Source organism: Brassica napus, chromosome C4 (genome assembly GCF_020379485.1).
Source record: "Brassica napus cultivar Da-Ae chromosome C4, Da-Ae, whole genome shotgun sequence".
Lineage (NCBI taxonomy): Eukaryota > Viridiplantae > Streptophyta > Magnoliopsida > Brassicales > Brassicaceae > Brassica > Brassica napus.
In genome coordinates this window covers 12106586-12177410 of record NC_063447.1, presented here as the reverse complement: position 1 = coordinate 12177410, position 70825 = coordinate 12106586, and the positions used below count along the sequence as shown (strand labels likewise).

At 37.9% G+C, this 70825-nt stretch overlaps 7 protein-coding genes and 2 pseudogenes across 8 annotated transcripts; 7 read left to right on the top strand and 2 right to left on the bottom strand.

Annotated features, from left to right (window-relative positions):
• Positions 1 to 7684: 7684 nt before the first annotated feature.
• LOC106409384 (receptor like protein 27-like) lies at positions 7685 to 10376 on the top strand. Its single transcript, XM_048754948.1, has one exon. The coding sequence runs from the start codon at positions 7861 to 7863 to the stop codon at positions 10210 to 10212; it is 2352 nt and encodes a 783-aa protein (XP_048610905.1). The 5' UTR covers positions 7685 to 7860; the 3' UTR covers positions 10213 to 10376.
• Positions 10377 to 10525: 149 nt separating this feature from the next.
• On the top strand, positions 10526 to 13201 carry LOC106407158 (annotated as a pseudogene).
• Positions 13202 to 14303: 1102 nt separating this feature from the next.
• On the top strand, positions 14304 to 45851 carry LOC111213423 (receptor like protein 27-like). Of its 2 annotated transcripts, XM_048754946.1 has the most exons (3): positions 14304 to 14966; positions 43777 to 44889; positions 44953 to 45851. In XM_048754946.1, exons 1-3 carry the CDS (start codon positions 14507 to 14509, stop codon positions 45729 to 45731), a joined length of 2352 nt encoding a protein of 783 aa, XP_048610903.1. In that variant the 5' UTR covers positions 14304 to 14506; the 3' UTR covers positions 45732 to 45851. The 2 variants fall into 2 exon arrangements, with proteins under 2 accessions (XP_048610903.1, XP_048610902.1); XM_048754945.1 differs by having other exon boundaries at positions 14305 to 14966; positions 43777 to 45851.
• On the bottom strand, positions 24497 to 25354 carry LOC106407243 (kinesin-like protein KIN-12F). Its single transcript, XM_013848076.3, has 2 exons — positions 24883 to 25354; positions 24497 to 24783 (listed from the first exon to the last, which is right to left on the bottom strand). The coding sequence occupies exons 1-2, from the start codon at positions 25321 to 25323 to the stop codon at positions 24541 to 24543; spliced, it is 684 nt and encodes a 227-aa protein (XP_013703530.2). The 5' UTR covers positions 25324 to 25354; the 3' UTR covers positions 24497 to 24540.
• Positions 26063 to 32010, top strand: LOC111211519 (fructose-1,6-bisphosphatase, cytosolic-like). Its single transcript, XM_022712673.2, has 11 exons — positions 26063 to 26647; positions 27482 to 27904; positions 28450 to 28609; positions 28717 to 28764; positions 29367 to 29441; positions 29512 to 29573; positions 29664 to 29730; positions 29827 to 29940; positions 30011 to 30097; positions 30169 to 30305; positions 30377 to 32010. Exons 2-11 carry the CDS (start codon positions 27753 to 27755, stop codon positions 30426 to 30428), a joined length of 954 nt encoding a protein of 317 aa, XP_022568394.1. The 5' UTR covers positions 26063 to 26647; positions 27482 to 27752; the 3' UTR covers positions 30429 to 32010.
• Positions 34419 to 39184, top strand: LOC106413795 (annotated as a pseudogene).
• LOC106401008 (receptor like protein 27-like) lies at positions 39364 to 42008 on the top strand. Its single transcript, XM_013841431.3, has one exon. It carries the CDS (start codon positions 39503 to 39505, stop codon positions 41903 to 41905), a length of 2403 nt encoding a protein of 800 aa, XP_013696885.3. The 5' UTR covers positions 39364 to 39502; the 3' UTR covers positions 41906 to 42008.
• Positions 45852 to 52708: 6857 nt separating the features above from the next.
• LOC111213424 lies at positions 52709 to 53698 on the bottom strand. Its single transcript, XM_022715176.1, has one exon. It carries the CDS (start codon positions 53696 to 53698, stop codon positions 52709 to 52711), a length of 990 nt encoding a protein of 329 aa, XP_022570897.1.
• Positions 53699 to 57735: 4037 nt separating this feature from the next.
• On the top strand, positions 57736 to 59853 carry LOC111213425 (fructose-1,6-bisphosphatase, cytosolic-like). Its single transcript, XM_022715177.2, has 11 exons — positions 57736 to 57947; positions 58053 to 58100; positions 58225 to 58299; positions 58363 to 58424; positions 58507 to 58573; positions 58668 to 58781; positions 58874 to 58960; positions 59029 to 59165; positions 59240 to 59326; positions 59429 to 59504; positions 59603 to 59853. The coding sequence occupies exons 1-11, from the start codon at positions 57789 to 57791 to the stop codon at positions 59711 to 59713; spliced, it is 1023 nt and encodes a 340-aa protein (XP_022570898.1). The 5' UTR covers positions 57736 to 57788; the 3' UTR covers positions 59714 to 59853.
• The last annotated feature ends 10972 nt before the right edge of the window (positions 59854 to 70825 follow it).

The following is a 70825-nucleotide window of genomic DNA, read 5'->3' as shown; positions in this document are numbered from 1 at the left end:
ACAACTACCAACAGAGATCTTACCCCAACAACCAACAGAGTGGTTATCAGCCTAGATACAACTAGCAAGCCAACTACCAACCTCAGCAAACCACTCCTCCTGGTTTCCACAACAAAGGACAACAACCTGCCCACCAACAACCTACTACTTCTACCTCTACTCCTCAAGTCAGCAGCACTGATGCCCTACTAAAACAAATCTTGGAGTCTCAGACAAGAAGTGAGAAGCATGTTGGCTATGAGTTGAAGAACCTTCACTCGAAGATTGATGGAAGCTACAATGAGCTCAACAACAAGTTCAGAACCTTGGAGAACCAGTTTGTTGCCATGAACACTCAACAAAATCGCCAACAAGGTTCTCTACCTGGAAAATCTGAGCAAAACCCCAAGGAGACCATGAAAGCTATCACCCTCAGGAGTGGTAAGGAGTTACCTCAGAGAGCTCTCACCAAGGATGCTGAGAAACAAGGTGAGGGGGTTGCCATCAACATAGATGATGAAGTGGTCATTGTTGATGAGAAAATCAATGATGAAATCTTGGAAAAGATTGTGGAAGCCAAAGGTAAAGGAAAGGTTGGGGAAGAGAAGAAAACAGTGAAAGATGGTGAAGTTGTTGCTCCAGCAAGTGAGAATTCTTTTGTTCCTCCTCCCTATGAACCCAAACTTCTATTCCCTGGTAGATTCAAGAGGCAGCTGCTAGAGAAGTACAAAGCTGTATTTGAGAAGCAAATGAGTTAAGCTCAAGTCACAATGCCCATCATTGATGCTTTCATTCTGATTCCTCAATATAGCAAGTTCCTGAAAGATGTTGTAGCTGCAAAGAAGAAAGAGATGGAGGGCATGATGATTCTCACTCATGAGTGCAGTGCCATCATCCAGAGGCTTGTTGTTCCAAAGAAGCTAGAAGATCCAGGATGTTTCACATTACCTTGTGCTCTTGGACCTATGGTATTTGATAGATGTCTCTGCGATTTGGAAGCTAGTGTCAGCTTGATGCCTTTATCCATTGCTAAGAAGCTTGGTTTCACTCAGTACAAGAAGTGTAGATTGTCTTTGGTATTGGCTGATCGTTTAGAGAAGTACCCTGTGGGTATCTTGGAGGACCTCCCCGTTATGGTTGGAAACTATGAGATCCCTACAGACTTTGTGGTGCTTGAGATGGGTGAGGAAGCTGCAGATCCTTTAATCCTTGGAAGACCTTTCTTAGCTACAGCAGGAGCAATTGTTAATGTGAAAGAGGGCAAGATTGATCTTCACTTGGGTAAATGGCATGTTCTTCACTTTGACATCAAGGAGGTAATGAAGAAACCAACAGTTCAAGGGCAAGTTTTCTACATTGAAGAGATGGACGCCCTTGCTGATGAGCTCCTTGAAGAGTTGTCACTAGAAGACCCTCTACAGCATGCTTTGACGATAGAGAGAGAAGCTGAAGTGATTGAGAACCTGGAGAGTGCTGCCTATGGGATGATGCTGGATTCACACAGAGGATTTGATAGTAAGGATCAGTATGAGGAGCTGCCACAAGTGGTTCATCAAGAAACCTCAGTCATTCAACAAGAGGACACCCATCAAAATGACTGGAGCGAGCTTAAGTCGCCTAAAGTGGAGCTTAAACCCCTCCCCCATGGTGTAAGGGTCGTACAGAGATGTGAAGACACCAACCTTGTGCTGAATGGGGAGAAGTGTCACTTCATGGTTAAGGAAGGGATTGTGCTGGGACACAAGATTTCAGAGAAGGGGAATGAGGTGGATAAGGCTAAGATCGATGTTATGGTTGGTTTACCCCCATTGAAAACAGTGAGAGACATCAGAGGTTTTCTTGGTCATGCTGGGTTCTACAGAAGATTCATCACTAGACCATTGACCAGGCTGCTGTGCAAGGAAGCCTTCAAGAGGCTGAAAGGTGAACTCATCAGTGCTCCAATTGTCCAGCCACCTGATTGGGATCTCCCCTTTGAGATCATGTGTGATGCTAGTGACTATGCTGTGGGAGCTGTTTTGGGACAGAAGAAAGACGGCAAGACCCATGTGATCTACTACGCGAGCCAAACCCTGAATGATGCTCAGATGAGGTATGCCACAACAGAGAACCTGGATCAGGCGTGGGAGCGAGGACCTGGAGCGAGGGTGAAAGGTCGCTGCAGCTGGGAGCGACGTCACCACAGCGAGTGTAATAAGTCGCTCGGCTTTACGGTGTTTTGGGGCTCGAAAATACTCTCGGAGCGACCTCCTAGAGCGACGACACGAAGTCGCTCCAGCTCCAGAGCGACTTGGCCACAGCGACCCCCTGAGGTCGCTGGGGTTTGTGTCGATTTGAGACACGAAAAACAAGACGGGAGCGATGTCCCACAGCGACTACCTCAGGTCGCTCCACGACCGGTTCAGGGTTCATGGTTTGGAGGCTACAACTCAGCACCAGGTGGTTACTACACCACGTTCCCACCAGACGACGACGATGCTGAGGCCTCTGCCCCTACTCACTATCCTTGAAGGTACTTCACTATTTTCCCTTGTATATACCATCTCATTTTTGCATATTAGTTTTTTTTCTTGTGGGTATCTCCCTCTACTTGACAACACAGAGACTGTGTAACTTAAGTTTGGGGGAGGTACCAAGTATTTGATCATGTTTGCTTTGATGAATTTGCATTGAGTCTTGCACACATACCTCTAAAAAAAACATATTGATTGCATCACTTGCATTTTTAGGAGAGTCTAGAGCATATAGGTTGCATTCACTTGCATTGGGAGCAATGATTTAAGATGCCTTGTAAAGAACACTATCTCACACTCGAGTAGCTATTGCATCTCTCAAAAAGCCTTGTATATTTCGAGCCTTGAAAACTCTTCCTGAATCTCATTAGTTGCTGAAACTCAATCTTTGAAGCCAACTACATCCTTATTTGAACTGAACGAACTTAATGCTTCTTGCTTATGGTCCCTTGTGTACTGAGTCATGGATATACACACTTGAGTTGTCACATCCTTTATGCCAATCTTTTTGACAAACTCGAGTGGTACACCACTCCCAAAACCCCGTCCTCCTTTTAAGCTTTCATTGTTTGATGAGTGAGAGCTTTTTCGGAAAGTCTTACATGTGCTTAATGTTGAGAGTATCGGGACCGACAATGCTTGATCTTCATTCCTGCTAGATTAGGCACTCTATTGTCTAGCTATAGGTGGGGGTGAGTATTGTGATTATGATTTGGAAGCATGAAAAGTTCGAAGGAAAAGAATAGACTCTTTGTGTTTAAATGGATAATCTTATTGGAATTAGTAGATGAACATCTAGCTCGAATTTATGAAAAGTCTTGGCCCCCGAAAAAAAAAAAATGAGAAGAAAAATATAAGAAAAGATAAAAAAAAAAGGGGGGCTAGCAAAGTTGTTAGGAGCTAAAATTGTTTTGAAGTTGAGGAAAATCCTTTATAGATTTCAAAGAAAAAGAGTTTTATGTGTAAAGTGTTCTTGGGTTCTTTTGGTGAGAGATGTGAGTTGGGTTTGACATTGGAAAGTGATTGTGTAACTTGTATGTTTGGGAAAAGGGTAGAACAATGGAGATTGAGCATTGTATGCATGAGTTGGTCCCTTTCTTAGATATATTATGTGCAATGTCAAGGCTACTTGTTTCGAGAGTAAACCACCTTAAAGATCATATATCTTGAACCTCTTGACTCACTTGAATAAAAGCCTTCCCTTACCCAACCAAATGATTTGGACCAATTGACCATTTGCAAGAATTCACCTGATGTTTTATGCTTAATGAATGTGAGAGTTGGTTGATTTGAATGTTTGGATGCTTGATGATGAGTGTAAGGGCAAAAAGAGTTAAGATAGGCCTAGAGAAGCTAGAATGTAATAAGAGAGTGTGCTCACGTTGGATTAGATGTTGAATTGAGTGCTAGTTGTGTTTCTTTTGGCTATGAGCTCCCACCTTCAACCCTCTCTCCCTATGAGTTCTAGAAAGTTCACTTGTGGACAAGTAAAAGAACTAGTTTGGGGGAGTTGATATCTTGCATATTTCCACTGTTTTATCCATTCACCCATGTGCATTTTGATCATATAGACTAGGATTTAGTCATGTTTAGGTTGCATTTTGCATACATAAGTCTTTATCAGGTATTGGAGTACCACATGGAGTTCTTGGAGACATTTGAGTGCATTTGGAGCTCAAAAGAGGTGATAAAGGTGATCATTGGACGAGCAGTGCTGATGTTAGGAGTTTTCAAGGCTCCTAAGACAAATGTTGTAGTATAAATGATTGTCGAACCAGTTCTGAGGGATATCAAAGCACCGAGAATGCAAGTACTCACTTAATCTAAGTGCAACCAATGATTTAGATGGGTTTTAAACTACTACTAATACTAGAAAGCAATTACAGAATGGTACTTTCTTGACTAAGGGAAAAGAGAACTCATGGGCATAGGGATTAGACCTTGGGTGATCAATTTTCGAACTAAGGATGTCAAATGATCAATCAAACTATCAACCTTAAGCCTAGACACAATTCTAAGCAAGCTCTATGTCTAGATGAATGCTCATTTGCTAACATATCTCAAACATCAAATGTCTTTGGTTGAATAATGTGAAAGCAATCATTACCAACAAGTCTATTAGCTATCTTAGAACCTTTAACAACAAATGTATTTGGCAAAGTATACTAAAAGCTTAGGAGAGTTGTCTCAGGCATTTCATCAAACACTTTTTGGGTGGAAAATGCCTATTGATCAACTCTTGAGTGGCCAACTCAGAAGATGCATTATGAATACTCTACTAGCAAGAAACAAGAATGATCTACACTAAAACATCCTAGAACTAACCTAATCACCCTTGATCTCCCTAACCCATGAATTCAAAAGAAGATTACTCACTAATCTCCATGATTCCTCTTAAACCCATATTGGATTTCAGATTAATCATGTAGAGGAATAGATAAGAAATCAACAGGAACACAAGATGAAAGCAATGAAATCTGAATCAAAAGAAGTTTTACTAGTTGTTCTCTAGAAAAAGAGATCATGCCTCTGGTGGCTACCAAAGGTACTTAAAACATAGGTTTTTGAAAAGTAAAAACGTGCATAATGAAATGACCAAAAGGCCCTTGAGAAAACGTGAATTCGACCAAACAAATAGACGCGGAGCAACCTCGGCACGTCGCTGCGAGAGGTCGCTCCCGCGTCGTTTCTTCGTGAGCGACCTGGCTGTGTCGCTCCGAAGACGTCGCTCCCGGGTCGTCTCCTCGCGAGAGACCTAGCTGTGTCGCTCTGAAGACGTCGCTCCCAGCTTGCTCAGAAACCACAAACGCGAGCGACCTTAGGGTGTCGCTCTAGGAGGTCGCTCCCGGCTTGTTCGTCGCTCTCAAATCGACACAACCCGAGCGACCTCTGGGTGTCGTTGTGGTGAGGTCGCTCTTGGAGCTGGAGCGACTTCGCCTTGTCGCTCTAGGAGGTCGCTCCGAAGCGTAAATGGCGAGCGAGTTCATGGCGTCGCTCCGGTAGGTCGCTCCCATGCATTGCTTGTCCAATGATCACCTCAATCACCTCTTTTGAGCTCCAAACGCACCCAAATGTCTCCAAGAACTCCATGTGGTACTCCAATACCTAATAGAGACATATGTATGCAAAATGCAACCTACACATGGCTAAATCCTAATCTATATGATGAAAATGCACATGAATAAATGGATAAAACAATGTAAATATGCAAGATATCAAGTGCATGGGAGAGACCTCACCGGAGCAACACCGTGAAGTCGCTGTGACACCCTTTCAGAGCGGTTTGGCCAGAGCGACACCCCGATGTCGCTCGCATCTCCATCGCTCGGAGGCACGAGAGCAACCTTACAGCGACGTTCCGAAGCGACACCATAAGGTCGCTCCAGCTGAGAGCGACGTGACCGGAGCGACACAGCGAGGTCGCTCGCGAAGAGCGACCCGGAGCGACGTCTCGCAGCGACCCCTACAGGTCGCTCCCGAAGCCTGGAGCGACCTCTCGGAGCGACTACTGGAGGTCGCTGCGCACCTTCTGTTTGCTCGAATACATTTCTACTCAAGGGCCTTTTGGTCATTTCATTATGCACGTTTTACACTTTCTAAACCTATGTTTAAGTACCTTTTGTAAGCCATGGGAGACTGATTATCTTTTATCAAAAAGAAACCACCAAAAACCTCTTGGAAAGTTCATCTTTTTGAATTCAATTGATTTTCTGTTATTTGCAATCCTGTTGTTTCAATATGGGTTTAAGAGGAATCATGAAGAGTAGTGAGTAATCCATTCTTGAATTCATGGGTTGTGGAGATTAAGGGTGATTAGGCTAGATCTAGGATGTTATAGTGTAGATCTTTCTTATTCCTTGCTAGTAGAGTATTCGTAATGCATCTTCTCAGTTGGCCTCTCAAAAGTTGATCTTTAAGCATTTCCCACCCACAAGGTGTTTGATGAAATGCTTGAGACAACTCTCTTAAGCTTTTAACATACTTTACCAAAGACATTTGTTGTTAAAGGTGTTAAGATAGCCAATAGACTTGTTAGTAATGATTGCTTTCATATTATTCAACCAAAGACATTTGATGTTTGAAATATGTTAGTAAATGAACATTCATCTAGACATAGAGTTTGTTTAAGATTGTGTCTAAGCTTAAGGTTGATAGTTTGATTGATCATTTGCCATCCTTAGTTCGAAACTTGATCACCCAAGGTCTAATTCCTATACCCATGAGTTCTCTTTTATCTTAGTTAAGAAAGTCGTTTCATTTATCGCTTTTATTATTCTGCAAATGCATTAGTATTAATCGTTAGTTTAGAAAACCTTTTAAATCATCAGATGCACTTAGATTAAGCAAGTACTTGCACTCTCAGTGCTTGAAATCCCTTAGAATTGGTTCGACAATCTTTTATACTACATCATTTGTTTTACGAACCTTGAAAACTTCTAACATCAACAGTGTGAAAGAGATGACGACCTGGAGTTTACTTCATGAACTTCATGACTCGTACACATGCCACCTGACATGTGTCGTGTGACACACTTCTCATATGAAAAAATGTAGGAAATTTGTTATATAATTTTGACCAAAATTTGAAAATGTAATTTTTTTTTCGTTTTGAGTGAAAATGGTTCAACTAATTTTGCGAGAAAATACTTCGGTTTTGCCAGAAAAATGTATTTTCGAAGGAATTGAGAAAATTCGTTTGGTGGAAATTTAATTTTCCGTTTTGAAAATAAATCTTATTTTGTAATTTTAGCCAGAATCTGTATTTTTCAAATTTTTTACAAAAAAAATATGCAGGTTTGTGGTTAATAACAGTAAACTTTAATACGTAGAGGACTAGAAGAGATATCTATAGCTTCCTGCAAGATAGTTGGGATAGTTGGGATTTGCTGGGCAGAAATATTGAGTCAATGCATTTTGTTCATTAAATTATGCTGGCCCGTTGAGTGCAACCAAAAGAGATTCTGTCTTTGTAGTCCAATGCCCAGAAAAATCAGAAGGTTACAATAAAATTTAATGCCGTTCCATAGTAAAGCCAGAACCCTTAAAATCTGATAGCGCAAGAAAATTCAGAGAATATAAAAGTTTCAACAAACACAATTTAATTACTTTTTAATTTTGCTCATTATCCTTGTCTTTGTTAATTTAGTAGCGCAAGAAAATTCAAGAACATCTACGACCAGCAAGACGTCACTCATTAGCCCTACAATGCGAGTTTACTGTTTGACAAAGAGAGTTTCCCGCGTATAGTCGTATAGACATATTCATCACCACACATCTTTATTTATACCATTTTCTCGCTCAGTTCTTAGCCAAACAAAGATAGAAAATATCCTTCTTACCATAAAACGAAAAAGAAAAAAGATTTTAAATGACGACCATGCCGGAAACTCTTTTACGTTTGCATTTTCTCTCGCTACTTTTACTAAGTTCTTGTGCCTTTCTTTCAAGCTCATCTACTATTGATGTAGATGATGTTGTCGTTGGTCTTGTTGCTTGTCTTCCTCGCCAGATTGAAGCTTTTACGCAGTTCACAAACGAGTTTGATACTCGTTCGTGCAACCATAGCGACTACTCTAATAATGGAGCTTGGTGCGACAACTCCACGGGTGCAGTCACCAAGATACATCTCACGGGCTGTCTAAGTGGAACTCTGAAGCCCAACAGTAGCCTATTTGGGTTCCAACAACTCCGTCACCTTGTTCTCAGCAACAACAACTTCATCTCCTCTACACTCCCTTCCAAGTTCGGCAATCTCAACAGATTAGAGGTCTTGATTCTTTCCTCGAACGGCTTACTTGGCGAAGTTCCTTCTTCAATTAGTAATCTAAGCCAACTTTCCATTTTAAAACTTTCAAAAAATAAGCTCATTGGTAGTTTCCCACTCATAAGTAATCTAACCAAGCTCTCGGTCTTGAGTTTATCTCAAAATCTATTCACCGGAACCATACCTTCATCTATCTTCACAATGCCTTCCCTGTTTTATCTCAATGTGAATGATAACCATCTAACCGGTCCTCATGAAGTTCCAGACTCCTCTACTTCATCTAGTCTCGAGTTCTTGAACCTTGGGAAAAACCAATTTGAAGGAAAAATCTTAGAGCCTATCTCAAAACTCATCAACCTCAAGCGTCTCGACCTTTCTTTCCTAAACATCAGCTACCCAATTGACTTAAGGCTCCTCTCATCTCTCAAATCTTTGTTGGACCTTTATCTTTCTGGTAATAGTTTACTGGCTACTAGTTTAAGTGCTGATTCCGATATCCCACCAAACTTGGAAACCTTGGTCATGTCGTACTGCGACCTCAACGAGTTTCCAAATGTCTTAAAGACACTAAACAACTTGCGGGGTTTAAGTATATCCTCAAACAGAATCAAAGGAAAAGTCCCTGAGTGGTTGTGGACCCTTCCTAGTCTAAGCACGGTACTTCTTGGCAATAATTATTTCAACGGTTTCCAAGGGACAAGAAAAGTTTTAGTGGATTCATCAGTGCAGATGTTAGATATTCAGTCTAACCATTTTGAAGGAGAAATTCCTCTCCCACCACTCTCCCTCAACGCCTTCTATGCACGGAACAATACTTTCACAGGAAACATACCTCTTTCATTCTGCAACCGAACCTCTCTTACTGTTCTTGATTTATCCTACAACAACTTCACCGGTCCAATTCTTCAATGTCTGAATGACTTCAAGATAGTGAAACTCCGGAAGAATAACTTGGAAGGCAATCTTCCAGACAGGTTCAACGTAGGAACCTCCCTGCGGACAATTGATGTTGGCGAGAATCGATTAACCGGAAAGCTTCCAAGGTCCTTTCTAAATTGCTCTTCTTTTAAGTTTCTAAGTGTGGACCACAACAGAATCGAAGATACGTTTCCTTTCTGGCTCAAGGATTTGCCTAACTTGCAAGTCTTTAAGCTTCGTTCAAATAAATTCTATGGTCCAATATCTTTGCCTGACCAAGGTCCTTTAGCGTTTCCTGAGCTTCACATTTTTGAAATATCTGATAACAACTTTACTGGAAGCTTGCCGCCAAGCTACTTTGTGAACTGGAAATCACCATCACTCAAGATTAATGGAGCTGGGACCATGTATATGGCAGAAGATATTGGTGCCTCTACATATGATGATCTTATAGACTTGCAATACAAAGGTCTATCAATGGAGCAAATGGGCATCCTTACTTTCTACAGCGCCATCGATCTTTCTGGCAACAAGATTGAAGGACAAATCCCAGTATCTATTGGCCTCTTGAAGACATTGATTGCACTCAACTTATCCAACAATGCATTCACAGGCCATATCCCTCTCGCATTGGCCAATGTTACGGAGCTCGAGTCACTAGACCTGTCAAGAAACCAACTCTCCGGGACTATTCCAAGTGGACTCAAGAGCCTCTCGTTTTTGGCGCACATAAACGTGTCTCATAACCAGCTCAAAGGTGAAATACCACAAGGAACACAAATCACTGGGCAATCTAAATCCTCCTTTGAAGGGAATGCAGGACTTTGTGGTTTGCCTCTCGAAGAAAGTTGGTTCGCGCCACCAACACAACAACCTAAGGAAGAAGAAGAAGAAGAAGAAAAAGAGGAGGAAGAAGTGTTGAACTGGAGGGGTGTGGCAATAGGGTTTGGGCCTGGAGTGTTGCTTGGATTGGCAATAACACAAGTCATTGCTTCATACAAGCCAGAGTGGCTCATCAAGATAATGTGCCAGCAGTGAAAGCGGATAAACCATTAGTATTCTTTCAGTTTTCACTTAATCTTCGAATGTCTGTCAAGAGTTTGATGGTCTGGTAGCGTATCAGTTCCTTATGTTTTTGTATAATTTTATGATATTTTGTGCTATTTCCTTTTCAATCAAATAAGAAATCTGAGTTTACTATAGTTGTATTGATATACATTGAGTTTACTATAGCCGAAACACACTTCTTGAACGAACAAGCAAACACAAAAAGATAGTGCAAGAAAGGTTACCGACTATTTAAAACTTGACCAAGTCTTATCCAACCACAATCACAACGCCATAAAGTCTTAAATTTAATAGCGCAGGAAATTTTAAAGAGGAAACAAAGTCTCACCAATTTATTTGATTAGCCATGCCTCAATTATTCATTGGCAAGATATTTTAACAACGCATGACGATGTACCAATCTTCTTCATCTCTTTGCTATAAAGAATACCATTCTTCTTAAAAAAAAATTCATGACGATCATCATGTCGGGATTAAATCTGCTTTTTCCTTTTCTCTCACTCTTTGTTATCTTTACTCCAAACTTCACTCTTGTTGCTGGACTTTCTGGTTGTGGTCCCCACCATATTCAAGCACTTGTGCAATTCAAGAACGAGTTTGATTACAGCGGTTGCAACCAAACTGACTACTTCAATGGAGTCATGTGCGATAACATTACGGGTGAGGTCACGAAGCTACAACTCCCAAGTGGCTGCTTCACTGGAGTTCTCAAAACCAACAGTAGTCTCTTTGGATTTAACCATCTTCGTTACCTCAATCTCTCTTACAACAAGTTTACCTCCTCTTCACTCTCGTCTGGATTCGGCAGTCTCAACAAGTTAGAGGTCTTGTCTCTTTCCTCTAATGGCTTCATAGGTCAAGTTCCTTCCTCATTAAGTAACTTGAGTCGGCTAACCGAGTTGTATCTTGACCATAACGAGCTCACAGGTGGTTTCCCACTCGTACAAAATATAACCAGCCTCTCCATTTTGAACCTATCTCTTAATCACTTCTCTGGAGCCATCCCTTCCTCTCTCCTCACTATGCCTTTCTTGTCATATCTTAATCTCGATGAAAATCATCTCACCGATCCTGTTGAAGTTCGTAGCTCATCTACTTCTTCCCGGCTCGAAACTCTGCACCTTAGAAAAAACCCTTTCGAAGGAAAAATCCTAGACCTTATCTCAAACTTCACCACCCTTAAATATCTTGGCCTTTCTTTCCAAAACATAAGCTACCCAATTAACTTAAACTTTTTTTCCTCTCTCAAATCTTTGTTGAGACTTGATCTTTCCGGTAATAGTGTATTGGAAACTAGTATAAGTTCAGATTCAGACGTCCCACGTAACATAGAGAAATTGCTCTTGTCAAGCTGTGACATCAGCAAGTTCCCAGAATTTGTACGGAGCCTTGATAGATTGGAACATATAGACATTTCCAATAATAAAATTAAAGGGAAAGTCCCTGAGTGGCTTTGGAACCTTCCTCATCTGATCAGGGCCAATCTTGTCAACAATGCTTTCACTCATTTAGAAGGTTCAAATGACGTTTTAACGAATTCATCGTTGAGGATATTAGATTTGGCTTTAAACCATTTTGAAGGACCAGTTCCTACTCCACCACTCTCTATCAACCTCTTTTCTGCATGGAACAATAGTTTCACAGGAAACATACCTCTTTCAGTTTGCAACCGGAGCTCGCTGGTTATTCTTGATCTCTCCTACAACAACTTAAGCGGTCCGATTCCTCGATGTTTGAGTAACCTCAAAGACTCTCTCGTTGTCGTGAATCTCAGGAAGAACAACTTGGAAGGAAGTATTCCAGATATGCTCTACAATGGTTCGTTGCTGCGGACACTTGACGTAGGCTACAATCAATTAACTGGGAAGCTTCCAAGGTCTCTTCTGAATTGCTCTTCGCTAAGGTTTGTAAGTGTGGACAACAACAAAATCAAAGACACATTTCCTTTTTGGCTCAAGGCTTTGCCTGGTTTACAAGTCCTTACCCTTCGTTCAAACAAATTTTATGGCCCTGTATCTCTTCCTGGTGAAGTTCCTCTTGCGTTTCCCAAGCTGCACATACTTGAAATATCGGATAACAACTTTACAGGAAGCTTGCCATCAAATTACTTTGTGAATTGGAAAGCATCATCACTCGAGACGAATGATGATGGAAGAATATATATGGGAGACTACAACAACGCTTATTATATCTACGAAGATACCATGGACTTGCAATACAAAGGTCTATTCATGGAGCAAGGAAAGGTCCTCACTTCCTATGCCACCATCGATTTTTCTGGAAACAGATTTGAAGGACAGATTCCTGAATCCATTGGTCTTTTGAAGGCACTGATTGCTCTCAACTTATCAAACAATGGATTTACTGGTCATATTCCTCTGTCTATGGAAAATGTTACAGAGCTCGAGTCACTTGACCTGTCAGGAAACAAACTCTCGGGGACTATTCCTAAAGGACTTGCGAGACTTTCATTTTTGGCGTACATAAGTGTGGCTCATAACCAGCTCATAGGCGAAATACCACAAGGACCACAGTTTAGTGGGCAAGCTGAAACATCATTTGAAGGAAATGCAGGTCTATGTGGTCTTCCTCTCCAAGGAAGTTGCTTTGCACCACCACCGACACAACAGTTTGAGGAAGAAGATGAAGAGGAAGGTGTGTTTAAACTGGAAAGCGGTGGTTATAGGGTATGGACCTGGCTTGTTATTTGGATTGGTAATAGCACATGTTATTGCTTCATACATGCCAAAGTGGTTTGTCAAGATAGTTGGTCCGGATAAGCACAAGGAAGCAGATCCAGCTAGCTTGTTTGACTCTCTAGATTCAAGATGGGACAGTTCTAGTAATCATATGTAAATATAGTATGTTGATAATTAATTTGTTACTGAGGTAAGAAATAAGTCTTACAAGTTTCTATAACCTTTGCTCTCTTAAATGAAACCTCTCACTTGGCCGATGATGTCTTGGAAAGGCTTGTTATATACTGCTTTGGTTCTTCTCCAATTTTTCAGCTTCCTGTTTAGACAAATTGGATTAAGTGAATGTAAAGAGAGTCGGAGACTATAAGATTATACAGGTCTCAAGAATATATATCAGTTTAACTGAATGCCACTGCTAACCATCATCCTCTTTGAGCTTATTTGGAAAAATAAAATGCAGCGACGTTAGTGTTATCTATTATCCTCGGATTTGATTACTTGAATAAAACATAGACACAACCGAGCCGTGTAAAATAGTTAATTTTTTTTAATAAACTCCAGGTGGGAGAGAGTTGATAATATCTTCAAACTTGAAAGATGAATTTGACAATGACCTCATGGATATACAGAATTGGCATAAACAAACTTCTTGAACGAACAAAGCAGACAAAAAAAGATAGTGCAAAAAAGGTTACCTACACTTTAAAACTTAACCAAGTCTTCACCAAATCCGCAAATCACATTTAATGTCATTTCACCGTAAGGGCCTAAGACCAGCTCCATCGGTTGCTTTTTGACAGGGTCCTTAAAAAAAATTAAATATTAAAATAATAGCATAAGGAGAAAGACAGTTAGAAAAAGTTCTTTGCAAAGGATTTTTAGAAACGGTTTTATGACACAAGTTGCCATATGTCATGATATAAATGGCTTATCATTACAAACAAAATAAAAGTTAATCAGAAAATTTTATTATGCTGTAATATTAATATTTAATGGTTAATATACTGGTTTTTAGAACTTCACCGATGGTGATGCTCTAAGGCCATAAATTCTTATATTCAATAATGCAAAAATATTTAAAAGAGAAAACAAAGTTTCAACAACCTATGTTATTAGTCATCATGCTGCAAGCCTGCAATTATTTATTTCTTTGTGTTCTTATCTATGTTAATTGATTTTCTTACTGTCCCATATACAACCGCAAAAGAAGTATAAATAATCTTGCTCGACAAAAATAAAGTAGATACGTAGTGCATGCTCTTTCTAATTCCATTTTAAATAAGTTAAAATCGCAACTTTAGTGAAGTCAAATGCAAACACCTACTTTTGAATAAATGATAAACAGAGAGAGAGAAGCATAGCCACGGGATCAAGGAAGAAGGGATCGCATTTAAGTTACAAATATCAATTATTGATGGCTCTCTCATGGAGACAGAGACAGATACTTCACTTATCTCTAACTTCTTGGGAAGATATTTTGTACAATGCATGACCTTGTATCTTTATTTATACCAATCTTCTTCATCTCTTTTCTTTAAAGAATAACATTCCTCTTGCAAGTTTTCATGACGACCATCATGTCGGGATTACATCTGCTTTTGCGTTATATCTCACTCTTTGTCATCTTTACTTCAAGCTTCACTCTTGTTGTTGGACTTTCCGGTTGTCATCCCGACCAGATTCATGCACTTAATCAGTTCAAGAACGAGTTTGATTCCAGAAACTGCAACCAAACTGATTACCTTAATGGAGTTCAGTGCGACAACGCCACTGGTGCCGTCACCGAGCTACAACTCCCAAGTGGCTGCCTCACTGGAGTTCTCAAGCCAAACAGTAGCCTCTTCCATTTGCGTCATCTCCGTCACCTAAATCTCTCTCATAACAACTTCACTTCCTCTTCACTCCCTTCCGAGTTCAGCAACCTCAGCAGATTAGAGGTTTTGTCTCTTTCCTCTAATAGCTTCATAGGTCAGGTTCCTTCCTTATTTAGCAAGCTAACATGGCTAAACCAGTTGGATCTCTCACATAACCGGCTCAATGGCACTACAAGAAAACAGCGACATATCGAGGGAAAAAATCGTTGGTATATCGTCGGAATGTATGTCGTCGGAATAACGTTATTCCGACGACATACCGACGAAACAAGTCCTCGGAAATTCATTTTTCCTCGGAAATCCCTCGGAAATTTCCAACGGAATTCCGAGGAAACTCCGAGGACCACCAGTTCGTCGGAAAGCTCCTCGGAATATACCGAGGGAGAACTTCCTCGAGATATTTCGATGGACTTTCCGATGGTCCAATCCTCGGAAGTTCCGACGGAAAATTCCGAGGAATGAGTCCCTCGGAAAATTCCGAGGAATGAGTCCCTCGGTATATTCCGAGGAAGAAGTCCCTCGGTATATTCCGAGGAAATGTTCCTCGGAAATTTCCGAGGGTTCATTTCCTCGGAATTTCAAAAAAAATTAATTTTTTTTAAAAAAATAAAATTTTTGAAATTTAAATTCGAAAATATAAAATTAAAATTAAAATTGAAAAAATATTAGATAATATTCAAAGTTGTACAAATAAAAATAAAACATTCCGAGTTTTTGAAAAGAAAAAACTACGGGTCTTGCACGTTCGGGAACACCTCGTTCGGGTACATCCTCTGCATCATCTCCATCATTTGCTGGTTCAGCCTCCTCTCTGCCTCATAGCCCGCCCTGTTGAGCCGCCATCTGGGTCTCCAACAAAGATATGCGATCATCCTTGTCCTTCAACTGAGCCGTAAGTACTTCTGGATCAACAAAGGGCGGTGGTGCAGAAGACGGAGGAACCGACCGGGTGCGACGACCCGAACCGACCGGGTGCGACGACCCAAACCGACCAAACGTCCCTTCTTCTTTGGATGAGAGTGAAATAGAAAATAGCCAAATTTAAATCAAGAAATAAATGAATTGAACTTTAAAAAAAGAACTTACGGATTCAACCATTTCGTTGATTCGAAACCGGGACAAGTTGGTCGAAGCCGTCGAAGCGTCATCCTCGGTTTGAAGCTGAGACACTTCGTCTTGCACCTGAGTTTGGACCAGGGTGACCACTTCCCTCACAAGACCGTCATCAATCTGGCTGGTCTTCTTGTTGGTATACGCCCTCTTCATTAGGGCGAGATCATCAACCGGCTCGCCATCATTTTCTTCCGCCTTGGAAAAAACATAAATTAAAGAAACATTAGAAATTCGATAAAATGGACAAAAAGTAAAATTTCAAAACTTAAATAATTGAAGAAAAAACAGCTGAACTTACCATGCGATCCCCCAGAGAGGCAATAGATTGAGCACCCAAGTTATGCTTGAAGACGCCCTTCCCTTTACGGTCACTCCTGCGGTTGGTGGAGTTGGTGGAAGAAGTTTCTTTCGTCTCTTCCTTATCCCAATGCACACACAACTCCGTCCAGACCGTGTTGTTTATCGACTTTGGGACATTTTAATAAAAAAAAAGAAAATAGTTTAATAAATAAAAAAATTGTTTAATAAATTAAAAAATTGTTTAATAAATTAAAAACAACCTTGTTGATTTCCCACTTCTTCTTCCACTCGTGGATCTGCTTCCCATAGTTGTCCATAACTTTATGGACGAAGTGGTGATAGATAAAGAGCGTCTCATCGGAATTCCAGTTGAATTCTTGCTGAAAAAAAACACAATTAGTAGAAAATATATATTAAAGATTAAAAATATAAGTAAAAAATTAGAATAATTACCGCAAATTGACGAAACCACAGATGCTGCTTGTCGGTAGGAAAGTGAGTGAAAGTCGGATGTCCCTTGTCGAGGGCCGAGTACATCATACGGTTGATCCATGCGCTGATCCCGTTCCCGGATCGGTAGAACCTAATAAAAAGAACAAACGCTTAATAATGAATCAAATTTTAATGAAAAAAAAATATATTTAATTACCATGTTTGACCCCGTCCATGTGGATACAAAGTGAGATAGGGAAGATGGTCACGACCGGGCTGTCGAACCAACTCCGCAACACTCATCACTACCGGAGGAGCAGGAGCGGGTGCAGCAGCGGGAGCGAGAGGAGGAGGAGCGGGTGCAGCAGAGGGAGATGTATGGTAGGAGCTGTGGGGCGAAGGGGAATCCTGAAAATGGCTGGAATCCCGAGACTGGCTCCCCGTACCACCACGACCACGACGCTGTCGAGGCCGGGTCTAATCATCATTAGACCTGTAAATTAAGAAAAAAATATTTAATAAATATAGAAATATATAAATTTTTTTAAAATTCTAAATAATAGTTTTTAATCACAAAAAAAGTTTTATAGATATTAAAAATGTTTAATAAATATATAAAAATAGTTCTAATAAACAAAAAATAGTTTTAATAAATAAACAATAGTTTAATAATTACAAAAAATAGTTTTAATAATATTAAAAATGTTTAATAAATATAGAAATATATATATATATATATATTTTTAAATCCAAATAATAGTTTTTAATCACAAAAAAAGTTTTATAGATATTAAAAATGTTTGTGTAAAATCCAAAAAAATCGAATTTATATACAAAAAACGTTTGGTAAAATCAAAAAATCGAATTTATGTACAAAAATCGTTTTGTAAAATACAAAAATCGAATTATACACAAAAATCGAAATTATGTACAAAAATCGATTTTATAAATACAAAATATAAAAAAAAAATGATAAAAAAATTCTAAATCAATTCAACAAAACAAATTATTCAACCATTGCACAATTCTATACCTATTATACAACCAAATCACAAGGAACAATTGATTACAAAGATCTCTACAAATGACATGGTCAAACTCATAAAGACATAAGGTTGAATGGGTCTTCCATGTGGCTGGATGTAAACCCCCAATGGACTCTAGTCTTGAACTTGTATGGTCTAGGTTATGGACCATCCACTTCATGATTCATAACACTCCCCCTTGGATGCCATAACCATATAGGGTTTGTAACATGCTAATGTTGCCTCATTAAAACCTCTCCCAGAAAACCCAAAACCCAATGTGGTAAAAAGAGAAACCAGAGAAAGGAAAAAGAGTACAACACACATTACTCCCCCTGATTTGGACATCACTGAAGGTCCTTGAGTCTATGTGTGCCAATCTTGTTGCGTGAACTTCCTGAATGTGCAAGAGGGCAATGATTTGGTGAAGAGGTCGACAGAGTTTTCACTAGACCGGATCCGAAGGACGTTGACCTCTCCAGCTTTCTGCAACTCATGGGTAAAGAAGAACTTGGGTAGAATATGTTTGGTTCGGTCACCTTTGATATAACCGTCTTCGAGTTGAGCAATGCAAGCTGCATTATCTTCATATATGATGGTCGGACCCGTTGGGTAGCATATGGATGCATAATGTGGTCCTATACCTTTTGTTCAAAGATGAACTTCGATCTTATAGCTTATCTTTATGATAGCTTATTCATTCATACCACAGCTTGGTTGGTTCATGCTAAGAATTCGACCAACCATAAGTATTACCAAAATTTGGCTAATTTGTGGTGATGGTCTATAAACTTTTCCAAGGTTTAATGAATAACCATTTAACCTATCTTAGGCTGGTTAGTATAAAACACAAGGAATTTAAAATTCCGCTATGGACTGATTTGAATTGTTCTTATAGAACTCTTCACTTGCTTACATGTAGTAATTTAATTCAGTCCATGAACAACTTTAGGAAAATGCTGTTCAAGAGAACTTATTTTCTCATCTTTTGATTCTGAGCTCAATACCATTTAGTAAATCTTTTGGTACCAATAATATTATCATCATCATCCAGTGAGTCATATATAGCATACTACATCTTTTGAATTTCTTCCAGACATCATATGTAGTGAAATATGTAGTAGTATCCACCACATTGGATTATATAGACCTTTCCTGGTCTGTCTCACGATTTATCCTTCTTTCAGGATTTATATATTCACTGGGCATCATATGGCGTTTACATATTCATGGCCAATACAATACGCCTTTTATATATCACTTTAAACCCCACGTTTCTTTCATTATTCATTATGAGTATTCTTGTGTGGGTTTATGATCCTCGATACATATCTTTGTATTCATGTGCTACATACTTGCGCATTTTCTATGAATGTATGTGTCGACACACTTATATATATATATATATATATATATATATGGTTCCTTTTAGTTCCAGACATGGTATAAATCAATTTGAGATTTCATTATCTAGGACCTTAATAACCTTATAACTTGGCGTCCCAAGCTATATGGTATGGTACCTCGTTGTTCAGCTGGCCAGCCTTATATCTCAATGTCTGGAATGGTTTCCTTTAATAAAACTCGGATTTTATCTCATGCACATTTCTTTCTTTCCGAGGTTCCTTAGAATTTATGGAACTTTATTTGGAACATTTATTTGGTCTATCTTATATAGACTTTGTAGCAATTTGGTTGTGTCTTTAAGACATCAAAACCATGTGGTGCTAAGCTGGGATGACATAGTCATTCTTTCTCTCGGGTCAATGGGTCTGGCATTTTATTTTGCTATCATTGTAGCATATGGACGTCTATAAATTATTTCTAGTCCGAGGATCTTTGCCAAGACATTGATGGTTGATACCAGATGGTAGATACCATTCTTTATCATTCCTTATACCAGCTTATTACTTTTCTCCTTTCATTGTTGGATATTCGGATTCATAAACCTTATGTAATCCTTGTTCCTTGGTCTATAATTAGATCACCCATTTTGGCTCAAGTTTTCTTTTAAACTTATGGAGAAAGTATATTCATAATATATATCCAACATATATTCCCAATCCTCTTTATGAGATTCTAAGATCACATGATCTTAGATGACACATATATTTTTGGTGGATTCTTTCATAATATCTTAAGATGATATATGTCTGGACTCATGACCCGTATAAGTCTAAGGTGGGAATATCTATGATCACTTATATGGCCTGATATAATTACTATGGCCTGATGCAGGTTCATTCTTTTATAACTCATGGTGTCCCCAAGCATATGGACTTTTAGAATTTGAACCTTATAGGTAATGGTCTTTATATCAAATTCAACCAATATGTAATATGGTTGTGGACATATTTCACGGATTTTAGTATGGTCATGTATCATGGGATTTGTCCTCACTCCCCCTCATGAACATTCTCAAATTCGTGGTGCTTAGGACAATAAATTTCCTTGTGCATAGATATATTGCACACACGTGAGATCTTATGGGATAACATTTGTGCCCTTTTAAATATTTGCATCATAATCCGAATGGCTAAGTATGGTAATGCCATCTAAGTGATAAATTTCGTGGGTTAATCAAACATGATTGCCCTGGCTATTTGCCTAATATCATATTGATCACTAGATCAATAGAGAATGTAGTCTCGACCACTTAGGCGATTTTAATTTAGGTACTCTTATTCCTTTTTGTCCATTGTTGGAAACCATATTTTCTTCTTAATTCAATGGAGCTTATAGGGTGAATATAATGTCATTTAGGCAAAGCCTTGGTCGAGCTTCTTTTCCTTTCTTTCAAGGAATGTCCAGTTGAGTTCAAGAGTATTTTATAACTGAGCCTGGATGGCAGAGCATGTCGTGCCATTTGTTAAAGGCTTCTTTGAACTCTTTGGAAAAGTGAGTTGGGGTATTAATCCTCAATCATATTTATCTTGGCACAATAAAGGCATATAGATATAGTTTCTTATCAAACAACAGTTTGAATAAGATAATGATGAACTCAAAGTAATTCATTTTATTAATGAAGTCGTGTATAAAGCAAAGTATCAAAGCAATTCATGAAACATAAACTCAGGAAACATGAAAATGAGAATGTCAAAAGACAATTATATAATATGGCATTCACAATGCATGTGTTGCCATATGGCGCTCAACTTCAGCTTCATCAGCTATAGGAGGCCTCATCTCATTATTCTTTAGCTCAATGTATCTTTTCTGAAGCTTGTCAAATCTGTTGATGGTATCTTTGATTTTCTGCTTTCTTTGTTCAGAAGCCAAAAGATATGACAAAAGGTCATTATAAGTGGTGAACTTCTTAGCCGTGTGTAGCAACAGCACATCCTTTGGATGGAATGTGGAGTAGGTCTTATATAATAAAGAATAATGTGTTATCCTTTCACCACATAGTTCAAGACTATAAGCAATATCCATCAGAGCAGAATTATATTTGTCCACGGATTCAAAATCCTGGAATCTGAGGATCTCCCATTCATGGTTGGCCTTTTGCCATGATACCGGTTTGAACCTTTTCCTTAACTGTAACCAAAGGTCACAAGGATCCTCAACATGGAGATACAGGTCTCTTAATTCCTCAGTGAGATGATAACGAATAATCGTTATAGCTCTATGCCTTTCACTGTCAATGATATCATTGTACTCATTGATGCATTGTCCGAGTCCTCTGGATCTCAGGGCAACAAGAGTATTCTTTACCCATTCTAGGTAATTATCTCCAGAGAGATTTAGGGCAGAGTAATCTGAGGGTTCAAATCTCGACATCTGAATATTTAACGAGTAATTCAAGCACTCAGAATTCTATGTAAGCAATAGGGCTTAAGCAATCTTAGTATGAGAATGATCAATTGATCATTGCATCTAGTAATCTTTTTAATTATAATTCAAATTGGATTGATTATATATATAGGGTATTAAGGCCCTTTAGAATTTGAATAAGGATCAATCATCATTTTATTAAATGAGATCAAGCAAGATGGATGAAATCAAGCAAATGCATGGATCAAGAAATAGCTGAATGCATGTTCAGAACTAAGCATTGGACTTAAACAATCTATATGTGATTCCTAATGCATGAGGATATTTGGTTTTCAAAGATCATAAAGCAAAAACCGATCCCTTCCCCCTTTTACAGGGTAAACCAAGACAAGAAAATTTTATAATTTTCAGGATATGTCTAGAACAAATTCAATTAGATTTTCAATCAATCGGTTTCAAAGCTGGTTTATGTTTTCAAATTAAACAAACATGCTTAACTTTAAAAATAACCGATTTAATCTAATTAGATGCAAGCAATATGAACCAATTTAGATTTTATTTTAAATGCCCCATGATTAGAATGATCTATTATATGTATGCATGCTCAGTTTTAATAAAACTATATGACAAGCAGATGCATGGAAATGATCAGTTCATGATATGTGTATGATCTAACAATTTACTAATCCATGTTTGATCTAATAGATGCTATCAGGTATATATATATATGATCAGTATATAATTCAATCATCACAAAATCAGTTTTCAAGGTTGGTTTTTAGATCAAGATAAATTTATATCATTTGTTCAAACTATAATGAACCGATTTCAAGGCCGGTTTAGATTTAGATAAATTTTGACAAACAACTATGTGATCAAATGATTTCAACTTAGTATTTATTTTAGCCTATGTCATAACTATTTAAATCAAGACTATATGTTATAATATTTTGATAAATACTACCTAGTCAAAGATATGCATTTAAAACAATCATAAAAGTTTTAAATTTTGACCAGTTACAATATAAAACATCAATGGTCAAAGATATGCATTGATTAGAATTTAAGTTTTGATATCTTTGGGTTTGACTGAAAGATTATGGCTGAAAAGATTGTGGCCGGAAAAGGTCATGGCCGGAAAAAAAAATCATGGCCGGATTTGGATTTAGGGGTTCAGCCGGTTATTGCTTAGAGTTTAGGGGATTGATAAAAATCAAGCAAAAAGGATTTAGGGAATTGATATGTATAATGGCCATCAAGATACATATCCGGTTATAAAACAAACAAGAGGATTTGAGATTTTGATGTGGATAAGGGCCGATTTGGATCGGTAAGCACATCGAATGGGATTAAGATTTTGATGGCCAGCTTATTCATCCGGCTATACAGCCGGTAATACGGCCAAACAAAGATTATTGGTTTCAATCCTTTAGTCAATCCGGATTTAAGGCCGGATCAAAATAGGAGAAAGGAGAACCGATTTTAAGGCTTGCTAGCTAAAAGAGGTTTATGATTTTCTCTAATATCTTTTATAATTTCAAATAGTTCTTAGAAACAAGATTCGTATAGATCTTAGATTATTAATAAGTTTTATAAGTTTTTAAAGATTTTTAGATCTTTAGAGATTCAAATAATTTTAGAATCAAGATTCATATAGATCTTAGATTCAAGATTAATATTTGTGATAATTTTAGATCTATAGATTTTTTATAAGTTTTATGATTCAAATAGATCTAATAATCAGGATTCAGATATGTGGTGTTATTAGATTTTATGGATAGATTAGTTTACCTTTTAGAAAACACCAAATTGATCTGAATGGACCACCGTGAGAGAGAGCTGATCCGCGGATGAGCTGGTTGAGAGAGAGGTGGAGGAGCTGGCCGGAAAACCGTGAAAGGGATAGACTTGGCCGGCGGAGCAAGGCTGAGGGCCGGAAGAGATGGCCGGAAAAGAGATGATCGTCGGCGGATGGGATTGCTCAGGTGGAGAAAGTCTCGTACTGATAACGTGTTAAGATTTGAGAGAAGATTTGTGAGAATGTGTTGTATATTTCTTATTGCTTACACCACTATATATAATGGTTCATACAAGATGGAGTTAAAGGGAGAATTGATTACAAAGGTACTCTACATAATGACATGGGTTATGGGTTTTCCATATGGCTGGATGTAAAACTCCAATAGACTCTAATCTTGAACTTGTATGGTCTAGGTTATGGATCATCCTCCGTGATTCATAACAAATCTTAGTTTCTCATCGTGACGGTGAGACGATTAAAAACCTATGAGGACGAAGTTGGTTCGATATCGTTATCCCAAAGACAAAAGACGGACAAACCTGTCACTGTCACGTGTCAACCCGATCTTGGTTGTTCATTCGATTTTATCAACGGTCGCGTCTTTATCTTCCTTGAAATGTGCAACACCGAAATTGTCTTTTAAAAAGAATGCAGGTTATATATATATACCGGTGGTATTCTTGCGCTACGCGCCAGATTCGTATGTTTTATTTTTACATGAATTTACAATTTATTTTATGGTCTTAGTAAATAGAATATATTCAAAAACATAAAAATAAAATATGTTCAAAAAAATGATATTTTTTTCGACTCATTTGATTGTGTGTAGCAACAATAGGATATTACTTTATTTTGAAGTTGTCTAGTTCAAAGTGAAATAACATAAGTGATTGTGACTAATTGATTTATAAAAGTATAATAAAAAGCTGATAATCGTAACCAAGTTAATTTAGTTAAAATTTAAACATAAAATAAAGTCGATATTTTATTTAGATTACATTTTTAAAATTTTAAGTACTATGAACGGTATTTGAAATTTTATTTTATTTAAGTACCAAATAGAATCTACTGGCATGTGAGCAAATGAGCAAATCATATAATATTATTTAAAGTTCAACAAACTTTTGATTAATTTGTTCTAATGTGTTTTTCTAATTTGACTATGATAATATGAATAATATTAAAAAAGCAATTGTAATCGATTTTGTTAGCTTATATTATTTTTCCTTTTATATGTTTGTTTAACTTTTATTTTATATATTGTTATTTAAACCGTTGATTTATATGATATATAGCCTATTCCTTTTATATGTTTGTTCTTCATTCTCCTTGACCAAACCGGTTCTGTCTTCTGATAAATGTTCCTCATTCCCCGTGAACCATGGCTGTAATGCAGACCCTGGCAATTTGCTTTCCGCAAGATATTGCTTCATTGTACTCATTTCTGTCTGGTGCTTGCCCTCTAACTTCTCCATCTGCATCTTTAACTTTGCATTCTCTTCTTCAAGTAAGCTGAAACGTTCCTGCAATTATATGGTTTTTGAATCCAAAACAAACCAAACATTAAAATTCAATAGTGAGAGCCAACCCACAAGCAAAAGATTGATGAAAGTAAGAGTTACCTCAGAGGATTGTACATATTGCTCAGCTTCTCTGAGTCTGATCAGTAACTCTCCAGCAGCTTGAACAGCTTCAGCGGTATCTCTCAGCTGAATCTTAAGTCCCTTGTTCTCCTTCTTCAAGAACTCTCTTTCTTTCTCCTTCTCAGCTCTAATAGCAGTAAGCTCAGCTGAAAAGGCTTTGGCAAAACTCTTCCCATGACGACCTTTCACTGCAGCTTTAGCCGCTGCTTTCTTCACATCAACTATTCCCGCCAACGTCACGTTATGCCTCTCAACTAACTCATCATACTTCTCCTGGAGCTCAGTGTACTGCTCAATGAATCTACTGTGACCAAGCATGGCTCTACCAAGAGCGTCGTTTAGCTCCTCCGAAGCCGTTTTCTCTTTTCTGAGTTTTATCTCCAGATCCTCTGCGTGTCTACGGTGGTTATCAATATCCATTCGTAGATCATCTGTTAAAGATATCCACTCACGTTCCTCCTCCAGACCATCACTGTTGTTTGGCATTGATAACCGAATGGTAATAGATTAGCTGGACAAACTTAACTTAGTTTATAGAAAGTGATTTTGAAAAGAAAAAGAAAACTTCAATGCAATTTTCATGTGAACGCGTCTTCGTAGTGCTTTTCATCTATTAGGTCTCTGAGAATTAGTGGTAGACTCTATTTCTATATTCTTCTTATTAGCATGATACTCCATTTATACTTATAATGAAAACTATAAATTAGTATTCTGTTTTGAGTTCTAAGTTGTATCAACTCAGAATACAATACAATTATATAAAATGATAAAATAACAAAATACAAAATTCTATGTAAATATATACTTGTCTTACTATAGTAAATAATAATTTAGTATATATTCTTTTTTATTTAATATTTACTGATTTTTTATAAAAAATAAGTTGTTGCAGATTATACTGAATTTCATTCCGCAATTTAATTTACAAATTCTAATAACTTTTTATACCAATACATTAGATCAGAATTTTTGATACTAATCTAGAAATAGTTAATAATTATATAGAAATAAAATATTATAGTTACTGTATTACTACGTTTATATATTTTTAAAGATTATTTTGGATTACAAAAGTTAATAAACCAAAAACACCATTTACGAAACTTGAAATACGATGCCTAAAAGTTGATATTTACCATTTAGACTAACCCACGTTTACATCTAAAACTGATACTTTTTTGGGATTTTTTTCTTCTAAGATCTGATTTCATTAAGGACAACGAAGAGAAGGGAAAAAGAAAAAGAAAATGGAATCGCGAATAACCATGAGCTCTTTCAACAGATACACAAATTCTAAATCCTACTCGGGCGCCTCCGAATCCGTCCCCCTAATTCCCATTTCCTTTCTCAATCCCTAGACGACCTCCTTTTCAAATCGGACGACAGCGAAAACGATGAAGACAGAGATTTTCAGACCAACCTCGAAGAGAAGAAGCCAGGCTGGAGAACGAGCTAGTATGTGTCATAGTCTCTGGTCGAATTGACCTACTTAAACCGGATTTCGGGCCAGTGCGTGACGGTGAACCTATTATGCTTTTTGATGAAGAAAATAGGTACACGCCTGAGTATATCTTTGGTAATTACTTGGAAGGTTGCCGGTGAAGTTTCCTAGTCGCGGTGTAGATAAGGAGAAGAAGGAAGAGAAAGAGGAGGAGGTGGATATTTTGGGTCTGAGAGGCTGATTGATGGTAGTTGTGCTGATTGTGTCAGGGTTTCACATGAACATCAACATCCGTTCCTCAAGGTTGGTTTCTTATTGAATTTTGATAATTATATGTTATATCTTTTCATGTGGACTCTGTTGAATGTCTAATCAAAGTTAAGCGAGAAATATAACAATGGTTGATATGTTTGGGATGATTGTTTGTTGTTAGTTTGGTTATGAGATAGATAAAAGCTCTTTTAGCTACCTGCCGTTAATGTTGTTTTTAAAATCAAATACGCTCGAGGGGTCATGGTCAAATACAATTGGAACCTGATAGAGTTTGATCATTTCCAAGAGTGCACATGCTGTTTCGTGAATGTAGTTACAGGGTAGGCCAATCTTTGGTTGTTGTCATTGCATTTGTGACAATTATGGTTATGTTCTTTCAAACGCTGTGGTCATCAAGTGATGTACTTTTTCTCCGATTAATTGCTGCTTCACCACAAAATTTAGTTCACAATGTGAATAGTGAGACTTGATCTGATGCTTTCGTATACAGATCATTATTGTTTTGAGGTGGCATGTGTTGCCAAGAAAGCATAATTTATGATTTGTAAATTCTTGACTACTATGTCCAACAAACTTAGATGTCAAATTGTCGATGTTATATAGATGTTCATATGATGTTAATGGATGTCCAGATATATTACACTCATAATGCACATTCTAGGACTATAAACATTACACTTTCGATGGAGTAATATACTTACTGTCTAGTCTAATTTTCCATATGCAGACCACTTTTCAAATGTATCTGTCAGTTTATACTCATGTTTCACTTTAGGTTCCAACTGTACGCTGATTGTTTTGTGTTTAGACATCTCAAAATATTAAATTTCACTGCCTTTATACATGGTTCATGTGAATTGGCAGGGCCTAAGTTCCTGGGAGCAGCTTGGCAGCGCCCGCAACTGAATATTTTTGAACGTGGGTTGCTCATCGAAGTGTATGGAGATCGGGGAGTTGGAGAGTTTGAAGTTATGGTTTGTTCATGTAACGCCAACCCAATTATCCCAGTTATCGAGTACATTGAACCTTCCTTAGTAGGTGTCTAAAAGTGTTCAATTGGTGGGGCGTTGACCAAGCTTTACCTGTTGGAAAAGAGAAACGTAAAATCAAGAGCTTGGCAGGAGCAATTTATCATATGTTCTCCGGAGTTACCTGTTCATCGAGGATGATCATGTCCATTCCCTGGAGCTCTCCTCCTTTCGTCACATTAGGTGCCTCCCAGAACCTAAGCAGTAACACCTCCACAGCCTTAGTAGAACGACGAACTTTCAAATCGAAGAACAATAGGTGAGAAATTCCATCGATGGAATCTGGGTTTTTAAGAGAATGCTATTGATTTGGTGCGAGTGATGAGTTCCATCCTAGACTGCAATGTTATTTATAGAAGGACTCCTCCGTTACTAAGAGGAGTGAGAGGGCTATTGAATGTGAGAGAGTGGAGGAAGTGGGGAGATGACGTAAATGCGATCATTATTGGGCGATTGAATGATAGCCTAAGGCCGTCGGTGTTGTATAAACCAACGGTCGCAGCGGCTCCTTTTAGGTCAATAAATTGCAAAGGGCAGCCCAATGGACTGCAAGGTTTCAAGTTTCGGGTCCGCGTAACAAAAGTTCAGTGTAATAGATTTTCAAGTTAAATATTGGAATGTCACGTGGCGGAAAACGTCCCTCCCTCTTTGCTGAGCTGGATAGTCTAAGGAGAGAGACAACTCTCCATTATATATATAGATATATATATATATATATATATATATATATATATATATGTACACTCTTTTCTCGACTGAATGCAGGTTATATATATAATATCTTCTAAACATCTGATTAAAAAGGTATCCGCTGATCATAACGGGGAGAGCGAGAAAGAAAGATGGATCACGAAGATTCGTGCTGAATGAGCAATCAAAGTATCCAGAGTCTCGTGGGGATTTCACCATTTTGCTCAGCAACATCGTTTTGGGATGCAAATTCGTCTGCAGTGCCGTCAACAAGGTAACATTTTGAATCTTCAATTGTCGCTTTGGGTTTAAAGCTTTTAGTTCTGTTTCTGGAATCCGTTTTAGTTGTCTCAATCATAACCCTTTTTTTTTGGTGTGCAGGCTGGTTTGGCCAAGCTTATTGGACTTGCAGGGGACACAAATATCCAGGCATGTTTTTATGTCTTTTGTCTAGTTTAAAGCTTTCTTCTTGTTTTTTTCTTTTTTTTATTTTTTTTAAGTTGTGTGCATTAGATTTAATATTTTTTTTTTTGAGAAAATGACTAGGATAGCACTTAAAAAGTTTTTATCACAAATAGTCTCTAAGAATAAAAATGACCAAAATAACATTTAATGTTTTATCAAAAGAGATAAATATACACTTATACTCCTATGGTAAATTAATTTATACATTAGGGTTTAGAGTTAAGGAGTGGAGTTTAGGATTTAGGGTTTAGGGTTTAGGGTTTAGGGTTTAGGGTTTAGGGTTTAGAGTTTAGAGTTAAGGGGTGGGGTTTAGAGTTTAGAGTTAAGGGGTGGGGTTTAGGATTTAGGGTTTAGAGTTTAGGGTTTAGAGTTTAGGTTTTAGGGTTCATAGTTGGGGAATGGAGTTTTGGGATAAGATTTCAAATAAGTTTTTCAAAAGATAAAATGCTATTTTGGTCATTTTAGTTTTTGAGGGCTATTTTTGTGACATAAATTTAGAAATGTGTTATTTTGGAGATTAATCCTTTTTTTTTTTTTTTTTTTTTTTTTTTGTCTCTGTGTAATAGGGTGAAGAGCAAAAGAAACTGAATGTGCTCTCTAACGATGTTTTTGTCAAGGCTTTGGTTAGCAGCGGCAGAACTGTAAGTTAAAACATATATAGCTTTTCTATGAACTTGAGAAGGATTCGTAATTGAAACCTTGTGGCTGCAGTCTGTTCTTGTCCCGGAAGAAGATGAGGAAGCTACGTTTGTGGAGTCATCCAAGCGTGGAAAGTAAGTTATTTTCAATCGATCTCTTTGTCAGTTTTGGGGATGAAAATGTATGTTGTAGTGGTAAACACAGTCCTACTGTCAAATATATAGGTACTGTGTTGTTTTTGATCCACTTGATGGATCCTCAAACATTGACTGTGGTGTCTCCATTGGAACAGTATGTTACTCTCTTTCACCCAAGTTTTTCCAAAGAGTATCTGATGTGAAAGTTTGTAATTTTTTATTTATTTACTGGTCTTCCATGTGTAAGTAGATCTTTGGAATTTACACAATGGAGCACAGTGATGAGCCGACAACTGAAGATGTTCTGAAACCTGGGAATGAAATGGTTGCAGCGGGTTACTGTATGTACGGAAGCTCCTGCATGGTACTGAAAATGAAAATTCACAAAAATAAATATCAGTAGTCTGATTAGTTTATTAACTTGGTTGTCTCAGCTTGTGTTGAGCACTGGAACAGGTGTCAACGGATTTACCCTGGACCCATCTCTAGGAGAGTTCATATTAACTCACCCAGACATTAAGGTAACGGGGAACCAATTAATAAACATATTCTTTCTCTTTCTCAAGATTCATTAGTTCTTCTTGTGGAACAGATTCCAAAGAAGGGAAACATATACTCAGTGAATGAAGGAAATGCTCAGAACTGGGATGGTCCAACCACAAAGTATGTAGAGAGATGCAAGTATCCCAAAGATGGTTCTCCCGCAAAGTCACTGAGATATGTCGGAAGGTATATCTAATGGGGAACCTGAAAGCTAAGATATAGATAATAGCTGATCCTTAATTTCATTGTCTTACCAGTATGGTAGCAGATGTTCATCCTACTCTGCTTTATGGAGGAATCTTCCTGTAGCCGGCTGACAAGAAAAGCCCCAATGGGAAATTGCGGTAGCTTAGAGTTCAATTATATAAAACCACTCCAAATCACGGCCGCCTGAAGCCCCCGTATCGCCGGCTCACACCGGAGGAATACGCTCAGAGGAAGAAGGACGATCTCTGCTTTCGATGCGACGAGAAATATGTGTACCCACACGTATGCTCCCGCAAAGAACTTATGGTTCTGGTGGTCCATGAAAATGGGACCGAGATCGAGATCAGTGAGGAGCAGATGGAACACAGGGAGGACGAGGAAGAAGAGATAACGGAGGTAGCGGAGCTGTCTGTCAATTCTGTAGTGGGATTGTCCGCTCCCCATACCATCAAGCTAAGAGGGACGATCAATGGAGAGGAGGTGGTAGTCTTGATCGACAGCGGAGCCACTCACAACTTCATCTCGGAGAGCTTGGTGAGGAGGCTAGGGTTGACTCGAGGAACGTCGCGAGGATACGGAGTGATGGTCGGAGGTGGAATGATAGTACAGGGGAAGGGAATTTGTGAAGAGGTGCAGCTCAAATGCTCCTCTCTAAAGTTTCTAAGTGTGGACAACAACAACATCAAAGATACGTTTCCTTTCTGGCTCAAGGGTTTGCCTAATTTGCAAGCCTTTACTCTCCGTTCAAACAGATTCTACGGTCCTATATCCCCTCCTGGTCAAGGTCCTCTAGCGTTTCCCGAGCTACGCATACTTGAAATAGCTGATAACAAATTTACAGGAAGCTTTCCCCAAGATTACTTTGTGAACTGGAAAGTTATGACCGAAGATGGGAGTTTGTATATGGGAGACTACAACGAAATTCCTGGCTATATCTATATGAAGATACCATAGATCTCCAATACAAAGGTCTATTCATGGAGCAAGGGAAGGTTCTTACTTCTTATGCCACCATTGATTTTTCTGGAAACAGACTTGAAGGACAGATTCCTTAATCTATAGGCCTCTTGAAGACATTGATTGCACTTAACTTATCAAACAACGCCTTCACAGGCCATATTCCTCGGTCTTTGGAAAATGTTACGGAGCTTGAGTCACTAGACCTATCAAGAAACAAACTATCAGGTGAAATCCCTCGAGAACTCAAGAGCCTCTCGTTTTTGGCATACATAAGTGTGGCTCATAACCAACTCAAAGGCGAAATACCACAAGGACCACAATTTAGTGGGCAAGCTGAATCATCATTTGAAGGGAATCCAGGTCTATGTGGTCTTCCTCTCCAAGGAAGTTGCTTTGCGCCACCACCGACACAACAGTTTTGAGGAAGAAGATGAAGAAGAGGAAGGAGTGTTGAACTGGAAAGCAGTGGTTATAAGGTATGGGCCTGGATTGTTATTGGCTCATGTTACTGCTTCATACAAGCTGAAGTGGTATTGGTATCTCAAGATAGTTGGTCTGGATAAGCACAAGGAAGTAAAACCAGGTAGATTATTTATGTCTTTGGATTCAAGATGGGATACTTATAATAATCATGTAGAACGTGAAAGTTTTACGTAACTATTGTTTGTGGAAATGTTTTCAAATTATGCAAGAAAGAGGTCTTAGTTGAGATCGTTTTTTGGCTGATGATTAATGTCCTGAAGTGAACATAAGAGAGTCGGAGACTATAAGATCATACAGGTTTCAAGAATTCAATCTCAAACCATACTCTACGGGTCCTTATCCTCAACCCTCTCATTGGTAAAGAGAGAGTGTTTCCCACCGAGAAATGTAATTTGGCAATTTCAAATTCGAGTTCTTGAGATTATCTCTGGAGTTTCTTTAGGGCTTCACAATTCAGTTTCCTTTTGTTTAGACCACCACTTTTTGCTCATACTGTATATTTGTTTTTTTAGTGATAATAATTCCCAAAGTTTGTATATGCATTCTTCTCTCCTCAGTTTGTCACGTCACTCTATGTGTGTTTGACGATGTCTTCTCCAATTCACAAACAAATTAGCGCGAGTTCTTTATAATTCATAATTTCATTCAACAATCTCATAAATATGATACTAGAAAATTACAAGAGAAGATTAAAGTTTCACCAAACCATTGAAAACCACACACTCTTATGTTGGATTTATTTGGTTGCGATTAATCCAGTGGAGCGTTGTGCGATACATGTAGCATCCAGTTACAAAAAAGAAAAAAAAAATACACGTAGGGTTTATCTGGTTGCTAAGCTAGTGTGAACTAAGAAGTGTGAACGTACTGGTTCTTTTGTATCCAACGAGATTGTAAATTATCATCTCTTTCACACTGTATAGACAAAACTGATTTATTTATTTTTTCCGGTCAGTTTTATTTTTTCTTTCTAACAAAAAAAAAAACAATCAGTTTTATCTAGACAGTGTGAAAGAGATGACGACGTGGAGTTTACTTCATGAACTACGTGACTCGTACACATGTCGTGTGACACACTTCTCAATTGAAAAAATGTAGGAAATTTGTTATATAATTTTGACCAAAATTTGAAAATGTATTTTTTTCAGTTTTGAGTGAAAATGGTTCAATTAATTTTGCGAGAAAATATTTCGGTTTTGCGAGAAAAATGCATTTTCGAAGGAATTGAGAAAATTCGTTTGGTGGAAATTTAATTTTCCTTTTTGAAAATAAATTTTATTTTGTAATTTTAGCCAGAATTTGCATTTTTCAAATTTTTTACAAAAAAAATACGCAGGTTTGTGGTTAATAACAGTAAACTTTAATATGTAGAGGATTAGAAGAGATATCTATAGCTTCCTGCAAGCAATTACAGAATGGTACTTTCTTGACTAAGGGAAAAGAGAACTCATGGGCATAGGGATTAGACCTTGGGTGATCAATTTTCGAACTAAGGATGTCAAATGATCAATCAAACTATCAACCTTAAGCCTAGACACAATTCTAAGCAAACTCTATGTCTAGATGAATGCTCATTTGCTAACATATCTCAAACATCAAATGTCTTTGGTTGAATAATGTGAAAGCAATCATTACCAACAAGTCTATTAGTTATCTTAGCACCTTTAACAACAAATGTCTTTGGCAAAGTATACTAAAAGCCTAGGAGAGTTGTCTCAGGCATTTCATCAAACACTTTTTGGGTGGAAAATGCCTATTGATCAACTCTTGAGTGGCCAACTCAGAAGATGCATTATGAATACTCTACTAGCAAGGAACAAGAATGATCTACACTAAAACATCCTAGAACTAACCTAATCACCCTTGATCTCCCTAACCCATGAATTCAAAAGAAGATTACTCACTAATCTCCATGATTCCTCTTAAACCCATATTGGATTTCAGATTAATCATGTAGAGGAATAGATAAGAAATCAACAGGAACACAAGATGAAAGCAATGAAATCTGAATCAAAAGAAGTTTTACTAGTTGTTCTCTAGAAAAAGAGATCATGCCTCTGGTGGCTACCAAAGGTACTTAAAACATAGGTTTTTGAAAAGTAAAAACGTGCATAATGAAATGACCAAAAGGCCCTTGAGAAAATGTGAATTCGACCAAACAAATAGACGCGGAGCAACCTCGGCACGTCGCTGCGAGAGGTCGCTCCCGCGTCGTTTCTTCGTGAGCGACCTGGCTGTGTCGCTCCGAAGACGTCGCTCCCGGGTCGTCTCCTCGCGAGAGACCTAGCTGTGTCGCTCTGAAGACGTCGCTCCCAGCTTGCTCAGAAACCACAAACGCGAGCGACCTTAGGGTGTCGCTCTAGGAGGTCGCTCCCGGCTTGTTCGTCGCTCTCAAATCGACACAACCCGAGCGACCTCTGGGTGTCGTTGTGGTGAGGTCGCTCTTGGAGCTGGAGCGACTTCGCCTTGTCGCTCTAGGAGGTCGCTCCGAAGCGTAAATGGCGAGCGAGTTCATGGCGTCGCTCCGGTAGGTCGCTCCCATGCATTGCTTGTCCAATGATCACCTCAATCACCTCTTTTGAGCTCCAAACGCACCCAAATGTCTCCAAGAACTCCATGTGGTACTCCAATACCTAATAGAGACATATGTATGCAAAATGCAACCTAGACATGGCTAAATCCTAATCTATATGATGAAAATGCACATGAATAAATGGATAAAACAATGTAAATATGCAAGATATCAAGTGCATGGGAGAGACCTCACCGAAGCAACACCGTGAAGTCGCTGTGACACCCTTTCAGAGCGGTTTGGCCAGAGCGACACCCCAATGTCGCTCGCATCTCCATCGCTCGGAGGCACGAGAGCAACCTTACAGCGACGTTCCGGAGCGACACCATAAGGTCGCTCCAGCTGAGAGCGACGTGACCGGAGCGACACAGCGAGGTCGCTCGCGAAGAGCGACCCGGAGCGACGTCTCGCAGTGACCCCTACAGGTCGCTCCCGAAGCCTGGAGCGACCTCTCGGAGCGACTACTGGAGGTCGCTGCGCACCTTCTGTTTGCTCGAATACATTTCTACTCAAGGGCCTTTTGTTCATTTCATTATGCACGTTTTACACTTTCTAAACCTATGTTTAAGTACCTTTTGTAAGCCATGGGAGACTGATTATCTTTTATCAAAAAGAAACCACCAAAAACCTCTTGGAAAGTTCATCTTTTTGAATTCAATTGATTTTCTGTTATTTGCAATCCTGTTGTTTCAATATGGGTTTAAGAGGAATCATGAAGAGTAGTGAGTAATCCATTCTTGAATTCATGGGTTGTGGAGATTAAGGGTGATTAGGCTAGATCTAGGATGTTATAGTGTAGATCTTTCTTATTCCTTGCTAGTAGAGTATTCGTAATGCATCTTCTGAGTTGGCCTCTCAAAAGTTGATCTTTAAGCATTTCCCACCCACAAGGTGTTTGATGAAATGCTTGAGACAACTCTCTTAAGCTTTTAACATATTTTACCAAAGACATTTGTTGTTAAAGGTGTTAAGATAGCCAATAGACTTGTTAGTAATGATTGCTTTCATATTATTCAACCAAAGACATTTGATGTTTGAAATATGTTAGTAAATGAACATTCATCTAGACATAGAGTTTGTTTAAGATTGTGTCTAAGCTTAAGGTTGATAGTTTGATTGATCATTTGCCATCCTTAGTTCGAAACTTGATCACCCAAGGTCTAATTCTTATACCCATGAGTTCTCTTTTATCTTAGTTAAGAAAGTCGTTTCATTTATCGCTTTTATTATTCTGTAAATGCATTAGTATTAATCGTTAGTTTAGAAAACCTTTTAAATCATCAGATGCACTTAGATTAAGCAAGTACTTGCACTCTCAGTGCTTGAAATCCCTTAGAATTGGTTCGACAATCTTTTATACTACATCATTTGTTTTACGAACCTTGAAAACTTCTAACATCAACAGTGTGAAAGAGATGACGACCTGGAGTTTACTTCATGAACTTCATGACTCGTACACATGCCACCTGACATGTGTCGTGTGACACACTTCTCATATGAAAAAATGTAGGAAATTTGTTATATAATTTTGACCAAAATTTGAAAATGTAATTTTTTTTTCGTTTTGAGTGAAAATGGTTCAACTAATTTTGCGAGAAAATACTTCGGTTTTGCCAGAAAAATGTATTTTCGAAGGAATTGAGAAAATTCGTTTGGTGGAAATTTAATTTTCCGTTTTGAAAATAAATCTTATTTTGTAATTTTAGCCAGAATCTGTATTTTTCAAATTTTTTACAAAAAAAATATGCAGGTTTGTGGTTAATAACAGTAAACTTTAATACGTAGAGGACTAGAAGAGATATCTATAGCTTCCTGCAAGATAGTTGGGATAGTTGGGATTTGCTGGGCAGAAATATTGAGTCAATGCATTTTGTTCATTAAATTATGCTGGCCCGTTGAGTGCAACCAAAAGAGATTCTGTCTTTGTAGTCCAATGCCCAGAAAAATCAGAAGGTTACAATAAAATTTAATGCCGTTCCATAGTAAAGCCAGAACCCTTAAAATCTGATAGCGCAAGAAAATTCAGAGAATATAAAAGTTTCAACAAACACAATTTAATTACTTTTTTAATTTTGCTCATTATCCTTGTCTTTGTTAATTTAGTAGCGCAAGAAAATTCAAGAACATCTACGACCAGCAAGACGTCACTCATTAGCCCTACAATGCGAGTTTACTGTTTGACAAAGAGAGTTTCCCGCGTATAGTCGTATAGACATATTCATCACCACACATCTTTATTTATACCATTTTCTCGCTCAGTTCTTAGCCAAACAAAGATAGAAAATATCCTTCTTACCATAAAACGAAAAAGAAAAAAGATTTTAAATGACGACCATGCCGGAAACTCTTTTACGTTTGCATTTTCTCTCGCTACTTTTACTAAGTTCTTGTGCCTTTCTTTCAAGCTCATCTACTATTGATGTAGATGATGTTGTCGTTGGTCTTGTTGCTTGTCTTCCTCGCCAGATTGAAGCTTTTACGCAGTTCACAAACGAGTTTGATACTCGTTCGTGCAACCATAGCGACTACTCTAATAATGGAGCTTGGTGCGACAACTCCACGGGTGCAGTCACCAAGATACATCTCACGGGCTGTCTAAGTGGAACTCTGAAGCCCAACAGTAGCCTATTTGGGTTCCAACAACTCCGTCACCTTGTTCTCAGCAACAACAACTTCATCTCCTCTACACTCCCTTCCAAGTTCGGCAATCTCAACAGATTAGAGGTCTTGATTCTTTCCTCGAACGGCTTACTTGGCGAAGTTCCTTCTTCAATTAGTAATCTAAGCCAACTTTCCATTTTAAAACTTTCCAAAAATAAGCTCATTGGTAGTTTCCCACTCATAAGTAATCTAACCAAGCTCTCGGTCTTGAGTTTATCTCAAAATCTATTCACCGGAACCATACCTTCATCTATCTTCACAATGCCTTCCCTGTTTTATCTCAATGTGAATGATAACCATCTAACCGGTCCTCATGAAGTTCCAGACTCCTCTACTTCATCTAGTCTCGAGTTCTTGAACCTTGGGAAAAACCAATTTGAAGGAAAAATCTTAGAGCCTATCTCAAAACTCATCAACCTCAAGCGTCTCGACCTTTCTTTCCTAAACATCAGCTACCCAATTGACTTAAGGCTCCTCTCATCTCTCAAATCTTTGTTGGACCTTTATCTTTCTGGTAATAGTTTACTGGCTACTAGTTTAAGTGCTGATTCCGATATCCCACCAAACTTGGAAACCTTGGTCATGTCGTACTGCGACCTCAACGAGTTTCCAAATGTCTTAAAGACACTAAACAACTTGCGGGGTTTAAGTATATCCTCAAACAGAATCAAAGGAAAAGTCCCTGAGTGGTTGTGGACCCTTCCTAGTCTAAGCACGGTACTTCTTGGCAATAATTATTTCAACGGTTTCCAAGGGACAAGAAAAGTTTTAGTGGATTCATCAGTGCAGATGTTAGATATTCAGTCTAACCATTTTGAAGGAGAAATTCCTCTCCCACCACTCTCCCTCAACGCCTTCTATGCACGGAACAATACTTTCACAGGAAACATACCTCTTTCATTCTGCAACCGAACCTCTCTTACTGTTCTTGATTTATCCTACAACAACTTCACCGGTCCAATTCTTCAATGTCTGAATGACTTCAAGATAGTGAAACTCCGGAAGAATAACTTGGAAGGCAATCTTCCAGACAGGTTCAACGTAGGCACCTCCCTGCGGACAATTGATGTTGGCGAGAATCGATTAACCGGAAAGCTTCCAAGGTCCTTTCTAAATTGCTCTTCTTTTAAGTTTCTAAGTGTGGACCACAACAGAATCGAAGATACGTTTCCTTTCTGGCTCAAGGATTTGCCTAACTTGCAAGTCTTTAAGCTTCGTTCAAATAAATTCTATGGTCCAATATCTTCTCCTGACCAAGGTCCTTTAGCGTTTCCTGAGCTTCACATTTTTGAAATATCTGATAACAACTTTACTGTGGAAGCTTGCCGCCAAGCTACTTTGTGAACTGGAAATCACCATCACTCAAGATTAATGGAGCTGGGACCATGTATATGGCAGAAGATATTGGTGCCTCTACATATGATGATCTTATAGACTTGCAATACAAAGGTCTATCAATGGAGCAAATGGGCATCCTTACTTTCTACAGCGCCATCGATCTTTCTGGCAACAAGATTGAAGGACAAATCCCAGAATCTATTGGCCTCTTGAAGACACTGATTGCACTCAACTTATCCAACAATGCATTCACAGGCCATATCCCTCTCGCATTGGCCAATGTTACGGAGCTCGAGTCACTAGACCTGTCAAGAAACCAACTCTCCGGGACTATTCCAAGTGGACTCAAGAGCCTCTCGTTTTTGGCGCACATAAACGTGTCTCATAACCAGCTCAAAGGTGAAATACCACAAGGAACACAAATCACTGGGCAATCTAAATCCTCCTTTGAAGGGAATGCAGGACTTTGTGGTTTGCCTCTCGAAGAAAGTTGGTTCGCGCCACCAACACAACAACCTAAGGAAGAAGAAGAAGAAGAAGAAAAAGAGGAGGAAGAAGTGTTGAACTGGAGGGGTGTGGCAATAGGGTTTGGGCCTGGAGTGTTGCTTGGATTGGCAATAACACAAGTCATTGCTTCATACAAGCCAGAGTGGCTCATCAAGATAATGTGCCAGCAGTGAAAGCGGATAAACCATTAGTATTCTTTCAGTTTTCACTTAATCTTCGAATGTCTGTCAAGAGTTTGATGGTCTGGTAGCGTATCAGTTCCTTATGTTTTTGTATAATTTTATGATATTTTGTGCTATTTCCTTTTCAATCAAATAAGAAATCTGAGTTTACTATAGTTGTATTGATATACATTGAGTTTACTATAGCCGAAACACACTTCTTGAACGAACAAGCAAACACAAAAAGATAGTGCAAGAAAGGTTACCGACTATTTAAAACTTGACCAAGTCTTATCCAACCACAATCACAACGCCATAAAGTCTTAAATTTAATAGCGCAGGAAATTTTAAAGAGGAAACAAAGTCTCACCAATTTATTTGATTAGCCATGCCTCAATTATTCATTGGCAAGATATTTTAACAACGCATGACGATGTACCAATCTTCTTCATCTCTTTGCTATAAAGAATACCATTCTTCTTAAAAAAAAATTCATGACGATCATCATGTCGGGATTAAATCTGCTTTTTCCTTTTCTCTCACTCTTTGTTATCTTTACTCCAAACTTCACTCTTGTTGCTGGACTTTCTGGTTGTGGTCCCCACCATATTCAAGCACTTGTGCAATTCAAGAACGAGTTTGATTACAGCGGTTGCAACCAAACTGACTACTTCAATGGAGTCATGTGCGATAACATTACGGGTGAGGTCACGAAGCTACAACTCCCAAGTGGCTGCTTCACTGGAGTTCTCAAAACCAACAGTAGTCTCTTTGGATTTAACCATCTTCGTTACCTCAATCTCTCTTACAACAAGTTTACCTCCTCTTCACTCTCGTCTGGATTCGGCAGTCTCAACAAGTTAGAGGTCTTGTCTCTTTCCTCTAATGGCTTCATAGGTCAAGTTCCTTCCTCATTAAGTAACTTGAGTCGGCTAACCGAGTTGTATCTTGACCATAACGAGCTCACAGGTGGTTTCCCACTCGTACAAAATATAACCAGCCTCTCCATTTTGAACCTATCTCTTAATCACTTCTCTGGAGCCATCCCTTCCTCTCTCCTCACTATGCCTTTCTTGTCATATCTTAATCTCGATGAAAATCATCTCACCGATCCTGTTGAAGTTCGTAGCTCATCTACTTCTTCCCGGCTCGAAACTCTGCACCTTAGAAAAAACCCTTTCGAAGGAAAAATCCTAGACCTTATCTCAAACTTCACCACCCTTAAATATCTTGGCCTTTCTTTCCAAAACATAAGCTACCCAATTAACTTAAACTTTTTTTCCTCTCTCAAATCTTTGTTGAGACTTGATCTTTCCGGTAATAGTGTATTGGAAACTAGTATAAGTTCAGATTCAGACGTCCCACGTAACATAGAGAAATTGCTCTTGTCAAGCTGTGACATCAGCAAGTTCCCAGAATTTGTACGGAGCCTTGATAGATTGGAACATATAGACATTTCCAATAATAAAATTAAAGGGAAAGTCCCTGAGTGGCTTTGGAACCTTCCTCATCTGATCAGGGCCAATCTTGTCAACAATGCTTTCACTCATTTAGAAGGTTCAAATGACGTTTTAACGAATTCATCGTTGAGGATATTAGATTTGGCTTTAAACCATTTTGAAGGACCAGTTCCTACTCCACCACTCTCTATCAACCTCTTTTCTGCATGGAACAATAGTTTCACAGGAAACATACCTCTTTCAGTTTGCAACCGGAGCTCGCTGGTTATTCTTGATCTCTCCTACAACAACTTAAGCGGTCCGATTCCTCGATGTTTGAGTAACCTCAAAGACTCTCTCGTTGTCGTGAATCTCAGGAAGAACAACTTGGAAGGAAGTATTCCAGATATGCTCTACAATGGTTCGTTGCTGCGGACACTTGACGTAGGCTACAATCAATTAACTGGGAAGCTTCCAAGGTCTCTTCTGAATTGCTCTTCGCTAAGGTTTGTAAGTGTGGACAACAACAAAATCAAAGACACATTTCCTTTTTGGCTCAAGGCTTTGCCTGGTTTACAAGTCCTTACCCTTCGTTCAAACAAATTTTATGGCCCTGTATCTCTTCCTGGTGAAGTTCCTCTTGCGTTTCCCAAGCTGCACATACTTGAAATATCGGATAACAACTTTACAGGAAGCTTGCCATCAAATTACTTTGTGAATTGGAAAGCATCATCACTCGAGACGAATGATGATGGAAGAATATATATGGGAGACTACAACAACGCTTATTATATCTACGAAGATACCATGGACTTGCAATACAAAGGTCTATTCATGGAGCAAGGAAAGGTCCTCACTTCCTATGCCACCATCGATTTTTCTGGAAACAGATTTGAAGGACAGATTCCTGAATCCATTGGTCTTTTGAAGGCACTGATTGCTCTCAACTTATCAAACAATGGATTTACTGGTCATATTCCTCTGTCTATGGAAAATGTTACAGAGCTCGAGTCACTTGACCTGTCAGGAAACAAACTCTCGGGGACTATTCCTAAAGGACTTGCGAGACTTTCATTTTTGGCGTACATAAGTGTGGCTCATAACCAGCTCATAGGCGAAATACCACAAGGACCACAGTTTAGTGGGCAAGCTGAAACATCATTTGAAGGAAATGCAGGTCTATGTGGTCTTCCTCTCCAAGGAAGTTGCTTTGCACCACCACCGACACAACAGTTTGAGGAAGAAGATGAAGAGGAAGGTGTTTTAAACTGGAAAGCGGTGGTTATAGGGTATGGACCTGGCTTGTTATTTGGATTGGTAATAGCACATGTTATTGCTTCATACATGCCAAAGTGGTTTGTCAAGATAGTTGGTCCGGATAAGCACAAGGAAGCAGATCCAGCTAGCTTGTTTGACTCTCTAGATTCAAGATGGGACAGTTCTAGTAATCATATGTAAATATAGTATGTTGATAATTAATTTGTTACTGAGGTAAGAAATAAGTCTTACAAGTTTCTATAACCTTTGCTCTCTTAAATGAAACCTCTCACTTGGCCGATGATGTCTTGGAAAGGCTTGTTATATACTGCTTTGGTTCTTCTCCAATTTTTCAGCTTCCTGTTTAGACAAATTGGATTAAGTGAATGTAAAGAGAGTCGGAGACTATAAGATTATACAGGTCTCAAGAATATATATCAGTTTAACTGAATGCCACTGCTAACCATCATCCTCTTTGAGCTTATTTGGAAAAATAAAATGCAGCGACGTTAGTGTTATCTATTATCCTCGGATTTGATTACTTGAATAAAACATAGACACAACCGAGCCGTGTAAAATAGTTAATTTTTTTTAATAAACTCCAGGTGGGAGAGAGTTGATAATATCTTCAAACTTGAAAGATGAATTTGACAATGACCTCATGGATATACAGAATTGGCATAAACAAACTTCTTGAACGAACAAAGCAGACACAAAAAGATAGTGCAAAAAAGGTTACCAACACTTTAAAACTTAACCAAGTCTTCACCAAATCCGCAAATCACATTTAATGTCATTTCACTGTAAGGGCCTAAGACCAGCTCCATCGGTTGCTTTTTGACAGGGTCCTTAAAAAAAATTAAATATTAAAATAATAGCATAAGGAGAAAGACAGTTAGAAAAAGTTCTTTGCAAATGATTTTTAGAAACGGTTTTATGACACAAGTTGTCATATGTCATGATATAAATGGCTTATCATTTACAAACAAAATAAAAGTTAATCAGAAAATTTTATTATGCCGTAATATTAATATTTAATGGTTAATATACTGGTTTTTAGAACTTCACCGATGGTGATGCTCTAAGGCCATAAATTCTTATATTCAATAATGCAAAAATATTTAAAAGAGAAAACAAAGTTTCAACAACCTATGTTATTAGTCATCATGCTGCAAGCCTGCAATTATTTATTTTCTTTGTGTTCTTATCTATGTTAATTGATTTTCTTACTGTCCCATATACAACCGCAAAAGAAGTATAAATAATCTTGCTCGACAAAAATAAAGTAGATACGTAGTGCATGCTCTTTTCTAATTCCATTTTAAATAAGTTAAAATCGCAACTTTAGTGAAGTCAAATGCAAACACCTACTTTTGAATAAATGATAAACAGAGAGAGAGAAGCATAGCCACGGGATCAAGGAAGAAGGGATCGCATTTAAGTTACAAATATCAATTATTGATGGCTCTCTCATGGAGACAGAGACAGATACTTCACTTATCTCTAACTTCTTGGGAAGATATTTTGTACAATGCATGACCTTGTATCTTTATTTATACCAATCTTCTTCATCTCTTTTCTTTAAAGAATAACATTCCTCTTGCAAGTTTTCATGACGACCATCATGTCGGGATTACATCTGCTTTTGCGTTATATCTCACTCTTTGTCATCTTTACTTCAAGCTTCACTCTTGTTGTTGGACTTTCCGGTTGTCATCCCGACCAGATTCAAGCACTTGAGCAGTTCAAGAACGAGTTTGATTCCAGAAACTGCAACCAAACTGATTACCTTAATGGAGTTCAGTGCGACAACGCCACTGGTGCCGTCACAGAGCTACAACTCCCAAGTGGCTGCCTCATTGGAACACTCAAGCCAAACAGTAGCCTATTTGAGTTGCGTCATCTTCGTCACCTAAATCTCTCTCACAACAACTTCACTTCCTCTTCACTCCCTTCCGAGTTCAGCAACCTCAGCAGATTAGAGGTTTTGTCTCTTTCCTCTAATAGCTTCATAGGTCAGGTTCCTTCCTTATTTAGCAAGCTAACATGGCTAAACCAGTTGGATCTCTCACATAACCAGCTCACTGGTAGTTTCCAACTTGTCCAGAACCTCAGCAAGCTTTCTACTTTAGACCTTTCCTATAATCACTTCTCTGGAGACATTCCTTCTACTCTGCTCTCTATGCCTTTCTTGACACGTCTTGATCTCAGTGAAAACTATCTCACTGGCTCCATCAATATTCTCAATTCTTCTTCGTCACTAAGGCTTGAGCACTTGTCCCTTTCTCATAACCATTTCGAAGGGCAAGTACTAGAGCCTATCTCAAACCTCATAACCCTCAAGTTTCTCGACCTTTCCTTCCAAAACATAAGCTACCCAATTGACATTAGAATCTTCTCCTCTCTCAAATCATTGTTGAAACTTGTTCTTTCCGGTAATAGTATATCATCAACTAGTTTCGGCTCAGATTCAGACGTCCCACTGAGCCTAGAGAAGTTAGGTTTGTCCGGCTGTGACATCATAGAGTTTCCAAACTTCTTAAAGAGCCTTCACAACTTGGAGCTTATAGACATTTCCCACAATAAAATCAAAGGGAAGGTTCCTGAGTGGTTTTGGAACCTTCCTCGTTTGAGCATGGTGAGTCTTGTTAATAACTCTTTCACAGGGTTTGAAGGTTCAGAAGATGTTTTACAGAATTCATCGTTGAAGATATTAGATTTGGCCTTAAACCATTTCAAAGGACCGTTTCCTAATCCACCACACTCTCTCACCGTCCTATCTGCATGGAACAATAGTTTCAAAGGGAGCATACCTATTGCAATCTGTAACCAAAGCATGCTTGCTCTTCTTGATCTCTCCTACAACAACTTCACCGGTTCAATCCCTCGATGCCTGAGTAATCTACAAAACTCTCTTATTGTTGTGAATCTCCGGAAGAACAACCTGGAAGGAAGTCTTCCAGACAATTGCTATGATGGCGCCTTGCTTCGGACACTTGATGTTGGTTTCAATCAACTAACAGGGAAGCTTCCAAGGTCTCTTCTGAATTGCTCCTCTCTAAAGTTTCTAAGTGTGGACAACAACAACATCAAAGACACATTTCCTTTCTGGCTCAAGGGTTTGCCTAACTTGCAAGCATTTACTCTCCGCTCAAACAGATTCTACGGTCCTATATCTCCTCCTGGTAAAGGTCCTCTAGCGTTTCCTGAGCTACGCATACTTGAAATTGCTGATAACAAATTTACAGGAAGCTTGCCCCAAGATTACTTTGTGAACTGGAAAGTTATGACTGAAGATGGGAGTTTGTATATGGGAGACTACAATGAAATTCCTGGCTATATCTATGAAGATACCATAGATCTCCAATACAAAGGTCTATTCATGGAGCAAGGGAAGGTTCTCACTTCATATGCCACCATTGATTTTTCTGGAAACAGACTTGAAGGACAAATGCCTGAATCTATTGGTCTCTTGAAGACATTGATTGCACTTAACTTATCAAACAACGCTTTCACGGGACATATTCCTCTGTCTTTGGAAAATGTCACGGAGCTTGAGTCACTAGACCTGTCAAGAAACAAACTATCAGGTGATATTCCTCGAGGACTTGGGAGCCTCTCGTTTTTGGCGTACATAAGTGTGGCTCATAACCAACTCAAAGGTGTAATACCACAAGCAACACAAATAACTGGGCAACCTAAATCCTCCTTCGAAGGGAATGTGGGTCTATGTGGTCTTCCTTTAGAGCAAAGTTGCTTTACGCCACCAACACGACAACCAAAGGAAGAAGACGAAGAAGAAGAGGAAGGTGTGCTAAACTGGAAAGCAGTGGTTATAGGGTATGGACCTGGCTTGTTGTTTGGATTGGTAATAGCACATGTAATTGCTTCATACAGGCCACAGTGGTTTGTCAAGATTGTTGGTCCGGATAAGCACAAGGAAACAGATCCAGTTACATTGTTTATGTCTATGGATTCAAGATGGGACAGTTTTAATAATAAGAAAAACAAAGAAAGTAATATGTAAGAAGTGGTCTTACTGGTTTATGTAGCCTTTGTTCTCTTTAAAGGATCCTCTCTTTTGGCTGATGGTAGTCTGAAAGGTTTATGATATACGGCTTTGGTTATTCACTTATTCTTAAATTAATATGAGCTGAATATATCTTAAGGGACGACTTCATCTCTCAGCTTCCTGTTTAGATACAAAACTAGATCAAGTGAAAATAAAGAGTCAGACGTCTCAAGAACTCAATCTCGAAATAGACATTCACGAGATCCTTTTTTAAATGTAAATATATAACCAAAACAATCTGCATCCAATTCTTGTTTACGTTATACAGAAAAGCCTGAAGTCAAACAAATAATTACTTAACCAGTTCAACTATTAATGCTAAACTTCATGTCATTTGCTTCATGTTTATGTCTTTACTATCAAAACCTTTTATCATTATTTTGTTATATCTTTTTCTGTGGGTCATGAGAGCAGGGGACAACCAACATTGCCCGAGAATTCAATTGGGCTCAACAGAGAAGAAATACGTTTCCACTAAAAAAGAATGTGTGAAATTCCAGAAGACTCTTTTCTTAGTTTTCTACAATCAAATGAAAATTAATAAGCTTTATAAGGCACTAAGAAGGGACTAAACTCACTTTGAGAATTTGACTTAGTCTTCTCCAATCCATTATCTCACTAATTCCATTTCTCTTAGTGTTACACTATTGAGTGCAACCGTTAAAAACTTTACTTCTTTGATCTGGTTTGTTCTTAAACATACTTTTCGCCAATCCCCACTATACCAAGACTCATCTTCTTTGTATCTATTCGTAAAGAAAACATTGTTCCTTCTGAAAGTTTTCATAATGGCCACATCATGCTTACGTTTGCATTTTCTTTGTTGTGTCTTTGCATCAAGCATCATAATGATAAATGCTCTCGTTGTCGGACTTCCCGCTTGTCGTCCGGACCAGATCCGAGCTCTTGTGCGGTTCAAGAACGAGTTTGAATCCCGCTGTTGTAACAACAGCGACTACTTTCACTGTGTCATGTGCGATAACACGACTGGTTCTGTCACGAAGCTAAAACTCCCAAGTGATCACTGCTTAACTGGAATTCTCAAACCTAGGGATGTTAAAATGGGTAAACCCACCTCATTTAGAACCTAAACCCGTTTAGACCCATTTAGTTTAAGGTTTATTAGGGTTCTTCATTTAAACCCACAAATTTTACTTTGACCCATTAAGATCCATTTAGACTCATTTAACACTTTTTTAATTTGTTTTATACCTTTCTTGTTTTAATTATATTGTAAAACAAATTTTTATGGTACAAAAATTTATATTCTTAAATAATATTGTAACTTTTAATGGTCACTTCTTAATTTAAAATAAAATGATAAAAACAATTTGAAAACCTGTATAAAAATAAGAAAATCTTCAATTGTGAAAGAAATGTTTGAAACCTTTAGTATTAATTGAACCCAAATGTTGGAACATATTAAAACCAAGGATCAAGAGAGAGTCGTGAGACTGTGAGACACCAAACAAGAATAATGGAGTTGCTTGTCAACATCTCTTGTGATGAGTCTCACCTACGACTCAGCCGGCAATAACTGTCCCAAACAAGTAGGATCCTTACTTGCTAGTTGCTACATACGACTGATGCCAACAAATATATAATCAAATAACTAGAATCTCAAAGTGGCATTACAATAACAAACTTAATAACTTAAACAAGTTCAATAACTACCAAAACAAAGGCACCAAATTTTGTTCTCGTTATGTTTCCAAACATAATAAAAGAAAGTCTCAAACATGTCTCATGGTGGTACACTTGAGCCTTCTGATCTTGAACTTCCAACTCCATAAGCACTTGTAGTCTTCCCAACATCATCTTCCTTGCACATATCATCAACATCTTCTATAGTACCTACAAGTCAACAGGTGAATTAGCATAGAACACATTATACAATAGTTTTAATAAATTATGAAATTTATCTTCATATTCTGCAAATCCACGCAGCCAGTTACAGGTACAAAGCAAAGCTTGAACATTCTTGGGAAGCAAACAGTTTCTGTAGGGAGTTAACACTCGACCACCAATGCTAAACACTGATTCTGAAGCAACCGTGGTGATTGGGATACTAAGTATATCACGTGTCATAGTAGCTAATAAAGGAATCAAAAACACAAAACTTATAAAACGGTTCTTTGTTTTATTTATTTCTTTCTTAGCTTTCTTTCTTACAATTAGATCATCTTACATTAGATCTCTTTATATAGGTAATAGGGATCCTTATCTTAACCTATTACTAGTCTATCTAGGATTCTTAGCTTTATCCTAAACATATAAGTTATTCTACTTATCTTTAATGAATAACTTGATCTTCAAGTAACCTTGAAGCTTATCCAACATTCTCCCTTCTAAGCTTCAAGTCATTTGCACTGCGGTCTTGTACCTTGATCGTCTCCCTCATCTCTTTGAACTTGATCCTTGCCAGTGATTTAGTTAGTATGTCTGCGCGTTGTTCTGTTCCTGGTATGTGCTCCACGTCGATTAGCTCCCGTTCGACACACTCTCTAATAAAGTGGAAGCGCTTGTGAATGTGTTTGCTGCATCGGTGGAACACTGGGTTCTTGGCAAGTGCAATAGCTGATTTGTTGTCCACACGGATCAGAGTTCTTTCAACCTTTCTTCCTGTGATCTCACTCATCAAGTCTTGAAGCCAAATAGCTTGCTTAGCAGCTTCTGTCGCGACCATGAACTCTGCTTCACAAGAGGATAGAGCCACAACGTCTTGTTTCTGCGAGCACCATGTGACTGGTGTGTCACCGAGACAAAACAGATGTCCAGTCATGCTTCTTCCATCGTCTGGATCTGTGTTGTGGCTGCTGTCGCTGTAGCCAACGAGTTCTTGAGATCCTCCGTGCTTGAACATCAAACCGTAGCCACACGTACCTTTCAAATACCGTAGTACTTGCTTTAAGGCTTTTCCATGCGATTCTCGTGGTGAATGCATGAACTTGCTTAATATGCCAACACTAAACGCCATGTCTGGTCTCGTATGCATTAAGTATCTTAGACATCCTATCTTCCTTATGTATTTGCTTGCATCTATTTCAGGTTCTTCCAATGCTTTTGAAAGATGCAGACCAAACTCCATTGGTATACAGACTGAGTTACAGTCGCTCATGTCTGTTTCTTCCAGTATGCGTCGAGCATAAGCTTCATGTTGGATCGAGATACCTCTCGCACTCTGTTTCACTTCTATGCCGAGATAGTAGGTTAGTAGGCCCAAGTCCGACATCTTAAAATTCGTAGACATTGCTTCTTTAAACCCCTTGATCGCCTTTAACGAGTTTGCAGTGATGAACAAATCATCGACATATATGGCTACTATGAGTAGCGTATCTTTCTCTTCTTTGCGATAGACTGAGTTTTCCTTAGCACACTTCCTGAATCTTAAGCCTTTCAATATCTGATCCAGCTTCGTGTTCCATGTCCTGGGAGCTTGACGCAGTCCGTACAACGCTTTCTTTAACTTGTAGACTTTATGCTCTTCACCTTTCTTTACGAACCCTTCCGGTTGCGTTACGTACACGTCTTCAATCAACTCACCATGTAGAAAGGCTGTTTTAACATCTAGATGATGAATCTCCCACTTCTTTGCAGCAACAAAGCTAACCAGTAGCCTTATAGTTTCAATCCGAGACACTGGAGCGAAGACTTCATCAAAGTCTATACCGTGTTCTTGAACATACCCTTTGGCGACGAGCCTTGACTTGTATTTATTTATGCTGTCGTCTGCGTTTCTCTTAATCTTGAAGATCCACTTGAGTCCTATCAGCTTCACTCCGTGTGGTTTCTCCAATAGCACCCATGTTTCATTCTTGTCTATGGACCCGATCTCATCCTTACAAGCACTTCTCCATCGTTTGTCTTTGAGTGCTTCTTGTATTGATACCGGTTCATCGTTCAACGCAAGTAGTAACACTTCGCATTCTATATCAGCTAGCAGCACATAATCTTTAAGGTAGCCAGGTTTGTTGGATTCTCAAGACGAGCGTCTTACTTCTCGCGTAGGCTCGTGCTCCTCTTGTCTTGTCTCAGAACCGGCTTCCTCTGTTCCAGGTAGATTGGTTACGGTCTCTGCAGCATTGTCTTCTTCTGTAGCTACAAACGGGCAGCTTCCACTGTCTTCTGAACTACCCCACGTCATGTGAAATATTCCATGCTCAGGCTCAGTTTGGACTTGCTTGCCTTCTCCCTACCAATTCCAACGAGCCTTTTCATCAAAGATCACATCTCGACTTACAATTATCCGTTTTGAAGTAGGATTGTAGAGTTTATAAGCCTTGGTTCCTGGTTCAATACCCAAGTGAACAGCAGCTTCTGATCTGTCATCGAGCTTCCTTAGCTGACCTGAGTCTTTCTTTGCGTACGCTATACACCCGAAGACTCTAATGTGAGATATGCTCGGCTTCTTTCCTTTTATACTTTCATAGGGAGTTTGATTAGACAAAGACCTTGTGGGTACTCTGTTAATCAAGTAGGTAGCATGTTGATATTAGGAGTTTTCAAGGCTCCTAAGACAAATGTTGTAGTATAGTGATTGTCGAACCTGTTCTGAGAGATGTGAAAGCACCGAGAATGCAAGTACTCACTTAATCTAAGTGCAACCAATGATTTAAAAGGTTTCTAAACTAATGATTAATGATAAATGAAATGACTTTCTTTACTAAGGGAAAAGAGAACTCATGGGCATAGGGATTAGACCTTGGGCGATCAGGTATCGAACTAAGGATGGCAAATGATCAATCAAACTATCAACCTTAAGCCTAGACACAATTCTAAACAAGCTCTATGTCTAGATGAATGCTCATTTGCTAACATATCTCAAACATCAAATATCTTTGGTTGAATAATATGAAAGCAATCATTACGAACAAGTCTATTAGCTATCTTAGCATCTTTAACAACAAATGTCTTTGGCAAAGTATACTAAAAGCCTAGGAGAGTTGTCTCAGGCATTTCATCAAACACCTTTTGGGTGGGAAATGTCTATTGATCAACTTTTGAGTGGCCAACTCAGAAGATGCATTATCAATACTCTACTAGCAAGGAACAAGAATGATCTACACTAAAAACATCCTAGCTCTAACCTAATCACCCTTAATCTCCCTAACCCATGAATTCAAAGGGGGATTACTCACTAATCTCCATGATTCCTCTTAAACCCATATTGGATTTCAGATTAATCATTTAGAGAAAATACAGATAATAGAATAGAAATCAACAGTAGAACATGTGATCAATGAATCAAAGAGATCCCCTTTTTCAAGGTTTTTGGTGGTTTTTCTTAAGAACAAAAGATCATCTGCCTCCTGGTGGCTTACAGAGTATTAAAACATAGGTTTAGAAAATAAAAACGTGCATAATGAAATGACCAAAAGGCCCTTAAGTAAAATAGAAATCGACCCAACAATAGATGCGGAGCGACCTCGGCATGTCGCTCCGAGAGGTCGCTCTGGCCTTCGGGAGCGACCTCAGTGGGTCGCTCTGAGAGGTCGCTCCGGGCTTCGCTTCGTGTCGTCTCGCCATAGAGACGCGAGCGACCTCGGGGTGTCGTTTTGGGAGGTCGCTCCGAGAGGGGTGTGAGATGCGAGCGACCTCGGTGCGTCGCTCTAGGCAAGTCGCTTCACGGGGTGAATATGGCGAGCGATTTCACGGGGTCGCTCCAGTTAGGTCGCTCTGAGAGGTGCTTTGGAGCGACCTCATGACGTCGATTTAGGAAGGTCGCTCTGAGAGGTGGGACACAGCGACTTCGTGATGTCGCTCCCATGCTCTGCTCGTTTAATGATCACTTATTTCACCTCCTTTGAGCTCCAAATGCATCCAAATGTCCCCAAGAACTCCATGTGGCACTCTAGTACCTAATAGAGACTCATGTATGCAAAATGCAACCTAAAAATGTCTAAATCCTAATCTCTATGGTGAAAATGTTTATGAATGAATGGATAAAACAATGCAAATATGCAAGATATCACATGTCGAACAGCCTCTCCCCATAGGTAATTAGGCACACTCATGGCTTTTAGTATGCTTCGTGTCATCTCCATTAGTGTCCGATTTCTATGCTCCACTACGCCGTTCTGCTGCGGAGTATAGGGTGCTGTCAGATGCCTTCTTATGCCGATGCTGTCACAATATTTATTGAATTCGTGTAAAGTAAATTCACCACCTCTGTCTGTGTGTAGCGTCATTATTTCTTTGTTGAAGTCCTTTTCAACCAGCTTCTTGAATGTCTTAAATTTTTCGAACGCGTCACTCTTATCTTTCATCAATATCGACCACATATACCTTGTGCAATCATCAATAATCACAAAGATATATCGGTTGAGAGAGAGAGTTGCAGGTGAGATTGGACCACAAAGGTCTGCGTGTAGGAGTTCGAGGGGACGTGACGACCTGAACATCGTTGCTTTTGGAAACGGTCGTCGTGTCTGCTTCCCTACCAGGCATGAGTCACAGAGACGTTGTTCTTCACTTATCTCCGGCAAACCATATACCATTCCTTGTGTTGCCATAGCTCTTATCGTTTTGAAGTTAACATGGCCGAGTCTGGCATGCCATCTCCATGGTTCCTCCTGCAATCTTGTGTGCAGACAGGTTGCTCTTCCCACTTGTAACTTCAGCTTATAGAGACGATTTTCTGTTTTCATGACTTTAACAAGCAATCTCCCTTCAGGATCTTTTAGAGTCAAGTAGTTGTCTTTCATTCGAACATCACATCCTTGCTCCGTTGCTTGTCCTAAGCTTAGGATGTTACTCCTTAGTTCAGGAATGTAGTAGATATCTGTAAGCAGTTTATGCTCTCCTGTCTTAGCTTCAAAGAGAATCGAACCCTTGCCACTTATATCAACGAATGAGCCATCTCCAAACTTTACTTTCCCTTTGATGTTTTCATTCATCTCTGAGAAGTAAGACCTCTCTCCGGTCATGTGGTTTCAAGCGCCATTGTCTAAATACCAGACACCGTCTTCCTTCGTGTCTGACTCGAGCCTCTTAGGCATGACCTTGCCTTCATTAAGAAACACTACCTCATGCATATATAGTGCTTTATCCGCAACTTCTGTCTCTGCTTTGTTGAGCTCTTCCTCGTCTTTCTTTTCAGTACACACAGATGCAAAGTGTCCCTTCTTCTTGCAGTTATAGCACACGATCTGAGAATAGTCCTCCTTCTCTTTACTTTTCTCGTGTGTGTTGCTCCTGCCACGACCTCTGCCTCTGTTACCTCGTCCATGTCCTCTGTTTTGGCCTCTGCCTCTTCCTCCATTATCTGACCCTCTTTGATCATATGACTTCTCAGAATTTGAGTACAGAAGACTTCCTTGTTGCTCAAACGGTTCATACCCTTTTATACGTTCTTCATAAGCTTTAAGTCTTCCGATAATGTCTTCAAAGCTAGTCGTCTCTAAGTCTAACAACTGCTCTAAAGATGCTGTCATATGAATGAATTTCGGAGGTAGGCTATTAAGGAACTTCTTCACGACCTTTGGTCCTTCAATACTTTGACCTAACGATGCCGCCTTAGAAGCAAGTTCTGATATCTTTCCTGAGAACGTATCAATAGAGTCGGAGTCCTCCATCTTCATACGATCGAACTCATTCATCAATGTTTGGAGACGGGCTGATTTAACTCGTTCTGCTCCTAGGTTTCTTGTCTTAATAGCTTCCCATATCACCTTAGGGGAACCTAGGTCTCCAACTTGCAAAATCAGTCCTTCAGGTATCGACTGGAACAGAAGTACTGTTGCTACATCATTTTTCTCGTCGTCTTCTGTTCCTAGCTCAATTGTTTCCCAAACCTTATGAACACGCAGAAGAACTTTCATCCTCATTGCCCAAACTGTGTAGTTCGACGTTGTCAACATCGGACAGACCACAGCTCCAGGTACGCCATCTTTTATCTTCACTAATGCCTTTGAATCCGCCATGGTTTATGCGATCAATAATAACCACAAGCTCTGATACCAAATAAAGGAATCAAAAACACAAAACTTATAAAACGGTTCTTTGTTTTATTTATTTCTTTCTTAGCTTTCTTTCTTACAATTAGATCATCTTACATTAGATCTCTTTATATAGGTAATAGGGATCCTTATCTTAACCTATTACTAGTCTATCTAGGATTCTTAGCTTTATCCTAAACATATAAGTTATTCTACTTATCTTTAATGAATAACTCGATCTTCAAGTAACCTTGAAGCTTATCCAACAGCTAAATCACCAAATCTAAACTGGTTCTCTCTCCAATAGCTTAAAACATCCAAATCAGGAAATGACTTTCTATCTAGCCTTTTCTCCTCCAAATACACATCTAAATGTGTTTTTGTGTTTCCCATATTACTTCCAAGGCTTCTTTCTAGTTCAAAGAGATCCTAATATTAAATTGAAAGTTAGAAGCAACTAGATCCTGTAAATGAGTTCAAGCAAGCAACCAAACAGCCGTGTAAATGAAAAATATGAGTGATGATGCTGAGAACTTACATTGTCTAAATCATCTTCAAGAGGAGATTCAGTAACTAGATCCTGTGGATTTGGAACAAATGAAGCACCTGAAGAACTGCCCCGGGTCCTATCCTGATACTCCTTATAAAGATCAGTTAAGTTAGTCCTAAGTACTTCAGTTTTTAAGCTAGAAGTAGCAGGATCCACTCTCTCATAAGCTTTCTCAAGCACATCCAACTTCATTCTTGGATCTAATATTGCTCCCATAGCCAAAATGATGTTGTATTCCTCCAGTACTTAGTAAACTTAACTTGCATATCTTTAGCCATTTGCCTCAGATCATAATCATCACAACTCGCAAATTTTTTCAGCAGTAGCTCAATCCTCCAAACTTGAGTGAAGTACACACAAGATGTGGGATACTTAGATCCTGAAAAAAAGAGTAGTAATAATACTGAAAGGTTTCAGCAACTCACTTATTTTTTCTCCACGATTCCACTCATCTTCAGAAGGTAATGAATGGTAGTTTCTGTCAACAACATCCAAGTTTTTAAATGCTTTCCTGAACTTCAATGCCCTAACTAGCATTTCATACGTAGAATTCCACCTAGTAGGAACATCCAGTGATAAACCAGCTCCACTTCCAATCCTCACTCGCTCTACACACGATGCAAATACTTGAATTCTTGTCTGAGATGCCTTCGCGTATCTAACACTTTCCCTGATGTTATGCAGGAGATCCTTTGCTAATTCTAAGCCTTCTTTTACTATCAAATTCAGAATGTGAGCACAACATCTTATATGCAAAAATTTGCCATCACGTAACAAGCCAGAACCACTAATCATTTGAAGCTTTTCCTTGAGGTTTCTCTGCATACTATCATTGTTAGTAGCATTGTCCAAGGTAATAGAGAACACCTTCTTATCTAAACCCCATTCCATCATACACTCGAAGATCTTATTAGCAATTTCTTCTCCTGTGTGTGGCGGCTTAAAATCACAAAAAGCCAGAATCTTACTATGCAAGTTCCAACCATCATCAATGAAGTGCGCAGTAAGACAAATATATCCTAAGTTATGAGGACGAGATGTCCAGAGATCAGAAGTGAAGCAAACCCGACCAAGGTGGCTAGCAAACACTTTTTCAGCTTTTCTTTTTCTATTTCATACTTCCTAAAAACATCAGCAGCAGCGGTCTGTCTACAAATAGGCTGAAACTCTGGATTTAAATACTTGTATCGTTCTCGGACCTTCTCATATTCTACATATCTAAAAGGGAGATCATGATATATGATTACCTCGCTAATCAGACCACGATCTATCTTTTGATCATATGCAGGTTTAGCTTCCTTCAAAGGCTTCTTTGAACAAGTATCCAAGTGGAGTTGAAGATGATGAGTCCCAAAGCTGTGATTCGTTTCACTACGTGTCACTAACTTCGTACCGCAATGCAAACACTTGGCCCTTTCTTTGCCATCTTCTTCTACTCCCACAGACACAAAGTCTTCCCAAACGAGTGATGTTTTACCTCTCTTGCGTGGAGCTTGAGTTGATTCCCCTACTTGAGTTTCACTTTGTTGTGCTTGTAGTTGTGTATCTTCTAAATTTATCTCAGCTAGAGCATCTTCTTCGTTCATGTCTATTAACTGATCCATGCTGTAACTAAAAGAACAAAAACAGAATATTCGAGCTGCATCTTCGAGCTGCATCTACAGGAGTCAAACCCAACAGTAGCCTATTCGAGCTGCATCTTCTACGTCACCTCGATCGTTACAACTTCACGTCTTCTTCACTCCCTTCTAGATTCAGCAATCTTATTTTGTCAAAGTTCACTTTAGTTCTGATGGAAGCAACTATTCCGTCATTGCTTTAAAAGTAACATCATCAGTAAGAAATTCTCTTGGATTCTAAAAGAAAAAAAAATCAATATTATACTTAAATGATATAAATTTTTATTTTTTTAAATCCGTTGAAAAAACAGTTAAATGACACGTGTTATTTGAGATTATTAATAAGTTTTTAAAAGATGAGGTTTAAAAACTTTTGTACACTTTTTTGATGTTTTTAATATTTTTCATTTTCCTTTAATTGTAAGAACTATTCTAATAACTCTTTGTTGGAGCTGCTCAAAGGTGACTGGTTTAATCTTTGAGAAGTTTTCTAAGATAGTTTTTTTAGTTTATATTCACAAAAATAGTCTTCAATAAAGAAAATGACCAAAATAAGTTTTATTAAAAGATAAAAATATATTTTTATCCTAGGTTAACTAATTTAAACTTAGTTTAAAATTAAGAGATGTAGTTTTGGGGATAAAGTTTAAAATTTTTAAAAATAAATATTAAAAATATCAAAATAAAAAGAGCAATTTTTGTTATTTTCTTCTTTGAGAGTTATTTTTGTGACAAAAACTTAAAAATGTTATTTGAGAGAATTGCTCTTAATCTTTTTATGTGCAATTTTTATTAGTATTAACTTTTTATTAAACTTACACATACCGGTACAAAATTGTTTTATTTTTTATTTTTATCTTTTTATGTGCAATTTTTTATTGATCTTTTTTATGTGCTATTTTTTATGAGTCTTAACTTTTTGTAATAGGTCTTTTTCGCTAAAATACATATTTTTATTTTACAGATAATATTAGTATATAACATTAGTTTTGATGTGCAATATACAATTTTTTTTTTTTGAAACCTAACTTGAGAAATGAGAAGTCAGACCTTTGGGAGAATGGTGGTCAACTGTATCATTACAAAAATATTGAAAAAGAATAAGCGAATCTTAGATTCTCATCGTGACGGTGAGACGATCAGGCGATTGCGTAGAAACGTATGAGTAGGAAGTTAGTTCGTTATCGTTATCCCCAAAGACAAAAGACGGACAAACCTGTCACTGTCACGGGTCAACCCGATCTTGGCTGTTCATTCGATTTTATCAACGGTCGAGTCTTTATCTACCTTGAAATGTGCAACACCGAAATTAAGTGGGCAAATCTTCAAAATAACATATTTTTAAGTTTATGTCACAAAAATAGTTCTCAAAAACTAAAATGATCAAAATAGTATTTTATCTTTTGAAAAATTTAAATTTTTTTTATTTTTCAAAATTTAAAATCTTATCCCAAAACCCCACTCCGTAATGCTAAACCCTAAACCCTAAACCATAAATCCTAAATCCTAAACCCTAAATCCTAAACTCCACCCCTTAACTCTAAACCCTAAACCCTAAACCCACCCCTAAACTCTAAACTCTAAACCTTAAACCCTAAACCCTAAATCCTAAACCCCACCCCTTAACTCTAAACCCCACCTCTTAACTCTAAACCCTAATGTCTAAATTAATTTACCATTGGGGTATAAGTGTATATTTATCTCTTTTGATAAAACATTAAGTACTATTTTGGTCATTTTTATTTTTAGAAGTTATATTTGTGACAAAAACTTTTTTAGTGTTATCCTACTCATTTTTTCAAATTAAGTCTTTTAAAAAGAAAAATAATGCAGGTTATATATAATATCTTCTAAACATCTGATTAAAAAGGTATCCGCTTCATAACGAGGAGAGCGAGAAACAAAGATGGATCACGAAGCAGATGCTTACCGTACGGATTTGATGACCATCACGAGATTCGTGCTGAATGAGCAATCAAAGTATCCAGAGTCTCGTGGGGATTTCACCATTTTGCTCAGCAACATCGTTTTGGGATGCAAATTCGTCTGCAGTGCCGTCAACAAGGTAACATTTCGAATCTTGAAACTGGGTCAATTTTGTCGCTTTTAGTTCTGTTTCTGGAATACTTTTTAGTTGTCTCAATCATAACTTCTTTTTTTTGGTGTGCAGGCTGGTTTGGCCAAGCTTATTGGACTTGCAGGGGACACAAATATCCAGGCATGTTAATTATGTCTTTTGTCTAGTTTAAAGCTTTCTTCTTGTTTTTTTTTTTTTATATTTCTTTTAAGTTGTGTGCACGCATGAGATTTAATACCATTTTTTTTGTCTCTGTGTAATATAGGGTGAAGAGCAAAAGAAACTGGATGTGCTCTCTAACGATGTTTTTGTCAAAGCTTTAGTTAGCAGTGGCAGAACTGTAAGTTAAAACATAGTTTTTCTATGAACTTGAGAAGGGTTCGTAACCGAAACCTTGTGGCAGTCTGTTCTTGTCTCGGAAGAAGATGAGGAAGCTACGTTTGTGGAGTCATCCAAGCGTGGAAAGTAAGTTTTCAATTGATCTCTTGTCTATTTTGAGGATGAAAATGTATGTTGTAGTGGTAAACACAGTCCTACTGTCAAATAGGTACTGTGTTGTTTTTGATCCACTTGATGGATCCTCAAACATTGACTGTGGTGTCTCCATTGGAACAGTATGTTACTCTCTTTCACCCAAGTTTTTCCAGAAAGTATCTGATGTGAAAGTTTTGTAATTTTTTTTTTTATTTGGCTTCCATGTGTAAGTAGATCTTTGGAATTTACACAATGGAGCACAGTGATGAGCCGACTATTGAAGATGTTCTGAAACCTGGGAATGAAATGGTTGCAGCGGGTTACTGTATGTACGGAAGCTCCTGCATGGTACTGAAAATGGAAATTCACAAAAAAAAAGAAATATCAGTAACGACCAGTCTGATTAGTTTATTTCTAGTTTATTAACTTGGTTGTCTCAGCTTGTGTTGAGCACTGGAACAGGTGTCCACGGATTTACCCTGGACCCATCTCTAGGAGAGTTCATATTAACTCACCCAGACATTAAGGTAACAGGAAGGAACCAATAAACAATCTTTCTCTTTCTCAAGATTCATTATTTCTTCTTGTGTAACAGATTCCAAATAAGGGAAACATATACTCAGTGAATGAAGGAAATGCTCAGAACTGGGATGGTCCAACCACAAAGTATGTAGAGAGATGCAAGTATCCCAAAGATGGTTCTCCCGCAAAGTCACTGAGATATGTCGGAAGGTATAATATAATGGGGAACCTTTTCAGTTTCAAAGGCTAAGGCTGATGCTTAATTTCATTGTCTTAATTACCAGTATGGTAGCCGATGTTCATCGCACTCTGCTTTATGGAGGAATCTTCCTGTACCCGGCTGACAAGAAAAGCCCTAATGGGAAATTGCGGTAGCTTAGGATAATTAATTACTAGAGTTCAAATATATAATCACTAATTTGCCTTTGATTTGATAAATTCGCGAAACTTGTGCTGTCGTGTTTTGGTGTCAGTGTCCTGTATGAAGTCTTCCCAATGGCATTCTTGATGGAGCAAGCTGGAGGTCAGGCCTTCACTGGCAAGAAAAGGGTAAATTAATATCCTCTGACCCTTACCTTTCATTGATTTGTTGATTTCAGTTAACCGGAGGGTCCAAGTAGTTTAATATGAAAATGCGTGTGATGCAGGCACTGGACCTGGTCCCGAAAAAGATCCATGAGCGTTCTCCCATATTTCTTGGTAGCTATGACGATGTAGAGGAGATTAAGGCTCTGTATGCTGCGGAGGAGAATAACTAAGCTTTCCATTGTAATATTTTGTTTCTATATATCTCCTGGACAAACCAAATGAATCATGTATACCAATAAGACTGGTTAAAAAATATATATATATATTTCAATAAATATTTTTATTTGTCTCCAGCTTGCAACGTATATGTCTCCACTGGAAGTCTATCTCTTTGGTTTGTAACTTAATTTCAAATTCTCATCTTATCCTTTATATATTAAAGAAGAAGCATTGTAATAAATGCATTCACACTATAATAGATATGAGCCTCACAATGATTTGATAATAAATATGCTAACGCGTTCATACTATATTCATAAATGTGTTCACACTATATACTTTGTATTTTTTAATATAAAACTCACATGCACGGTTCCAGTAAAATTTTGGATTTTTCGGTTCAAATAAAACAAATAACGAATCAAAAGCTAAACTATATATATATATATATATATATATATATATATATATACTTATTATTGTTTACGGATAAAGTTGGGCAAAATATTTATATATTTTGATTCGATTCGTTATCCGTTTTGATTTGAACAAAAAAATGGATATCTGTAACTCTGCGAAACAAATCAATTACTAAAATACAATAATTAAAAAAAACAAATCACAAATATCAATACTTTTAGGAACAAATATCAAATTCGATCTGTTATATGCATATATATATATATATATATAATTCTGTACATATATGTATATATATATGTTATATATATTATATTTTATATAAGTTTTACAATATTTTTATGAATTAAATTTATTATATTAGGTATTAAAATTTAAAAAGTTAAACAACATTTTATTTTTGTAATAAAATGTTATTATTAAATTTTTTAATTATTTTTATAATTTTATTTTATTTACGTATCAAATCGGATATTCTTTAAAATTCTAAATCATTTTGGATATCAGAGTCACTGACTATTCAGGTGGCTAAAGATTGAATCGACATGAATGCCTCCAAATATCCGGATATTTTATCTGTGTCCACCTCTATTTACGGATACAATTGATTTTTCTTTATATGAAAAAAATTCACTAATGTCAAGGCCATTTTAATTTTTAATTAATTTTAATTTTATCTTTCATGTATTATTTAGAACAAAAATGTCATTTAATATTAATTAACAATATCTTTATATATTTGTAAACTATTTATATATACTTTTACATCACATACATGTGCACCTTGATGTGAGCACCCTGTAACTAAGTATTTATCACAACTGAAATATCTATTTTTTTTTTTGAAATATTTTTTTCTTAATGCTTCTTTCACTACCGACCAAATTATAGTGAAATGATTTGTCTTAATAATTTTCTTTTCTTTTTCTTGAACTATTATCCGTTTACAAACTATGAGATGAAACCATTGTTTCGACATGACGACTATCTAAAATTCATAACATGAAAATAAACAAATAATAGTAATTTTTGGTTTTTACCGAAAAAAAACTAAAAAATCAAACATTCTAACCGAATAACCAAAATAAATATTAATTTAAAATAATAGTTATATTTTAGAAGATTAAAAACAAAAAAAATAACGTAAAACCGAACCGCTATCCAGATTAAACAGATTTAAGGTGTTTTTATTAAAAATAACGAAACTAATAATCACATCCCGCGTAAGGCGCTGGTTATTACCTAGTTCTTTAAGTATTTAAAGTGTCAAACACTGCGTAAAAAGAATTATCAAATGATATTTGAGAATAAACCCACACTACGACAATAAAATTGATAATTTTCTTCCATCATGTAATTTCATGAAGTATTTAAAGTTTTAAAACCAAAATGAAAAGACTCAGTTGTTTGTAGAAGTTGATAAGAAAGATCAGAACTACCTTGTCTAACACTTGTTTCCATATGAAGTTTATGTATTTACTCTTATTATTTTTTCATGATTCATAAACACATGAATCTTCTAACCATATTAGTCTTTGAATGAATCCATAACTTTCGATTTGAAGTTAGAGAATGGATTTTCCAAGGCAAACTTTGGTTTTCAAACCTCTTTCTCATTGTTGTGAATCTCCGGAAGAAAAACTAGGGAATTCCAGACATGTGCTATGACTGGAGATGGGGGTTTGTATATGCGAGACTACAACATTCCTAACTACACCTATAAAGATACCATAGACTTGCAATACAAAGGTCTATTCATGGAGCAAGGGAAGGTTCTTACCTCATATGTGTAAAAGCGAGATACAACGAAAACACAAGGCACAAAATAATTCCAATAACTCGTATATCTTTTATTAGAAATTCTTTTCAGAATCTCTTACATGCTTGTTTGATCCGAATTACACAACTCGACACGGATCGATTTCTAGCACACCCAACTTGCTTGACTCAACACCTGTTGATCAAGTCTTCCAATTCACTCAGTTATGAAACTCCAAAACTCTTTGTGTTTCTCTCTGAGAATTACAACGTGAAAGCTCTAACCCCAAACTAGATAAAAGTTAAGATATATATTAAATAATATTTTCCTATTATCTAATATACTATTTCCTATATTATAGCATCACCAAATCTTCTAATTTGTGATCTAGTAACATTCTTTTAATGTTAATTTCGTCAACCAAACATATGAAAATATCTCACATCATTGCATCGTAACGCAAGTATGCGAACCAAAGCTCCACTACTGCAGCAACCAATCAAGCTTCAAGTTCTTGAGGATCTCCCCCCTTTTCACTGAGTTTTACAACTCAAGCTCAATAACCTCTAAGCACAATATGCATCATACATCCCATCAAAGTATTAACTTAAACTCCCCCTAAATAAAGTACCATCTCCCCCTGCTTGAGTGAAAAAACTCTGTGAAAAACTTCATGATACTTGTTGGACCATCAAAACCCTCAATACCTTCTAGGCCATCGAACTGGTTCTTCAAGTTCAGTATCACAACAAGAAAACATAAGCTTAACGAGGGCGGTTTTCCTCGTGAATTCGTCGTAAAAGAGGCTTTACGACGAATTAGCGATGAAACACGTTTTCTCGTTCCGTCGTAACACATATTTCCTCGCCAATTCGTCGTAACTTAGCGAGGAAAATATTTCGTCGTAAAGACGAAGTACATCATTTCGTCGTAAAGACCACGTAAATATTCCACGTAAGGAGGTCGCTATATTTCCTCGTAAATACTTTGAAACGTGTTCTTCGTAAACTAAACGTAAATACCTCGAAAGTGTTTCCTCACAAAATACACGTAACTACCACGAAAGTATTTCCTCGTAAAATACTCGTTTATCTTTCCTCGTCATTTTCTCGTAAATGTTTTCTCGTAAAATACTCGTTTATTTTTTCTCGTCATTTCCTCGTAAAGTTTCCACGTAAATAGGTCGTACATTAGCTACGAATTTGCTTCGTTTTTATTATTTTACAGAATTTAAAAATATAATTAAAAAAATAATTAAAATTATTTAATTTATTAATAAAATTATAATTTAAAATAAAAATAAATCAATACGAAAATATTTTATATAAAAATAAGTTTTGAATTTATAATACAACAACCGGAAAAAAAAGAAGTAAGGGTCGTTCATCGCCTGGTGGAATTCATCACTCCTCCTCGCAACATCCGCCTCGTTATGTTTGTCGGATGACTCGCCTCGAATGGGATGTTGTTGTCGCATGTTCCTCAACATGGACTCCGATTCCGGATTTGTGGCCGCTATAACGTCCAAGAAGCCCTCGACTCCACCCATACGAGATTTTGTCGCGGCCAACTCGTTACGCAGCTCAGTGACTTCATCATCCTGTCGCTGACCATAAGACGATGTTGCTCTCGGAACATCATTCACGGAACCAATCCCCAACGTCCGTCCCTTTTTTTTAGGGACAACCTTAAAAACAAAAAATAATATTGTTAGTAAAAATTTAAAGTTAAATTAAATGAATAATAAAAAATTAAAATTTTAGAAAATTTACCTCCTCGTAAATCTTATCCACTTCAAGTGTGGATAAGGTGACGGGTAATCCGTCGGTAGACTGCTGGGTCAGCTGGGTCTGGCGGTCTTCAACCCGAGCAACCACGTCGTTGTAGATTTGCTCGGACTTGCCATCTACAAATACGCTCGCCTTGTTCTTGTGGGTCCTCTCGAAAAGTTCCATAAGAGACGGGATATTTCTCGTCTCTTTGGCCTAAAAAACATTTAAGAAAGTTAGAATAAAAATATATATATTAAAAAAATTATTTAATAAAATATTTAATTACCATTTCCAAACGGACACCGGCGTGGGGTTTTTGGCCCGTAGTGTGAAGCATCGGCCCGTTTCTGTGCTCATCGACCGTGTTACGGGAGTTAGAGCAAGACTGGGCTATTTTAGTGGAATCAGGAAGACGCCAATAACATATGAGGCCATCCCACACATCCGTGGTGAGCTCAGCGGGTTTGCCACGCTCATACCCCTTCACGATCCAGTCACCCTTCCAGTTGGAGACCGTGTCCAACAAGCCAACTTTCGCGTTCGCGTTAAACTTCTTCCTCACGCTCTCAGTGATCCCAAGGCCCAATTATATTTTTGCTGTTGGAAAAAATAAATAAACAATTAGTTTTTTAGAAAATATATATATAAATCTTGAAAAAATTAAAGTATATATAATTAATTAATAGAAACTTACAGCGTAAATTTTTAACCACGTCTTTCTGACGTAGTGAGGCGTCTTACTCCAGTTCGGATGTGCCATAGAGAAGTAACCTTTGATCGTGTCGGTTACGTCCGATGCAAGACATCCGTCAACCCCCCACCTGGAAAATACAAATTTAAAATATAAATTATTTTTTAATGTTATAAAAGAATTTTAAATGAATTAAAAAAAAAATTAATGCAACATACCACAAAGTTCCGTCCGGTTGGTCGGGGTCGATGACTGGTAAACGTTCTCTGCCTGGCAGACGGAGAATGTCCTCTACAGTGTACTGCGAGTAACGAGCACTCGGAGGCACCATCAAATCAGGATGAATATCGGCGGGCATCGGAGTTAGATATGGAGGAGGAGTGTCTCTCACAACCCTTTTGTGCCTAAACAAATTCTTGTTTCTTCGGTAAGGATGGCCAATGGGAAGAAATCGACGGTGACAATCAAACCAACTTGTCTTCCTACCATTCTTCAGTTGAAACGCATCTGTCGTTCCATTACAATATGGACAAACTAATCTCCCATGTGTAGTCCATCCAGACAACATCCCATAGGCAGAAAAATCACTTATGGTCCACAAAAGCATCGCTCGCATCGTAAAATTCGTCTTCATTGAACAGTCATACGTCCTCACCCCTGTTGACCACAAATCCTTCAACTCTTTTATCAGTGGTTGTAGGAAAACATCCAGGGACCTTTTTGGATGGTTCGGACCAGGTATTAATATGGTCAAGAATAGCAACTCCCGTTGCATGCACATCTCCGGTGGCAGGTTGTATGGTGTAAGAAAGACTGGCCACAATGAATATTGTCTCCCTGACATTCCGAACGGACTAAATCCATCTGTGCATAGTCCGAGATACACATTCCGGCTATTGCTAGCGAAATCCCGATGTACTTTGTTGAAATGTTTCCAGGCTCTTGCATCTGATGGATGAGTTATCTCACCATCCGTCTGAGTATGCTCGGTATGTCATCTCTTCTTTCCAGAAGTCTGCTCTGATTGATACAGTCTTTTTAATCTGTTTGTAATTGGTAGGTACCACATCATTTGGTACGGTATCCTATTACGTCCCCGTCCTTGCGTCTTGAATCGTGGCTTCTTGCAGAATCGACATTCTTCTAGCTTCTCATCATCTCCCCAATAGATCATGCAGTTGTCGATGCAAACATCTATCATCTCCGAAGGCAACCCAAGACTATAAACCAGTTTCTGAATCTCATAATATGAATCAGCAGACACATTGTCTTCCGGAAAATACTCTTTAAACAAGTCCGCCCATTCGTTCATGCAACTTTCAGATAGATTGTGATCAGTTTTAATATTCATCATTCTAGCAGCTAACGACAATTTAGAGAGACCTTCTCTACAACCACTGTAAAGTGGTTGATTCGCCGCGTTTAACATTTCGTAAAACTTGTTTGCATCTATATTAGGTTCTTCATCTTCATCATGAGCTACGAATGCATCAGCTACCATATCATGAACCCTATCATAATCTACCATCTCCTCCTGATGGTAACTATGTTCATTATGCAAATGATGATCAACCGGTTCTTTTTCTGGAAAATTGTTATTACTACTACTAGCTTCATTCTGATCATAATTAAAACCTTCTCCATGTTGAAACCAGATATAGTAATTTGACGTGAAACCTCTATTTATTAAATGATTCCAAACATTTTCACGGTTTGCCAGTTTCGAATTGTTGCATTTCCGACAAGGACAGAACATCTTACCACTTTCTTGGGCGAGCGGTGTTGAATCTGCTTGATGCATTAATGTCTCCAGGCCCGCAAGGTATTCTTTCGTCACTCTCCCGTTAGCATCTCTATGCATATACATCCACTTCCGCAACTCGTAAATAGTCCCGGAGCCAGCCATTTTTTTTCTTTCACGTTTTTTGTTGTTGGTGTGTTTAAAATGATGTTCAAACATCCATATTTATAGGAAATTTCGAATCTGGTAGTTGTAATTTTCCTATGAATTTACGACGAAAATTAATTAGGTGGCAAAAAAAAAACGTGTAACACCAACAAAGTTGGTGGATTCAAAATTTCCTCGCTAAATACACGTAAATTATTTCCTCGTAAATAACACGCGAAGTTTACGTCGTATTTATGAGGAAATAGTAGTTCCTCGTAAAAGACACGTCAAATTACATCGACTTTACGACGAAACGCTTTTGTCGTTACTTTACGAGGAAATAACGATGACATTATTTTTCCACGTAAGTTTCTCGTAAAATCGACGTAAATTTACGAGGATTGTTTTTCGTCGTTAACTTTCCTCGTTAAGCATGTGTTTTCTTGTAGTGTATATTGATCAACCATTCGAGTGTATGACACATTGGTATGGTCGTGTGACACACCTTTCGTAAACTTGGGATACAAATCCTTCTTAGCTATCCATACATGTCCATACCTTCTAGGTTCCACATAACAAAGGTTCATCCTCCAAGCTCGCTCAATCTGGTTTCTTCGAGAATAACATAAATCAACCTTATGACCATGATTCCAACAAAACAAACAACCATTCCTCCGAGTTATTTCAGGCTTTGGAGAGTGTAGTTTTGTCTGAGCATTAGGTTCTTTTTTCACAGGTGCAGATGTATGTATTTTCTTAGCTTTCGAGCTACTTTCAGGGTGAGATGGAGTACCTTTTACAAACTTGATAACGTCGACTGGAATAGCTTGATCTTTTGGAGCATAACCCTTGTATCCTAAGCCCCAATTCACCTTTGGAGGTTGTCCAACTGATAATATCTGATCTAAAGTTTCAGATCCTCTGTTCAGCATCCTTAACTTTCTGTAATTTTCACTGAGTTCTCTTTGCAGCAGCTGACTTTTCTCGCGTTACTCATTCAATAGCTGTTTGGTATGATCATATTTAATCTCCATTCTCTTTAGATTGTAGGCCTGCTCAGAGATTTTCATCTGTGAACTATATGGATCAGACTCCTTCTCTTTTTTTGACACTTCAGTCTCAGATTTATTGTTGGTTTCCAACTCTAGAATGTTTACTTTTGCTTTCATCATTGTTGTATCTTTGATCAACTGAATATTTTCTTCACTGAGTTTAGCAAATTGACCAAACGGAACCTGATACTCAGCTAGAAGATCTCTATATCACTTTCTACATCACTATGTGACACATCGGAATTGGTGTGTGACACACACGGCGCACGAAATTCACCTTTAGTGATGTTTTTTTCAGACCCCATAGCTCCATGAAGAGCCACAAAATTGAGAGCATCTTATTTTCTTTATGGCTTTTTATCAGGGCAAATTCTTTTCATCTTCATCTTCTTTGTGTTCACACAATATGATTTTATGTGCCCATAACCATTACATCCATTGTACTTGATTTCTTTTCTCTTGAATGATGGACAATCTGTTTTGACATGTCCAATACCATGACAATTAAAACACACCACTTCATGCCTTTTATGTCTTTCTTCTTCTCTACGCAGTCTGTCGTTCGACATAGAGTCTTGAGCAGGCTTTGAACACTTAGATTCCAATTCCATCTCCTCAGCCTTTAATATCCCTACTGCCTCAGCGAACTTCAGTTCATCAGTGTTCATTGTCAATGTTATTGCTTCTTTATGTGCTGCAAACTTAGTAGGAAAACATCGCAAAAACTTCTTCACCAATTTTGCATCTTCGTATTTTTTACCTAAAACTTGTGCTTCATTGGCTATGGAGCTGAGCTTTGCACTGAAGTCTCCTATCTTCTCATAACCAGTCATCCTTATGTCTTCAAACTGTGATGCAAGCAAATCCAATCTTATCCTCCTAACATTCGCAGCACCTTCAAAAGCATTTTGTAGTATATCCCAAGCCTCCCTAGCTGATTCACATCCCTATATTAGCTCAAATTGATTTCCATCTACAGAACTGAAGATTGCATCCAGTGCTTTCGCATTAAACCTTGAATTTTTTTTCTGTTGCAGTCCACTTTGTCTTCGGTTTAAGTGTCTTCAAGCCATCTTCTTGCATTATACACGGTTCTTCCCATCCAGATTGAACAACTGTCCAGATATCTTCATCAGCTCCACGTAAATTTGCTCTCATTCTCACTTTCCAGTATCCATAATTCACATCATTCAACAATAACATATTATGTGCCAAAATCGCCATATTCTCTTCTCAGGATCTCACCTTGGTTCGAAGAACTCTTCTTCGTTTAGATGTCCTGCTCTGATACCAATTGTAAAATCGAGATACAGCGAAAATACAAGGCATAAATTAATTCCAAGAACTCGTATATCTTTTATTAGAAATCATTTTCACAATCTCTTACAGACTTGTTTGATCCAAATTACACAACTCGACACAGATCGATTTCTAACACACCCAACTTGCTTAACTCAACACATGTCGATCAAGTCTACCAATTCACTCAGTTATGAAACCCCGAAACTCTTTGTGTTTCTCTCTGAGAATTACAACGTGAAATCTCTAACCCTAAACTAGGTAAAATCTAAGATATATATTAAATAATATTTTCCTATTATCTAATATACTATTTCCTATATTCTAGCATCACCAAATCTTCTAATTTGTGATCTAGTAACATTCTTTTAATGTTAATTTCGTCAACCAAACATATGGAAATATCTCACATCATCGCATCTTAACGTTTCCTTTTTATTCTCTGAAGCGTGTGTCACACACCATTCTTCGTGTGTAACGTAAGTATGCAAACCAAAGCTCCACCACTACAACAACCTATCAAACTCCAAGTTCTTGAGCTTACAATATGCCACCATTGATTTTTCTGGAAACGGACTTGAATGACAGATTCCTGAGTCTATAGGCCTCTTGATGACACTGATTGCACTAACTTATCAAACAACGCATTCACTGGTCATATTCCTCTATCTCTTTGGAAAATGTTAAGCTCGAGTCAAGAAACCAACTACCAGGGACTATTCCTCGAGGACTCGGGAGCCTCTCCTTTTTGGCGTACATAAGTGTGGCTCATAACCAACTCAAAGGTGTAATACCACAAGCAACACAAATTATTGGGCAACCTAAATCCTCATTCAAAGGGAATGTGGGTCTATGTGGTCTTCCTTTAGAGCAAAATTGCTTTACGCCACCAACACGACAACCAAAGGAAGAAGATGAAGAAGAAGAAGAGGAAGGTGTGCTAAACTGGAAAGCGGTGGTCATAGGGTACGGACCTGGATTGTTATTAGCTCACGTTATTGCTTCATATAGGACGAAGTGGTTTATCAAAATATATAGTTGGTCCAAATAAGAACAAGGAAGTAGATCCAGGTACATTGTTTATGTCTATGGATTCAAGATGGGACAGCTTTAATTATAAGAGTAACAAAGATAGTCATATGTAAGAAGTGGTCTTACTGGTTTATGTAGCCTTTGTTCTCTTAAAAGGAACCTCTCGTTTGGCTGATGATGGACTAGACGGTTTGTTATATGCTTTGGTTTTTCTCTGATTTTTAAACTAACTTGAGATGAATTTTCTCAGTATTCACATAACCAAAACAATTTGCATCCATTTCTAGTTTATATATATAAAAAAGCCTAAACTCTAACAAAGAATTATTTAAATTAGTTCAACTATTATACGTAAACTTCATATCGTTATCAAAACCTTCTATTGTTATTTTATTTTAACTTTTACTTGGGGTCATGAGAGCAGGGGACAACCAAATTGCCCGAGAATTCAATAGAGAATTAAAAACGTTTTCACTCAAAAAAGAATGTGTGAAATTCCAAAAGATCTTTGTAAGGCACTATTAAAAAGGGACTAAACGACTCACTTTGAGAATTTTGACCAAGTCTTGTCCAATCCATTATCCCAGTAATGCTAGGACCGAGCACGGATCAGATATCCAGATTTTTAAGGTATTTGTGATTTGATTTGTATGTTACGGATATCTAATTTTTTTATTTCCTTTTATTCGGAAAAATATAGATGTCCGCTAATATCCAGAAAGCGGATATCCGCAAAATAAATAGATATTTTCGGATATTTACGAATACTTATGAATATCTTATCCGCTTCGATCAATACAAATAATCTTAAAAATTCTATACAATTTTTTTTTCATGATATATAAAACAAAAAATAAAAGAAGTAGTGAAACTACTACGTATTTTGTAAATTTTAAACTTAGTTAACAATTATACAACAAAAAACTTAAAAAAAGTTATATTTGTCATAATTTTTTCTGTTCTGTTTTACGTAATACTTTTATATAAGTAATAATGTGAATAAAATTTGTCAAATCATATATTAGAATAATAAGTATATACACTTATACATTTAAATCTTTAAATATAATCAAAATATACATGTATTTATATATTGCCGGATCGGAGCGGATATTCACTGTCCAAAATTTTAATATTTATGATTTGCTTCGATTTTAACAGATATTGATTTTTAGTTTTTGCTTTACTTCGAAATTTTAAGGATATCCAG

What these genes read in the sequence shown, in the direction of transcription:
- LOC106409384 (XM_048754948.1), top strand. Translation starts at nt 7,861, where the DNA reads ATGACGACCATGCCGGAAACTCTTTTACGTTTGCATTTTCTCTCGCTA.
- LOC111213423 (XM_048754945.1), top strand. Translation starts at nt 14,507, where the DNA reads ATGACGACCATCATGTCGGGATTACATCTGCTTTTGCGTTATATCTCA. An exon ending in AAACCAGTTGGATCTCTCAC is followed by an intron (nt 14,967 to 43,776) that starts ATAACCGGCTCA and finishes TGGATCTCTCAC; the next exon opens with ATAACCAGCTCACTGGTAGT.
- LOC106407243 (XM_013848076.3), bottom strand. Translation starts at nt 25,323, where the DNA reads ATGGATATTGATAACCACCGTAGACACGCAGAGGATCTGGAGATAAAA. An exon ending in AATATGTACAATCCTCTGAG is followed by an intron (nt 24,784 to 24,882) that starts GTAACTCTTACT and finishes ATATAATTGCAG; the next exon opens with GAACGTTTCAGCTTACTTGA.
- LOC111211519 (XM_022712673.2), top strand. Translation starts at nt 27,753, where the DNA reads ATGTTCTCCGGAGTTACCTGTTCATCGAGGATGATCATGTCCATTCCC. An exon ending in TGTACGGAAGCTCCTGCATG is followed by an intron (nt 29,941 to 30,010) that starts GTACTGAAAATG and finishes TGGTTGTCTCAG; the next exon opens with CTTGTGTTGAGCACTGGAAC. An exon ending in TCACTGAGATATGTCGGAAG is followed by an intron (nt 30,306 to 30,376) that starts GTATATCTAATG and finishes TTGTCTTACCAG; the next exon opens with TATGGTAGCAGATGTTCATC.
- LOC106401008 (XM_013841431.3), top strand. Translation starts at nt 39,503, where the DNA reads ATGACGATCATCATGTCGGGATTAAATCTGCTTTTTCCTTTTCTCTCA.
- LOC111213424 (XM_022715176.1), bottom strand. Translation starts at nt 53,698, where the DNA reads ATGGCGGATTCAAAGGCATTAGTGAAGATAAAAGATGGCGTACCTGGA.
- LOC111213425 (XM_022715177.2), top strand. Translation starts at nt 57,789, where the DNA reads ATGGATCACGAAGCAGATGCTTACCGTACGGATTTGATGACCATCACG. An exon ending in CAGGGGACACAAATATCCAG is followed by an intron (nt 58,101 to 58,224) that starts GCATGTTAATTA and finishes TGTGTAATATAG; the next exon opens with GGTGAAGAGCAAAAGAAACT. An exon ending in AGCCCTAATGGGAAATTGCG is followed by an intron (nt 59,327 to 59,428) that starts GTAGCTTAGGAT and finishes TTTTGGTGTCAG; the next exon opens with TGTCCTGTATGAAGTCTTCC.